The sequence below is a fragment of the Cryptomeria japonica genome, chromosome 9 (assembly GCF_030272615.1).
Source record: "Cryptomeria japonica chromosome 9, Sugi_1.0, whole genome shotgun sequence".
NCBI classification, from domain to species: Eukaryota; Viridiplantae; Streptophyta; class Pinopsida; order Cupressales; family Cupressaceae; genus Cryptomeria; species Cryptomeria japonica.
In genome coordinates, this window is record NC_081413.1 from 258991015 (window position 1) to 259063103 (window position 72089).

At 34.3% G+C, this 72089-nt stretch overlaps 1 protein-coding gene across 1 annotated transcript; it reads right to left on the bottom strand.

The window, feature by feature from the left end:
• Positions 1-27927: 27927 nt before the first annotated feature.
• LOC131034469 (pollen-specific leucine-rich repeat extensin-like protein 2) lies at positions 27928-31778 on the bottom strand. The gene is made up of 2 exons (XM_057965975.1): positions 31177-31778; positions 27928-31010 (listed from the first exon to the last, which is right to left on the bottom strand). The coding sequence occupies exon 2, from the start codon at positions 30988-30990 to the stop codon at positions 28675-28677; it is 2316 nt and encodes a 771-aa protein (XP_057821958.1). The 5' UTR covers positions 30991-31010; positions 31177-31778; the 3' UTR covers positions 27928-28674.
• Between the last annotated feature and the right edge of the window lie 40311 nt (positions 31779-72089).

A 72089-nucleotide genomic window follows, 5' to 3' on the forward strand; every position in this document is an offset into this window, starting at 1 on the left:
AAATTCATGCCTCTCTCACCTATCAACATATTCCCAAAGTTAGTCGACATGGGGAAAAATTCAAAGAATGGGGTTGTTCTAGCTTTACAAATGATTGGTGAAAGGGCCTTTTTATCATGTTTGAGAAAAAAAAAAAAAAAAAGGGACGAGTTTGGCAGAAGCAATTGGGTGTGTTATTTATACAATTAGGGATGCTAGGAAAAGTGGTTGATAGAATTGATACATGATGGGAAGTGTTGTGGAATTTTGACATGTTAAGATTTGAATAATATTGTAACTGTTTTTCTGTAATCATCTCCTTTGTAGTACAAATATAAAACAAGGTATTTGTATGTTTGTTTGTCTGGTTTAAATGATGGACTTCCTACCTCCCACAAACGTACTATTTTTTGCCCTGTTCTTGAATTTTTGAGTTCCTGTTGCCCTTGGAGAAGGGGCAATTTGCATTTGTTGTTGTTGAATTAGGCTCTCATCATCTTTGGACAAGATGTGGTGGAGAAAAGAGATTTTTACCATCAAACAACTTTAGTTTATAGATTTTCTAGTCCATGGCCTTCTCTTCTAGATGTTCACCATTGGGTTGTGGGTTCTTAGCAGCCTCTTGAGATTGCTTAGCAGGATCAACAAGATGTGTAGAAACTATTTCTTCTTGTTTATCTTTCAAATGGGAGGAGATTCACTTTGAGAAGGTTCACATGAGAGATCTATTGGAGGAATAAATGGGCAAGTGATACCAATTCATGTAATCAAATTTTGTTCAACCTTAATGGACATAATAATAAACTAGAAGAGAAGCATGGATGCCAACAAGCATTTTCTCTTGAATAGAAGGTAAGGGGTAGTGTAAAAATATTTGTTTGAGCATAAAGTTGGAAGGATGAAATATCATGTGAACAATCAAAAACAAGAAACCATAAGTGTATTATATATTACTTTTTGTTAGATCATACTATTTATTAGGGACCATACTTTTGAATGAACCTAAATAAACAATTGAAAGATTTAACATAAGATATCAATCTTATACTATACATATGTTGTAAGCCTATTTTTATATAAAATATTATATAAATTAATTAATAAATTAATTAATATTTACTAAAGATTTGTCTCATATGTATTAATTAAATAGATAACATCAATTTTTCTATGTAAATATGTAACTTTCCAAATGAGAATTGCTTAGGTCTCCTTTTTGAAATATGAAATGTAGAAATTTAAGAGATTTAGTAGATAAATGTGATTCATGAAGGACCACACCCTTTATACTTATCAGAATAGATTTATAACTAACACTTGCACTAAAAGGAAGTGGAATGGTTAGTCAATAGTCAAATATACTTTGAATAATACATTTCAAGGTACAAAAACAAAGTGTAACAATTGCATTTATTAGTGATAATCATTTGTAATGTAAATACAAATGAATGCAAATTAATTAGAAACTATGGAATCCATTTTGAAACTCTTGCAATACATTACACACAAAAACATTAAATTCACAACAAAGCTGCAAAGTGAGTTATTTTTCTACTTGTTTTTATTTATTTAACCCTCAATTTTTTACTTGATTGGCCCACTTGTCTAAATGACATACTTTATTTTCTCGCTTAGTTTTAGAGCACTCGTTCATTGCAACTTGATCAAGTTGAGTTAGAAATAGCATTATGGTTAGGGTTAAGATTAGAATTCACTTAAGATTAAAATTAAATTACTATACAATTATTAGTGTTATGTTTAGAGTTATAATAATAATATAGCATTAATATAGTTCTAATATTAATATTCTAATATAATTTTAAGTTAAAAATATTATTTTCAATACTTCGGACATTAATTCTAATCCTAAAATATGGAAACCCAAATTATTCATAAATTTCAATATAAACCCTACCCTTTGTATTAAAATATTAAAAAAATCAAAATAGCATAGTATTGTAGTAAATATATTATTTATATTATGTTTATACTATATTAATTTTTTATATTTTTTACATTATTATTATATCATACTATTTTATTAATATTAATGTATTATATTGATATTATTGTATTATATTATTACATTTCAATTATTATATCACTACTATATTATTATCATCAATGTATTTTAAATATTATCATCAAAATAAAATTTATGCAGTACATAGTAATACTTTTTTATCAGTGTCGTCGGTTACTTTGTCTGTTGTTGTGAATGTTTTTACAGGACTGTACACTTTCTTCTTGAGTCTATGGTTGCAGTTATGTCCCTCCCAAGCATGGTGGTTCCTTTGCAGGTGATTTCTCCGGATGGTCATGGTGCAAATGGTTCATCTAATAATGTAGACTCCTCTCCTCCAGATGAGGGACCTAGCGACTGGTTTCTTCATCCTTGAAGGTTTTTCTTGCTCGGTTATTTTGATACTACTTGCAAAGGCCTGTTGTACTTGGCCTCGAATCATTTTTGTATGGGTTGGTTTTTGTATTTTGTATCTAGGCTTGGGATTGGGCAATTTTTTGTCTAGTTGGAGGGGTTTGGGGTTGAATCACATACTCTCATTGTATCATCATGCTATTATATGTATGGGTGGGTTTGGATCTCTTCTTCGAATGGGGTTTCTGCATCTACCTACAATGATGCAATTTTGTTTATGGAGACATAATAGTTTATTAGGTTTCTTATGAGCAAGACCATAGTTTTTCTTTGCCTGGTTCTTTCCTATTGGTGCTCTTTGAACCAGGACTGTAAAAAAATTATTATATAATTAATAAAATTTAGTGGTTTTTACCACTTTTATAAAAAAAAAAAAAAAAAACTTTTTGATGTAAATAAAATTTATCTTTGACTTTTAATCATTAAATAAATAATTACATCTAAGATGAAATTGAAGCCCATTCACATGAGGTGAGTTGGTCGACAAAGTGGTGAATAAATGAAACGAAAGTGGCAACAGTGGTAGGGTAGTGGAGCTAAATTGAAATGGTTGTAGTGGAAGCATAGAGCTACCAATCCCAATTTCGTCAAATGTCTCGACCAAATGTTGTACATTTCATCTTCTATAAGCATTTGTAATCTAAACAAGTTAAATTTTGTAATAATTTTAATCCTGAAATTATTAGGTGTTTACGTCTTTTCTTATTGTTATTTACTTCAATGTTTATGAAATAAAGTAGATTTACTCCTTATCCACTAAACTGAATTAATTCAAAGAAAAAAAAATCTTGGTTCTTAAATAGATTTAATTAAAACCTAAAACTTAACCTTTATTCATTTGTTATTAATATTTAACATGTGGTTAATGGTGTTTTTTTAAAGTAATACCTACTTTTCTACATAGTATTCTAAGTCTTAAACTAAAAACTTATCCTAAAAATTAAAAGGATGTACCATGTGAATTATCTACTAGTTTAGACTACTATTCCCACTAAAGACATGACTCGTTAGGTGATTACATCTCTTACACAACATTTATTACATTATTTTTAAGTAATATATTTTAGTAGGTGTGGACACCTATTTCTGTCCACTTAATTAAATGGATTTTATTTTTTTAATTATCATTTATCCAACCATTAATTAAATTAAGATTTTATTAATGTCTCTTTCCTTCTATCCAACTATTAATCAAATTTAATATTTGATTAATTAACCTTTCTTCTATTAATTGAATAAATCCTATTTATCTGATTAAATCCCCTTTCCACATTTAATCGAAATTACATTTAATTAAATTCATCTTCTGATATAAATAAATCGATATTTATTTATAAATTACCCTCCCACTTGTGTTTCCCTACAAATGCAAGTTGCACCCATTAATTGAAATAAATCATTTTGTTTTAATTAAAAATCCTAAATTCTCCCACTTGCATTCTCCTACAAGATCCACTTGCACCCTAATCATTCTTCTAGAACCTCCTAAATCCCACTTAATTAAATCAAATCCTATCCTAAACATTGTCACATTCCTAAGCAAAAACAAGTCACTTCTCAAACCCCCAAAGCCTTCATAAATCATTAAAGGCTTTGTGTCTCCAACAAGTTAACCTCAAAAGTTTTCAATAACCATTAATGGTTAACTCAACCTCAACCTTTGGTTAGAGACTTTCTCTATAACTTGACCATCCTTTAATCCATGGGTCTCTTCAAACATTCATTTCTTTGACCATGGTTATCCCATTAACCCTTGCACAAGAGTTTATCCTTTGGGTAAAAGCATTATCCAATAACTCAACCCTAACCTAACCTCCCAAGGTAACCGTCACGTCTTCTCAAGCATTTAATGCCTCTTACATCTCTTCTCAAACCTCCTCATGGTGACACTTGTCAACATGGGATTGCTTTGAAAATCTCACAAGGATTGAAGATCATTAAATCCTAACCCTTGTTAAGATTACTCAATCTTAACCCTGCAAATTGCCCATTTCTTCTATAAATAGGCTTCATTTCCTTCATTATCATCATCCAAGTCTTCTTGCATCTAAATTATAGTCTCATTTCATCAAGCATTTTGGACTCTCTTTGATAATAGCAATTAGATCATTTAGTAGCATTATAATCTTAGAATAGTTCATGTTTAGCATATCATAGCATATCATGTTAGTAGTATATCATCTTCATGCTAGCTTAAATATCATACTAATCTCATCATCTTGCATCATATCATAGCTAATTTCATATCAATATCATGCTAAGATCTTAGTTGCTTTGCATTTAGATCTTTGATCACATATCCCTCATTCTTTAGGTAGTCATTCTAGAGATCAAGTGCCCATCCAAGATAAGAGCCACCTTGATTTGAAGGATCCTTGGAGATAGAGAACAACGGAACAATCTTAGGAGATGGATGATTAACTTGTTTTGTCATTTAGATCTTTGTTTTGTAATGTTTCATTGGTATACTTGCTTTTCTATGTCCTTGATTAGCTAACCCTCATTTCATGTATACATTTTTGGTACCCGTCGTGGGGCAACCTACTCCTAACAATTTTTTCCGCAGGTTCACGCCAAGAAAGTTTTAGTGCATATAACATTTCTTTTAGATCATGCATACAGTAGGTTTATAATCTAAGCTAAGGTTTTAATATTTTAATGAATTTATTTCTAAAATCATCTATGATCTTCCTACACCATCAATGCAATTTATTTTGTCCTAATATTTTTCATCGCTAATTGTTCTTAATCCTTCTTTTTGTGTAGATGTATGGCATCCAATTGAATGTGGTACATGGAAACACTCAAGAAATAATAATAATCAATTTATTTCATTGATTCCCATAAGTCTCTTTCTATATGTATTGATTTTACATAGGGATTCATTTCAAGTTTATTGTAAATTTTTTGTTTGATCCTTTATTTATTTCTTTTACTGTGTAGGTTGAATGACAACAAAAAGAGAGAGAAATTCCCTATGGTGGTTTCTTTCTAGAAGAATCATAGGATCTATAACATAGAACCTCCTCTCTCTCCTTCATTTTCTTCATTATTGCAGATACATAGAAGTTGAAGGCCGATAATGCCAATGCCTCTTTAGGGTTGAATAATTTATTGTTGGACCTGTCACATATTACTCTGGGATTTCAAAAATATTGGCAAGAAACTACAGTGAAAGTAAGAATTACCATAACAATTTGCGTGGTGTGACCATTTTAAAATAGGCAAACTGCAAAAAAATTCAACCAATGAAAAACTTTGGCATGAGACACTTTCGATGGGGGTTTCCCCACTTAAAAAGCCTATCAACTAATAAATAGAGATTTTCCAAAATATGAATTTCTAATCAAAAGATTAGAAACATTAGCATAAAAAAATTCATCTCTTCCATGCAAACATTAGAAATATTGGAAACATTAGAATAAACAAAACCATACAATTCTAGTTTTTTTTTGCCATCCTTGTTGATGGATGTTGTTCCAAACCTGCCAAGAAAAAATATAATGAAAACTTAAAGATTGATTTTAAAACCACAGTATACAGACCTATCCTATTCTAATGGTTGACAATAAAGTTTGTATTGGTGACAAAATCTCATATACTCTTGAGAATAATGGATTAATCTCAACAAATCATACTATCAATTTATTTACTTAATATTGTTGGTCCTTTTGTGCACGCTAAATCTAGAAAAAAAAGATAGAATGGTTAACCCTATCCTTCAATATTTTTCTTGTGTGAGACTTAAAACCAAGTCTTTTGCATAAAATTCCTAGTTTATAGATGATAATTGTGCAAATTGAATAATCCAATCAAACTCATTGTAATTAGTTCTAGATTCATTTTCAACAATGTTTTTTGAAATAGGATCATTCCAAGTTTTTAGCCCCTAACTCTTCATATGATTAATGTAAAGATTAATGGCTAATTTTACTAGGTCATCTGCCAGTCTATTTACTTTTGTTATATAAATTTATGCTTTAGAATGTAATAACCCACTCTACATAACCCAAGAATTTTTTACTATTTTTTTTTTAAATTTATTTGATTGTGTTTGATTCAATCGCATACTTTGGGCATCTATCCAATTGGATTAGGCATTCATCCATCCAAGATGAGCATCTAACCGTACAGGCTAGGCATCTGTCCATACGGGACAAGAGGTTTCATCTATCCAATACGGATAGGCATCTACCCAAACGGGGTGGGCATCTATCCAACTTGGGATAGGAGGTGCTTTGGCCAGAGACTTAGACTCATCGGGACCATCTGGATCCTGAGTCACCCACTAAGTACTACACTCTTCTAATAGGAGTGCACTGAGGTCATCGTCCTTAGGAGAAAATAAAATAGCATAATGCAAGCTTGAATTCCACCTCGGAATTTGGCCTAAAGCCTCGGGAAGTAAAGCAAATCCATACGAGATTCCTTCCGAGTATGCGTTGAATTACTTTTTCCTTTATTCCCCTTATCCTTCAATTATGAGACTTTGTAATCTATCTACTTGCCTTAACCAAAATCCTAGACCCCATTTCCGAACGCCTGAGTACTAGGGACAACTCCATCCCTAGATTGCCTACATACTCGTTTCGGCACGGGATCAAGGCGTAAAGTATGTAGTTCTATTTTCTAATCTATGGTTTATTGTAAATTGTTTTGGTGGGTACGTAACCCTTTCTAGGGTCAATGTCCCAGACAGTTTCTCTGCGGTTGCTACCCACGATGGTAGCTCTAAGCAAAGGCTCAAGGTGGCCTATTGCTTGTGGCCTAAAACAACTAGATCTTATTTCCTATCATAAGCGTCACCCTTGACCCATTTATCATCTGTTGAAAAATATTAAAATAAATAAAATCTGAATCATATGCAACCAATCCCTAATGGGATTTCCTAAGGTTAAACTAAGCGGATGTAAAATTCATTTAAAAATTATCTTTTTTAGATTATCGATCGAAGGGGAATTACCCACCCCTTGGACTTTAACTTCCATATGACCCTTATTACTCCCCGACCATTTATAGGGACGATGCCACAGACGTCGTTGTTGTAGCTTTCTTAGGCATTAAGTGCAGTAGTTCAATACGACGGCATTACCCATAAGCGTGACCCAGAGGCACCATATATACCGAACGCTACTAAGGTTTTTGTTTCCAACTCCTCTTGCTTAGTTTTCTATCAAGAAATTCAACTGTTATACTCTTGAAAAGATTAAAATAACATTACTCTGATGTAGTTGAAGTCGAGACCATTATTGCAAGAATTAAATAATTAAAAATTAACCCATGAAATTAATTCTATATATCAAGAAAGAGAATCACTTGAAAGTATCAACCTACTACTGCTAAGTGATCAAAGTTCAAAGGAGAGAACTATCATCTAGTTTTTTGACATGCAACATCATTTACGCAACTAGTGAGATAATAAATATGTAAAAGGTGTAACTTGCATGATAATAGTAATGAGTAACTTGCATAATAATAATAAAGTAACTTGCATGGTAATATTAAATATAACTTGCATGAAAAATAAAGAATAGGAAATTAAAGTTCGTTTTCTAAACATGATTACTTGGAAGAGAAAAGTTCCTTGGACAACTTGAACAATGAATTAACATAATTTGTTGATTATATCCATTTAAATTAATAATTGAAATAAAATGAACCAACTAATTAACTAAAGGAAACTATTTAGGTGAGTCTAAACCATGAGTCTATTTGCAAGTCCATTCTACAATTTAAATCCTCTCAATTTGTCTCGGCAAGGTTGCGATATCCTTAGCACAATTAATTATTCCATCTAAAGTTTGCCCCAATCACTTGGCAAAGTAAATTCCCAAGTTTGTTCCCTTTAATTAAAATTTTTAAAATTTAGTTCATAAACTAATCAACTCCATTTGTAAAATAGACTTTAATTATAAACCACCCCATACCAATAAATTGTTTTAAATTAATACAATTCAAAAATTTGATATTAGTATTAAAAAAAGATTCCATCTTAATAAATCTATCATTCCACTAATAAATAAATAAAAAATTTACATTAAAGAATTTTTTCTTTAAGAGAAAAAAAAACAGCAAATAATAAATAAGTAAATAAAAGAAATAAACTAAAACATATTTATTAATTCTTTCTTGATAAGGATTAAGGGAGGTGGGGAGTGGGGTCCCGCGGGCCCCTCCCCACTACCTACATACAAGGAGTTAGACGCCAAAAAAAGATTTATTCCCTTTTTGAATAAAGTTGAATGATATTAATATATTTATTTTTATATGTACATATTCATATATTCACACACACACACAGACATATATAAGTTTTAATAAAACTTCAGAGAGGGGTTTAATAAATCTAAAAAATAATTGTAAATTTTCCAAGAGATAGAATTTTACTAACAGGTGCAATGTAGATGATAAGAGTTAAAAATTTGTTGTAGGTGCATTCATAGAGAAAAAAAAAAAATAGATGAATAGAGAATAACATTTATCACATATGCATACACAGATGAACGGGTTTATGCTCACAGAGAGATATAATATTCAAAGAAATGATAAATAAGTAAAATAAGATTTATACACAGATGAACTAATATATGTTCGAAGAGAGATAAATTTATTCACAGAGAAAAGTAAAAAAGTATAAAAATATTTATACACAGAGGAACAAATTTATGTTCACGGGGAGACAAATTTATTCACAGAGAAATAATAAATAAGTATAAAAGATTCATTTACAGAGAAATAATTAAATTTTATCCACGGGGAAAGTAAAATTTATTTACAGGGAAAGATTTTTTATTTATTTTTTTACACAGATGAACAAATATATGTTTGCAGAGAGATGAATTTATTTCATAGAGAAACAATAAATAAGTATAAAATAAATTATACATAGATGAACAAACATATGTTCACATAGAGAGAGAAATTTATTCACGCAGATATAATAAATAAGTATAAAAGATTCATTTACAGAGAAATAATAAAATTTTATCCACAGGGAAATTAAAATTTATTTGCAGGGAAAGAAACATATATACACAGATGAACAAATATATGTTCATAGTGAGATAAATTTATTCACAGAAAAATAATAAAATGCTCACATAGAGATAAATTTATTCACAGAGGAATAATAAATAAGTATAAAATATTCATTCACAGAGAAATAAGTATAAGAAGAATTAAATTTCTCAGGAGATTATTATAAAAAGTACAAGAGGATTCATTCACAAAGAAATGATAAATAAGCATAAAAGATTTATGCCCAAATAAACATTACAAGCTTTTTGTAGGAGCATCAAAGGGAGAAATTTTATTGGAAAGAAAAGATTTTTATTCACAAATTATTTAAGATTAAAATCCAATAAAGCAAAAAGTAAAAATCAGATTTTCTTTCTTTCCTTCTAAACAGATTTATTAAATAAAAAGGAAATCTGCATATTCAAATTTGAACGAATTATATATATATATTTTATTTTTTTTATTTTAAAAACAATAGAATTTCCTTTGATTAACCTTTCTAAAAAACTAAGATGGTGGTTTCTCAAGCACAGATCTTTTATATGAAATAAAATCTGAGAGAGGCATAAAACTATTTCCTTTTGCGAAATACAAAGTTTTACATATGTAAATAAAAGAATGTGAAGAGAGGAGAACCTGGATTATCGAAGCTTGATGTAGAATCCTCTCCAAATTTTCTAGCTATCCTTGTTAGATCCTTCCTTGCAACTTGGTGAGAATCCTTCAAGGGTAACTTAACAAATCTACAAAATAAATGTGACTACTAGAAAGATCCTATTACTATTAGCAAGAAACTTGAGAAAATTTTCCTCCCATCCAAAAACAATCAACCTCTCCCTTTTCGAAAGCTTGCATACACTATATAGAAAAGAGTCTTCAATTCCACTATCCAGAGAGTTAATTGAAAATAAGATTCTTTTTCCTAAATTATCCTCATGCAAAATTGATTGATCACTTAATGGAGGAGTTACATGCAAGAAAATGGAAATTGAAGATTCCCTCTAGAAGCTTCCAATTTCTCCTACGACATGTGCTCAATTGAATTTGAGTAATTAAATAATTTTCCATTTAAATTATATTTTCAAGTGTGTGTATGTGTGTGCCCACTATTTAATCCTCTTTTTATTATAATAGCTTTTTTCAACCTTATTCAATAAATCATTTCTAACAAAAGCACAAAATGATAATAATAATAATAACAACAATAGTAGTAGCAAGTTTTTATCAAAAATGGAGAAAGAGGGTTATGACATAGAATTTGGAATCAAGATATTGTGCAATTTTTAATTATCAATTTATTTTGAGTGAATAAAATTAATTATCATTATTTATTCTAATTCTATATAAATAACTAAAATTTTAATATCTTTATTTAACATTATGTCCAACACCAAAGTTTGAGCTTCATCTTCATTATTTATTTCATTTTGAAATTTGAGAAATTCAAATAAAACTATTTTCCTCTCCTAATTTCTCAAAATAGGACCTATCTCCAAAGATCTTGGATTTCCTACCTAAAGAACAATGAAAGTAAACTTTAAAAAATTCTTATCTAGAGCATTTCATTTGAGTTCAAGCTCAATAATCTTAAAATTCTCACCCTTGCAACCTGTTGTGGCTTCCACAATTCCACCTCTAAAAATTATGTCCTTTCAATGCATGCTTCCTTCATGATGGGAGATAGCAATTAGGTTGTGGATGCAAGCAAATTATGAAGGCAAAAGTAAGAAAAAAATGTGAGGACATGTTGTCGTTGTGGACATTTGAAGCTATGTGTATATGTTGCTTGAAGTGCCTAGAGGTTGTAAATGGTGTATTTGATTGTTTTGAAGTAATATATTTATTTGGTGTGTTTCGTTCCCTGTTTTAACCTTCAATGTGTATTGAGATGACCTTTAAAAAAATAAAATGTGGCTCTCGAATGCCCAAAACCTCATGTGTATTGCTTGCAAAAACCAAAATTCTAAAGTATCAAAATAAAGGATTTCCCCTAGAGGAGCTAAAACCTTCATATCTTTAAAAGCATATGCAAGGAAATAGCCCAACTTAGGGTTGTTAGACACATTCATCTACCAATGAAACAAGTATAAATGTTCACAACAAAGGGTGTCATGAATGAGAATAATGAAGAAATATAAAAATAACTTGTTCATTCCTTTAATTAGTAAATTAATCACTTGTGTGAATGTCATTTTCCCTACACAAGTCAATAAAAAGAGGGTCAAATGCATCATTTTGGAGCAAAATAAAAACTAAGATAACATGACAACAAGAGAATTCTTGGAAAATGGTAAAATCAATATGAAACAATAAAAGATAATAATCTAGGGGCTAATTTCTTCCATCACTTTGGAATTAGTTAGGAGAAAGAAGGTTTCATCATTTTCATCATATCATGTCATGTAGGGTCATGTGTTGGACTACTAATCATCACCGGTTGTTAAAATGTTGGTCATCTGATGTCGGCGCTTACTGACCCAAAATTATAGTTATTTTTATTGTGTTCTCAAGATCCATCTATCATTTATTCTTTATGTGTGCAATCGTTCCTCGTATGTGCTTGTGAGGCTATATAATTTGAGGGTTATGCAAGGAACTAAGTTTCTTCACATTCACTCTTTTCATGTTGCATCAAATATAGTGCGTACTCTATGATTTACCCTTTTGTTTGGCATTTTTCTCATGTCTCTTCTTTATGTTTTTTTGTCACCATTCCATCTTTATTAAAGCTTTCCTCCTCTAACATTCACACCTCATGTATCATTTATCCCTCATTCACATTTTTCTATGGTAACCTTGATTCCTCTTTATATGGCTACTTATAATGCATAATATTGTGTTCCATGCCCTTCACATCTAGACTCCTGCTTGATATTCCTATCAAACTCTCATGGATTTTATATCATTCTTATGATAAGAACTAATTATCCTTCTTTCCTATTACATCTCTATACTAATTCATATCACCCCACATTTGTTCCCCATTATCTTATTTTTAACTCCAAGCCTATGATGTTACTCATGGTTTCCCTCACTGCTTTGATCACCCTTGCTCTTGCCATGAACACAACATGGTGAGGGAATCATTGGGGACACCATCTCATATTCCCCTTTTCCCTCTTAGTATCCTTTGATTATACACTTGCTCTTTTATTTCCAGAACAAATCTCAAACATCGTTTACATGTTTTTCTTCCTTCTCCTTAAATTGATATCCTATTATATCACATTCAATCAATGTAGAGTTGGCATTATAACCTCATTGTCCTTTAGTGATGGCTTCTTCATATACCTCCATTGATCTTCTTTTATTGTGATGACTCCTTCACATCCTCACATTACAAGTTTTCTTATGATGGATCCTTCACAATCCTATATAAATTTTCTTATGATGACTCCTTTGTGGCCCTATACCACCCTACTTTTTTTATGATGCCCCTTTTGTATTCCTAGCCACTCTTAGTTAAAGTGATTTTATGTGGATCCTACACCACCTAGAACATGGATTGTATCCTTCATAGGAGATACACTAGTTCCAATTCCATGATAGACCATGCTTGGAATATTTGACAAAATTAAAATGAAAAAAAAATAAAAATAGAATGTGTGGAATTTTCTCCTCTAGATATTTTCACAGTGAACAATGTTTTCTCTTTTTCTACCTTTGATCTCTACCTTTTAGTCACCAACAACACAAGTGCAATACACTTCAATCTTCTCAAACATGACTATGTGTGCTCATTTTGCATAAACTTGAACTTATATTTTCCCACCCAATCACATGCCTTTTCACAAAGTGTTAATTTACCTTCAATGGTCAAAGAAAGCTTACTTAAGCAATTCTTCCTACAATATAAAATAGCTAGCACCTCTAACATACACTTATCATTTCAACAACATTCACCTGATATATTATTTCACACCACCTACACCTTGGATCACACACTCCAAAAACCAAGTCAATTACTTTCATTAGATCAAGACTATGGGTCTAACTAAGGCAAGCCCCTTAATGTGCTATAAGTGCCCCTTTCATAACTAATAGATATATTGTAGGCATAGAAAACATCATAAGGTGTAGAGATTTTCATCAATAGATACAAAGGATGTGATCGTGCTAGAATAAGACACAAACATGTTGTATAGGACACCAATGCACAGAACATACTACTAATGGGCTAAAGAACACAAACATACATAACTCAACCTCTAATAAAATTTTGACAAAAAAATGAGCTCAATCTAACAAAAACACTCATATACCACATTCCTCTAACAAATCAAGCAACAACAAAACAATCCAAATATATACTTTTTTTTCTAATTAGACCCTTTCTATAGAGTATCAATCTACCCTCAAACCCCTCGCTTATTCACTTAAAACTAATCAAAACTAACTAAATGAAAGATAAATAATCATATTCTAATCATTAAAAGTTAAACACCATTACTTACCCAATTGTTCCATTATTAGCTACACCAAACAATAGATTGTTTACTTCTCAAAAAAAAAACCAAGAATACACATGATTACAGAAGTTACAGGAGAGAAGCATACCAACAATTTACAAGTGAAATGGATACTCCTTTGTACCTTAGATAAGATTGCAAAAGTTACAGAAGAACCATAACATAACAACTACTTAAAAGTGAAAGTAGAAACTCAGACAAGATTACAACTCTTATCTTTTAAAAGACATGCTGAAACTTTCACAAGTAGATTTGCATCATCCATTTGAAGAAACCAGTGATTTGACAGACTTTCATCATTGGCTGTACCCCACAAAGTAGAACAAGTCTTCCATTATTTTCCTTTTACTGGTAAAATGGGATGTATTTATTCATACACTTTCTGAAAGCTGAACTTCATTAATTGAATAGAGAAGAGAAGAGAGGAGAAGAATTTGCCTTTCTTTTTCAATGGACCCATTCATCCTCATTCCTTATACTCAAATCCAAACACTTTACAAATCAACAAAGGCTAACTTTTAAGACAGAATATGGCGAGCAATCATTTTGATGTGGGTTCAGATCTTTTGCCTAAAGTAGACCAATTTATCAAGTTAAATACTGTTTTTCTAATTATGAAATGATTTTCTGTGGAAGACAACATTTTAAACTCACTTCTGTTTCAGTATTTTAGCAAGTATAAAATAGAAAAAAATGGAGAAAAGTTGTATAACTTTCAAGTTTGTATGCATATACTTTCTTCTGTAGCAAGTTTGTCTTATACAGTAGTTTTAGATTTGTTTTAAATAAAAATAAGTAATTTAAAGTATTGAAGTTACAGAGAATACATCCCAAAGAGATTAGGGATTATAGAGTGAAGTGTATAATATTGAAACTTATTTTTTTTAAGTGCTATTGAATCTAATTTTGGGGTATAGGGTACATTTTAAGAATAATTTTTAAAAATTATAGAAAAAGTAGTCAATTTATTAGAAGGTAGTGTAATGTTTTAGCTGAGAATTTTTCATATTGAAAGTTCAGTTTTAAAGTGAATGATAATATATGTTTTATTTTAACATTTTACGGTTTAATGAATTAATTTTGTTATTAATATGATTCAATATTTGAATTTTCTATCAATATATAACTTTAAAAGAAAGTTATTGAAAAGAAAGTTATTGAAATGGGATAGGTATAGAAAACAAAAAGTAACTCCCAATAAATGGGAGAGATTAGAGCTGAAATTTTTTAATATGATAACATGATACACATGTCTATCTTAAAGAATCAAAATGTATAACTCGATGCAAATTTGTTTTGGGACCAAGGAAAATCTAGCAAACACATGAAAATTAGACACTTCTAAATAGCCTAAAAATAGTCAAGTCTAAAGAAAAGAAATGTCAAAAATAGTCAAATGATGACATAAAGTCATGTGACAAAGGAATCAAGAAATAAAAGTTCGAAATGAATTTCTCACTCGTTGTGTCTGTGACTAAGTGTCGTGTCCCTTTTGTTGCCATTCCTTCTATTGGTGTGTGCAAATTAGGGGACTCTATCATACCCCTAGGTGTTTCTATCGGCCCTCTTGTTGGGATCGCATTGGTTTTTTGTGATGGGACTGCACTCAGGTTGGGGGCTCTCCCTTCTACTATTGATGACTTTTTTTTTCAGTTGCCCCTCCTCTAGTTACAATCTCTGGTGATGTTGTTGGTGCTACGATTGAGGGAGATGTTCCTTTGGCTTATGTCTATGTCCTTCGAATTTTTGCCCATGTTGTTGGGTCTACTACTCGTCCTCCTCCTCAGAGGCATTCTCATCCTCAGTCATGTGCTGAATTCTCTTGTGGTGGTATGTGGTCATGATGTGGTGGAGAATGAAGCCTTCTATCTTCATGGGGCTTTGGTTTGTAGATTCACATGTCTCTATCATTCTCTTACAAATCTCCAAATTTGGGTTGTAGATTCTTGGTAACCTCTCGAGATAGGTAAGAATGAGCTTTGCTCCTATGCTAAAGGTTTCCTCATTGCTTATTTTTCTTCTAAGGAGGATAGGAACTTGATTTTGAGGAGGTTGTGGGCTTGGGGAGCGATTCTTCTTTCCCTTAACCATTGGACTAGAACCCTAAACCCCCTTATTGGAACACTTAACATGTGTTTGGTAAGGGTGAAGCTTCTAAACCTCCCCCTCCAATTTTGGGCAAATACTTGCTATGAAGCTATTAGAAAATCTATTAGCCATTTCTTGAAGGAATCCATCCACTTTCTTCATGGGGCACTCTACCTTTGCATGGTTTTTGGTGGACATTGATCTCTCCTTACCTCATCATGAAGATATGGTTTTGCTGATTGGGGGCAGGCCTTAGACTCGGCCAGTAGATTATGAGGGCATCCCTTTTCTCTGGCATTGTTGTTTCACTACTAGCTATGTTTGGCCTCAGATTGTTGTAAGGGGCATCAAAAGGGCCTTGCTTTTGGTGGTAGGATGCTACTAACGAACATTTGATTGTTGAGGATCTCATCTCACTACACATTGTCTCTTCTTAGGACTCTGATGGGCTTGCTTCTAAGGTGGCTTTGTCCAACCTCATGGACATTCTACAAGTTCCTCCTTTTCAATGCTCTCTTCCTAGTATTTCTCTGTCAATCACTCCAATTTAGTCTTCTTTGGTGGATGTAGGCCATGTGTCTCCTCATCCTCCTATTATCCCCCCTTCATTTAATGATTGTCCTCTTGGGGGGCTTGCCCTATTCCCCTCATGAAGGGATCTTGGATAATAGCATTGTGTGGACTATTGTTCATAGATGTAGGAAAGGTCATGTGTCCTCTTCTCTCCCTCTTTGTCACGTTGTGAAAGAGTAGTTCTTATTTTGGGGTTGGGACCCTTGTTTCTCGTTGGTTCTTAGCTCTAGTCAAAAGATTTATCTATCTGGTTTTTTTTTCTTTTCTCACCCCTCATGAGATTTTCTCTTCTTTCCTTTTAGTGTTTCAGTTGTCTCACGTTTGTGAGATCCTTCTCTTTTGCTTGTTAGGCTTTTATGTAAGGGTTCGAGCCCTATCACGATTTATCTAATGAGGAGATAAAGCCACCAAAAAAATTCTTAGTTTTGGGTCCATTAGTTTTTAAGTAAGTTTCTTGGTTTCTTACATCTCCTTGGCCTATACATGCAAGCATTCTAGTGTCATGTTTTATGTAGATTTATGCACCAAGAATTCCTCTAGATTCAAAGCATAAGCCTCGTTCTAGCACACAAACCTTGATTATATTGTAGCCTTTATTGTTTATTAATGCATTGGGTGTGTTGCTTTAGAGGTAGATTTTTTTTCTTACATCATTTTTTAAGGGTTTTGTCACTTTGTGTTTTGGTTATTCTATTCTCTTCTACTTCTTTTATATTCTCGTTCTTATGCTAACTGTTATTATTATGTCAAAACTTTGCTTAAATTTACATACACATAAAAAACTATGATTCTTCCTTATGGGATTAAGTAGGATTTAATGCATATTTCCTTTTAATGTGTTTAGATTAATATGCATACTAAAGTGAGATAAATGAAGAGATGAAAAGTCCCTATTTACCATTTTTCTCTCTTATTTAGCGCCTACACTTAGCTCCCTTTACTTTAGTAAATATCACAACCTATTTGGCCATTGAATGTGTGAATTACCCCTTTCATCCTATAGCCCAATTCACATTCAACTTTTCAAAAACTAAACAAATTTATTTCATTTTAATTCTTGCTATTTGATCACCTTATACTCCACCACTTCTACAATTGCATCCTTGATGATCATTTTTTTTCTAATTATGGAACTTGTATTTTCATTTTAATTTATATCTTTATGCTTTCCATCTGAAATAGCTATAAGTGATCACATATCTTTTTACTAAAGATAAGGAAAATTGCATAAATAGAGACAACTTACAAACACAACCAACAACATAATAAGAACCATAAGTATAAGAAATGCCTATAACCCCATAACTACACCTCCCTAGCTACACACGTACACTCATAAGATACTACAACTTAATCTCCTCAGAATTTATAAATTTTCTAATGATCCATTTTGGATATCATAAATATTTTACAGGACTTGATTCACTAGCAAGGAAGTCTCTATATTCCCCTTATCTTAAGACAATCGCCCAAAAATGGACATGATGCCATCTTGTCCAAATATCAAAGTTTCATTATAGGTGGCGAGGAGTGCAAATTTGTATAGGACAAAGTCATAACAATATGTATGCTAAGAACTTGATAAACATTGTACAATACACTGTAACATAGTAATCAATAACTTGCTTTTTAATTAATGGAAGCCCTCACGCGCCCCTGCAACGAATCTCCCACAACGGCTCGGTTGAACGATGCTTCTGTTGGTGCAAAGAATGGCGTGTGGAATGCGTCTGTCTCTGCCCACATGCCCTCGTCTGCAGATTCCCCCCCTCCCTAGCATGGGGGTTGCTGGTGAGCTTCCCACGCCCTCCTGCTCTGTGTCGATTCTCCCTGGCGTGACTGTGGACGATGGCTCTGCTGGCGTAGCTTTGGCTGGCTCGGACCTTCCCCCTTCTCCCATGGGTTCTGAGGTGGGGGGTCTTCCCTTTACTAAGGGAACTGTTGCTTCTTCGGCTGGTGCTTTGGCTGGCAAGGGTATGGATGCTCCCAAACCTCCTCCTCTTTCTGGTGGAAGAAGTTATGCTTATGCGGTTAGGGCTTTTACTATGAAGGGGGTCTGTCCCCTTCCTTGTGTCAAATCTCCTCCATTGGTGGTTTGTGGTCAGGATGTTGTGGACAATATTGACTTCTATCAGACCAATGCTTTGGTGTGCAGATTTTTCAGGCTCTGGTCCTCTTTTCTAGACCTTCATCATTGGGTGAGTAACTCTTGGAAACCCCTGATTGCCCACAATATTGAGCTCTTCCCTTGCGGGAAGGGTTTTTTTATTGCATCCTTTATTTCCACCTTGGATAGAAACTTGGTTTTGGACAAAGTGTGGCCTTGGGGAGATCACTCTCTTTCTGTCAAGTGTTGGACAACCTCTTTTAATCCCCTTACCGAATCATTGGTTGTGCATCCAATATGGGTCCACCTCCATAATCTCCCTCTCCATTTTTGGGAACTCTCCTGCTACGAGGCCATTGGCAGCTCCATTGGTCGTTTCTTTAAGGTGGATGAGGTCGCGTCTTCTATTGGGGCACTCTACCATTGCTCGCTTGTTAGTCGACATCGACATCTCCTTGCCTCTCCCCAAGGATGTTGTTCTTATGGTTGGGGATAGGCCTTGGTCTCAGTCGTTGGATTATGAGGGCCTGCCCTTCCATTGTCAAAAATGCTTCTCAATGGGGCATCTTGCTTCAGACTGTTCTCTTCCTCGCCACAAGGGTGCTGCTACTTGGTGGAAAGATGCCACTATTGAACATTTGATTGACAATGCGTTGGATTATACTTGCTCCTCTTATGAGGATGATGTTTCCTTTTGTGATGAAGAGCCTCTCACTGTTGCTGAACCTTCTATTGATCCTCTCACTGTTGTTCAGCAGTCTTGTTCTACTACTATTGAGCCTACTTCTAGTGTTGTTCTGCTTCAACAGCCTATTTCTGCTCCCCTGCAGCAATTTGTCGTTGTTTATCGGCTTCTTGTTACGGTTCTACAGCAACACTCTGCGGCTACTTCTGATCATCTCTCTCTTGGTCCTAATGATTGTATCGTTTGGACTTTGGTTCATCGTAGGCGGAAGGGGAGGTCCCCCCCGCCCCCCCCGCTTGTCCTAACCTCTCCCTCTCAAGGCTTGGGTGTCTCTTCCCCTCCTTAAGTTGGGCCTTGTTTTGTTTTATCTTCTTGATAGTCTCTGACTATGTTAAGGGTCGGCGCCCTACTTAACGCTGCTTTTTTTAATCAAAAACAATATGTATGCTAATTCAACTAAATGGAACCACCACAACCATACATACATAACACCAAAAGGAGAAAATGGTGTGAAATTACATCTATTATTTTGATCATAACTTAGAATCATAACTTCTTATACACATTGGAAGTAGAGCAATAAAATCTACGCTAGGTTTCTCTCATAATGATTAAGTCAATCTAATCATAACTTCTTATACACATTGGAAGTAGAGCAATAAAATCTATGCTAGGTTTCTCTCATAATGATTAAGTCAATCTCAAGAATTGTGGGGCTCAATCCTTAAGTGCCAAAAAAAATAGCCTTACATTGCAAATTTTACCTATGATATGTAGATTTGAACTAATATAATGTGGATATGTGAAATTTGCATCACTTCAATATTTGCCATCTAAAAATTTACAAGGATAAGTGGTATTTAAAATTGATTAGTAAAATTTTCTAAACTACAAGGTCCAATTTCTCAATTAGCCCCTTGTTAAACTGGCTTTACAACCTTAGGTAAATGTTCATAGATAGCATTCTCAAGCATGCAAGTGATCTACATTCAACTTTCCATTCGATGGATTCATTTAAGAGCTATAACTTGGACTTTTGTAGAATGGTTCTCCTTAATAATCAATGTGAATTAATATCAAATTGAGCTCCATAAAGTACAAAGGCCAAAGAATTACTTAATGGCTATATGTTTCCATTTGACTATTTTTGGCATTTATACCCCTCAATTTTGACTATTTTTAAGCTCTTTAAAAGCATCGAATTTGCCCATCTTTGATAAAAATTTGTAATCCGAAAATAAGATCATCTTGAGTTAGAATTATATTTCTTTAAGATATACACATGTTGGTGCATTATTTTACTTTTGTATTAGTTTATTTACTTTATTTCATTATATGCACTTAGGATAGGATAAGGTTTCTTAGGTAGGTATCCACATGGAAAAATTGTACTTACATCATTTGACTTGTACTTTCCTTGTTTAGTGAAAATGTTGTACACGCACATAGTTCTACATCTTTATCTCACATTAGTTGTATATTCACTTATTTTGTGGTGTATCCTATATATACCCACCTATAGATCTCATTTGAGAAATCATGAATCCTATACATCATTTACAATTTTTTAATAGCATAGAATTATTTTATCATATTAGTCTTCTTTGTGCTTTCCCTTATCCCTTCTTGATCTTGAGTGGCTATCGCCATAGCCAAATTATGTAAATCAAGTGAGAGCATTTGGTTAATAAATTTTTAAAGATCTAAGATTGAAGATCCTTTTCTTTTTAATGCTTACTATTCTCTTGCATTGAATGATGGTTTGTAGAATCATAAAATTATGATAGAAAGACCAAATTTCATGGGTTTCCTCTTTGGGATTTATATTGTTAGTGGAATTTGGAGATAGGGGGAGTTAATTTGAACTCACATTAAGTTTGAAGCATCCAAAATAGTAGATTTTTCCTTTTTGTGTCCTAATTAGACATTGCAACCTAGATTTGTGAGGGTTTTCATTTTGGAGGTTCTTTCCAAATTCAATAAGTAACCTATATTTTGGAATAATTTTTTTATCAAATCTAGCCCTTCCATTATGACTAGAAAGCCCAAAAAACCCATAGATTTATTATTTAATAGTCAAAATTAGAGCACTTCACCTTGAACCCTCAAAAGAAATCCCCTCTTAGGCTAACTAAATAGTCCAAATTGGTCATAAAATGAATAAACATAGTATAGTTGTCAAATTATATTCCTTGTATGCACATGTGGGCATATGAGAGACATAAAAATTTAATCTATTTTTAAAAATATTCGTATATTTATTATAATAAAATTATAGGTGGTCCATCATGCAATCCAACGACTACCATACCTACATGTGAAAGTGATAGGCCTCTCAATTTTGATAAACCTCATACCAATAGTATTATTATTTGGATTAGTAGGTTAAATCCCTAATCAACTATTTTTTCAATGGGTTCAAACTCTTAGCTGATGTTATTGGCAAAGTAATGATATACAAACTCATCAAGTGGTGCTCCACTTACATAATCCCTATGGCCCCCTCCCCTAAACCACTAGTGGTGAGACCCAAAACCACCCTCTATACCTATTAAACGACATTCACTAGTATATAGAAGTTTGTGTCAATAAAATAATGATTTCAACATCCTTATAATGGTTTTCAAAAAAGTAATGATTGTATTACAATATTCCCTATATTTTGAGTATATTCTAGTGACTAAGGAATATTCATGTGGTGACACTAGAAAACTTCTTTCCCAACCAACCCCCTCTCCATTTGTATTTGAATTTTGATACCTGAACTTCAAATCCTTCATTCTCAATCATTTTGGCTCTATTTTTTTTTACCATTTTTTCGTTTAAGGTGATTTTCAAGAGTTTTATAGTGATGTAGAAAGTTCTTAATTTTTTGTTTGAATTTGCTAAAAACTATAGATTATCATGTATGATATTCATCCATTTTTGTTTTGATAACTTTGAAGGCTTCATTTAGGCTCATATGGGCTTCTTTTGAGACATATTTTTGAAAGTGTGTGATTTATTTTGTATTTTTTAGTAGTATAATTTGACAATTCACATTTTGTCTCTATTTTTATATCAGTATAGCTTGATTTGACTATTGTAATATACTAAGATCAAGACAACTTAATTGGTTTGACAAGTGAAAACTATAATTGTACTAAGTGTCATACCCTTACACTTTGATTTCAACAAATTAGATCATGACATCAACTTTCCTAAAAGTCAACCAGTTATCCCTTTAAATCAAACAAGCTACAAATCCTAACTAACTAATTACAAATCCAAAAAGAATTAAAATCATGTAAACCCTAAAGTATTTATGAAAAACATAAATACAAGTTGGGCCCTACCAAGAAAAAACCTAATAGGACTCATCTTTGGAGGCAAAGTTAATAGAGCATAGGTTATAGAAATCTTATCTCTTTTGATAGGGGTTGACTATTAGTGTGGTGTAATATATCCAATATCTCACGTCTATATACTATTTTTTTATTGAAAACTCCATATTTGAGATGTCTCTTTCAAAACTTATGTCATTAAGATCTATGAGATATTTGGACAAAATCACTACACAATCATGACCTTTGGTCATCTATATTGCTTTTTCTACACATTTTTTATCTATTCATCCATTTTTTTAAAAAAATACTTTAAAATTCTACATATATTGAAAAAAATGATTATTTTTCTCAAAATCAAAAGGAAGCATACCCATTTTTTATTTGTTAGGATGTAACCACTTTGAAAATTAGTTAAAAAATTATTCATCAAAAAATTAGAAAAAAAATCATACTAATACATGACCTTAACTAACTTTCTACGAAATAAAATTGCAAAATAATTACAAAAAATCAAAAATTAGGGGGAAGTACAAACAACACCATGTTATACTTTTGGGTAAAAAATAAGACCACTTTATGTGCTCCCAAAATTTGACCTTCTTAATCTTGGCTATTTGTTAAAAAATCATAATTTAGAAATCAAATTTGAGATCTAATATTCTTCTTCTTGTCACATCATCAAATTTTAAGCATCATTATGTCAAATTACTTGTTGAAGTTCAAGTTTTACTAATTTAAAGAAATGATCACATTTGGCTCCCTTATGGCCCTCCATTTTTTAGTAGAATTACTCATATGTTTGAATCATGTGAAGATGGGATGTAGTATAAGCTACTCTACAAGTATGGAAAGATATGTCATGTGAGAGTATAAGTGAATCCAAAGGAAGATTACCATCAAACTATTGTATATCATCATGGTGCTTAGAGAAATTCATGGGGTCCACTAAAGAAGTGCTAATAAAAGGGAAAGAATGGGAGAAATTATATACATATAATAATCATGGCATGAATCAAATTGTTATTTAGCACTATAAGTAGACTATCATTAAATGTGTGTAGTATTAAAGAATGTATCACATATACAAACATAAAATAGAGATATAAATGATCTAACATGTAAATTTGCATTTCCATTATCATTAAATGATTGTCATAAATGTGTTAAAAGAATGTGCATCATAGAGAAAATCATCATAAACAGGAGTAACTAACCACATCAAAAGAAGAAAGAATTATCACTAAATATATCATCAATAAACCATGACCCACAAGATATAGAAAAAGGAATAACAAACTCATATGAAGGTAGGACATGTGGATCAACATTACTAGGAATCTTAAGGCAAAATGAAGCAAGAGAGACACAAGTAAGGAAACCCATAGGTGAAGGAGGAAATATATGATGAGATGCAAAAGGGATGGGCTCACTATGTATATCATCATCATGTGAAGAAAGACCCCTAAATGCATCATGAAAAGTTTTTGGCAAAAGTCTCAAGCATAGGAAGAAGAGATGTTAAAATGTACTATGACATCATGTTCATGTACATCTACAAACTAGCCATAGGAAAAATATAATCAGCATGAAGCTCATGGACGAGTGAAGTAAGTGTGTTTAAAATGAAATAATAAGCAATGGCAAGCACTATGAAACAGGAAAGATCACAAGCATGGTAAAAATAACACATCCATAGAGCAAACACCTCACTACATGGAAAACAAAGGCATAGGAGTATTAAGGATAGAAGAATCATAAGTAATAAAGCATGAGGACATTTATAATATAAATATGGATACACACTAAGGACAATGGACTATGAGAATCCATGATAAAAGATGAGTCAATGAAGCACAAACAATGGTGAGTTGTTAGATAAAATATCTAACAACATGAATTCAAACTTTAATCAAAATAAATTAATAGCAAGCACATAAGAATGGATCCAAACCTTAATTAGATATGAAATGAAATATAATTATTAGAAATTTTAGATATGAAAATGGAAACCTAGAGGCAAATTCAAAGGTGGATGAATAGGAAGAGAAAATGTGAGAGCTCTACGAATAAGGCACAAACCCTAATAAAAATATAGCTATGAAGTATAAATGTGAAAGATAAATCAAACTATAATCAAATAACTCTAAAAAGAAAGTGGGTCATAGAAAAGTGAATGAATTCACTAAAAAAATATAAAAAAATGTTCAATTATATATAAAAATTATGTAAAATAAAATGTCTCAAAATTTATAAAAGAATTAAAAGTTTCACTATTACAGTTCTATTTATTTGCATTAACATTATTAACATGTGGAAACTTCACATCACCTAACCTTCAAAATTATTTTAATCAAAAGACTTAAATCAGCCTTTTGTTTGCATTAACATTATCAAACATGCCAAAATCACAAATTACCTAAAGTACAATATTATTTTAATCAAAATAGACTCAGTCAGCTTGGAGGCGGAGATAGCGATGGCGCCTATAACTTTTAATTGATGCCCATCTCCCTATTTATTCTTATTCTTATTCGCTTTAATCATTAAGAAATTTGTTGATGCCAAAATATCCGGAGTGCCATGCTCGCTAATGATTTCATTGCTCTTAAAAAGAATAAACTTTGGAAATAGTCAAACATTTTCAAAAGAAGAAACGATGATCCATATACAAATTTCCGGCCCAAACAATAAATTTCTTCTAATGGGAATGATTTCATTGATTATACAAGTAAAAATTTCATTTCTAATTAGACAGACAGTTGTTATACGGTGTACCTTCGCCCTCTGTACGAATCCTCACTGTCGCCTGTGGAACCCACAGAGAACGTCATCCCTGTGCTCAGTTATCACCTGATTCAGCTCCAATAAATTATATATACACATACTTTTGCCCTTAAGATATATACATATGTATATATACCTTCTCCTGTCTTTTTCTGTACTGGGTGGAAGGATATCTTTGACAGAGCATACGAGGAGCACCTCGGTGGGATTTCATTCATTGCATTCATTGCCCTCATATTCATTCTTCTTTGTTTACTTATCAGGCATTTTTTTTACTGAAACTGATATAAATGTCCATGGGCCAGAATGTCTTCTAATGTTAATAAGATATTAGAAATTGTCAAGTTGCATATCTCTAATGAAATGAAATTCCTAGGTAGACAAGGTGGCACCAAGTCATTACTTGTTAAATAGGAAAAACCATCTAAAACACAGCTAGCAAATTCAGTGGGTGCAGAAAACTATCTAGAACACAGCTAGCAAATTCAATGGGTGCAAGTCAAGGAATTATGGAAAAAACGTGTGAAACGCAAACATATTACAAATGATTGGATGAAGGTCAATGATTAAACAATTGTCACCTGGAGCCAGTCAAAGCCTGCGTCTATGACAGGAGGGAACCAGTCAAAACAGTAAATTGCTATATACTTTCCCACGTCTAGCCCAGTTTCAGTTTTGAAGGTAGCTTATGCGGTGGGAAACCTCATAATGACGACAATCTAAAGGTTCGGCCCTCCCAAGCCAAGAAGAAAAGTTCATCTGATTGAAAGAGGGGGAAATTTCCTTGCTGTCAACTATGAAGTTTTAGTGGACAGAGAAAAAACATCTCTGGATGAACCACAGATGGGCCCCTCAAAAAAGTGTGTACCTTGCTTTATATGGTTAAGCAGACAGAGAACCCTTTCTTGAGATTAGGTGAACCTGGCCCTCTGTAAGCAGGCATACAACAGGTTGGCTATTACAGGTGGTACCCGTCCAAATATTTATGCTGGGCCTATAACTTGGTCTCAATATCACTTCAAGTTAAGTAGGCCCCTTTGTAGGATTCTATAATCATAAACCCACTAGAAAAAGAATAGTAGATTCTTGGAAGGGAATTTTAGGTCATATGGAACATTGAATTTTCTTTAAACCATATGCCCATGATCTCAAATTCTATTTTCTCCCCGAGAAAATGGAGGGAGTGTGATCAAAACATAATAGGAGTGTGATCTTTATATCAGGAAACAAATTGTGGTCATTCTGTGAAAGAAGTACCAAAGCTCAAACAGCACCATATGTTAATGTCGAGGGAAACTAATAAACTAACCACCCCTTGTGCTAGTGCTCACATAGAACAGAGAAAACAATAATTCAGAATCAGCCACAACCATATACACAAATTGTTATGGACAAGTAAAAGAGGGTGTCATTCTGACTTAAATTGTGTTATTTGGTATGTGTTTTTAGAAAAGGAAAGCATGAATTCAATCAGGGGAACAAGATAATTTAAGCAATTCTTTAATGACCTACATAACATGCTTGAATGGTACATTCCAAGAGTCCATCCTTTTGCCGATAATCTAACTGAATTTATTCCCCTATCAAACTTCTCCAGACAAAAACTGATGAATAACATTTCAGATTAAAAACTGGAAGCTCTTCTGTTTTGCAGATCTCACAATCACAAGCCCATTAAAGAATCCCTGCTATGTAAACTGGGAAGCAATCACATGCCCATCAAAGAATCACTATCTACGAAGCAATCACATCTCCAAAGCTTATGGCTCTAGATTTGACAGTCATAAGTCAAAAACCATTGTTTGGATCCAGTCCTCTCTGTAATAGCAGAGATTTGTGAGATGTGGGCCTTGCCAAGCTTTAACAAGTTAGTTGATACAGCAACCTTTCTGAATGTACTCACAACAGATATAATCAGGAGTAGAAAAAAATATAGAGATACTTTCTTCAATGAGAGAGAATGTATTAAGATTACATAAAAAAACAGAAACAAAATTATCATATGCCAACTTCAAAACTCATTTATTCAATTATACAAAGTTGATTGAAATTTGGAATGTGTATCTTTACTGCATAAAACAAAAAATGACCGGGATTCACAGTTAGACTTGTTCCTCAATAAGAAGGATTTCCTCCATACAGAGATTATCAAACCATTATAAAAATGTGGCCTTCATATTTTACCATAACTTCCGAGTACATGTCAACAGACACAGTGGCTGGCAAATAAACTTGCCTTCCAGGCTTCCAAGTAAGATAATCAAATTCACTTGTCATAATTTGAAGACAGATTCCTCTTCAATGAGATAAGGAATCCCCCAAAGCACTTATTACAGGATCAAGCACCATCTTGCCAATTGCATAGTATTATAACCGAAATAGACAATTGAATATTTGAGCATTAAAGTGAAAATATTGGCCTTTTGACATCTTTGCAATTTGTATACTTCAGTTTCCTTCAATAAGACAAGAACAATCACAGGTGAATTTTTATTATGTCTAGATTACCAAGTGCAAATATCACTTCTAAAGTGACAATCTGAAATACAAAAAATGTCAGATTATTTCCTCCACAATCTGAGGTATTGCGCCCATAAAATTGAGGTACAAAGAACTTTTTATCAAACAGGAAAAAATAGTCCTGAAAATTGTTTTGAATGCATATGATCATTCCGTTTAGGCATCGTTTGAGCCCTTTGATGCAGCTGAATGTTGTTAGATCTTTCTTCTAAGGCACAAGATAATACTGCTCTCAATAATCTTGGGGCAAACATGAGAAGCATATGTTGTATAAAACAAAAAGATTCAGATATTGCTCACACCAAAAGATATTTTATAAATGGCTCCTAAACAGTAATTTTTGGTTAAGGTATGGACACAATTCCCAGTCTCTCCAATTTCAAATCAAATTTACACTCAATACCAATAAATCTGTCAAATATTCAACAACTCTTGTACACATCTTTATTGGACCAACCTGAACCCCCACCTAAGACATTTGAATTGCTCCTTTTTCCACACAGATATGCCGCTTTGTTTGGGGATTGCAATGTAAACTATCATTGCATTGTTGGATTTCCGCCATAAAAAACATTTGCGGTAGAACATTGTACTGTGAGACCGATGAACTCAAGACAAAAAGGAAAGTAATCATAGTGATGCAACTGCTGCCAATTCAGCAACCATACATATCCCCAGCATTCGTGGACTCAATGAAGCCTTTCTTGAACAGAGTTGGACTTCTGGAGCCTCAACTGTTGGTGCATTCTAGCAATAAATGCATCTGCTTTCCTGTTCACCTCATCAGGGCTGGGACTGGGACAGAACGGTGAATCAGGATTATCTAGAGAAAATTGCCTTCTAAAAACAAATGCCCAGCCGCTTTCAGGCTCAGGTTCTGGCTCTGGCACTGGTTCAGCCGATTCTGCAGGAGAAGGGATTTTCCTCTTCTGAAGTTTTAGGTCATCATAAAAAGACCAGTGGTGTTCAACCATAGGGAATGGTGGTGGTGGGGGAGGAGGAAGAGGAATTGATGATGATTTCCTCTCTGCCAACTTTTCTGTTGCTTTAGCATCTCCATTCACATTTTCTTTCCAGTATTCCGATGAGTTTGTCCTTCCAGAGGCTTTTTTGGCTACAGCAATTTCCTCAAAGCCCTCATCTTTCTGGTAACGTGTATCAGGGGCATAAACTGGGGTTTTTTCCTTGAAGCCTTCATCTTTTTGGTACCGTGGATCAGGGGCATAAACTGGGGTTTTTTCCTTGAAGCCTTCATCTTTTTGGTACCGTGGATCAGGGGCATAAACTGGGGGTTTTGGTAGCTCAATTTTTTCAGAGGCTTCAACATTCTTTGGGTAATTTGAATCAGTGGAATAGATAGGGACTTTTGGCTTTCCACTTTTTTCAGAAGCTCTCTTCTTGGTGTGCATTGGATCAGTGGTATAGATGTAGGCAGGGAGTGGTGGAGGAGGAGGAGGAGAAGAGGAAGAATGCACCTTCCTTCTTGATTTATCAGAGCGATGCCGAGGTGAAGGCTCTGAATCCTTGCTCTTATTCTTGAAATCCCTCTTGTAAGATAAAAACCATTGCTGGAGCGTTGAAGGCGGTGGCGGAGGGACTGGTGGGGTTGGTATTGGGTTTTTCTTGTTCCTTCTCTCGGACTGTGGAAGTAGACCAAATGCATTGACAATTGTACTTCTGTTGTGCTTGTGTTCACTATTTTTGTGTTTGGAATCATCCTTGCTTCTGCTACTTCGGTGCCTAGATTCATGCTTCGGGATTTCAGTAGGAAGAGGAGGAGGAATGGGGGGATTAGGAATAGGATTGACTGGAAACTTTTTATCTGATTTTATCTTTTCTGATTTTTTTGGTTTTTCTGGTTTTTCTAATTTTTCATCGCTGTGGTGGGGATTGGAGTCAGGGGCAGCCGTGATCGTCTGTTTGGGCAAATGGGGTTCCAATGCAGGAGGGGGGCAGGGCGGTGGGGGAGGAGGGCGGGGTGGTGGCGGTGGCGGAGTAGGAGGCGAGGGGGGTTTTCTCCTCCGTTTCTCAGATTGAGAAGGTATAGGGTTCATGTCCTTCGGAGGCGAGAGAGGTTTCGGGTTCGAATCTCTTTGGGGTGATGCAATTCGGGGAGGAGATGACGGCGGAGGTGGATGTTTACATTGTTCTTCTGTAACTACATTGTTTTTAACTTGAGCTGAAAAATCAAAATCTCGGGGCTTTACCTCTGCTTCCTTAGGGTACTGGATGTCTTCAGACTGCGGAATGGCTCCACGCCCGCTTGATTTTTCCTCTGAATCTTCAGACCTAACAGCAGAATCTTCACACCCATTTGATGCTTTGACAGAATCTCCAGCCCCACTTGATTTTGGAACAGAATTGCCGAAAGCACTAGCTTTGGAATCTTCCGGTGCGTGGCGGTTTCTCCGAACCCAATCGGTGTCATCCATCGCCCGGGGCGGATTCGAATCATCCCAAGCGCGGCTAGCCTCTCTCAAATCATAATACGAAACACTGCTCCTCATCCTCCGCAGCGGAGGCGCTGCCACAGCTACAGGATGCTCATATGCATACTCATGCTCATACAGGCTCGAACTCTCAACCACCCTGCTCTCAGAACTCACCACATTGTGGTCCAGAAGCCCCCTCCGTCTGTTGACAGAATCATAATCGAAGATTCTTCCCTCATACTCCTCCCTGCTTCCATTCCCATCGATCTGTCCCTCATTTTCTTGACGGCCGCCTTGCCCCAGGACTCCATATGAAATAGCAAGCAACACCAGAAGCACATTGACAACATCCCAAGCTCTGGCGAAGACGACGCGGCGGATATGTCCGACAAATGACGGCAACTGGGGGGGCAACAGCGACAACAAGCCCAAAACAAGGCCGACGGCCAGCGCCTTGTACAGCATTGATGTCAATCTATTGACGAACTTTTGACTGTCCTTGAGCTGCTGCAGATGACGGAGGCTCAGGGCATTCATTTCTTCTTGGGCTCTGCGGTGATCATCTTCATCCATTTTCGGTCCTCCACAAAAATCTTCAAAAACATAAAAAGAGCAGTTTTAGCTGAATTCAATCTCATACATTACATTCACTGAGCAGGCAATGGCAATGGCAAAGGCAAATGGGTATCCAATCAAATGAAATAATATGATATATACATGAGCTTATTCAACATTAAATGTCAAAAAGCCAGACCAGACCAGAGCAAGTGTGAAAGCAGCAAACCGAACGAAAAACAGCGTCTTCCGACAGCAGATTGATTTAGATCTCACGTGTTTGTCGTGCCGTCAGTTCATCAATCACTGTTAAACCATTTTTAACCCCATCTGCAGATCATAATGCACTTCACCAGAAAATGTCTTTTTACACTAAGTATGGTGGAAACGGAACGACATTCATCACAGAATATTCTATCTATAATCGACACTCTGCACTCTGTAAGTACGTTCATACGCAGAAAAAGTGTTAAAAAGGGCCAGAAACTTCAAAGCGAAGTAAAAAAATTCAAACAGGGACTGAAAAAATCTGTTTTTAATTCTGTTTTGATCCACAACTTGTGATTGGCAGCGTGTAAGTTCTGAAAATCTCTGTCCTGACAGAAAATTTTACTCCAAATTCGAATTTTATAACCTTTGGGCCGGGCCGGGCAGGGCAGCCGCAATTTCCTCCCGTAAAGAAATGTTTTTTTGCCTCCATTTTAGTTTTCCCGGGTGCATTTTTTTCTCTCTTTCTCGTTTTGATTGCGTGTGATGTAATGATGGAGTGGCGCGTGCAGGTGGACAAGCTCATCTAACAAGTCTTGTTCAACTAGGAATTCATGATGCAAAATATTCTTATTAAATATTTTCATGGCTCCACATGGGACACTAGCCCTATTTTTTTGGCTGTGATGTCCTAGGGAAGATTAACAATTTGGTGGCCCATAACAACTTTCTCACAAGTAAATCTCCTTTTCCATATGTCATATATACCTACACATGATTTCTCACTCTACTTCAGTCTAGTGAAATGGGCAAAATGGGCAAAATGGGCAAAATATAGGTCTCATGCAGTGCACTCTTTTACATATTTTTGGTGTTTTTGGATTATTATTGCTTGGAGTAGTAGAAGAGGGTTTTAACTCTAAATGAAATGTTTGTATATTGTCACAAGGTTGTAGTTTAATTGGTTAAGTATAAATGGTGAGGATGATGTATTTGATAAAAATGTCATTTATCAAGGTTGAAACTCTTGAAGACTTGTTTGGGCCAAGTTTTGACATCTAAACAATTTTTAGAACCGGGATTCCCTTACATGTGCTTTCTTAGTCGAAGGCAGCTTGTGATTTAGATGTGTGGCTGAGTACAATTGGTGAGAATGATGTATGTGATAAAAATGTCATTTATCAAGATTGAAACTCTTGAAGACTTATTCGAATCAAGCTTTGACATCTGGGCAATTTTTATATATGGCATGTCTTTATATGTGCTTGCTTAGTTGAAAGTGGTTTATGATTTAGATGTATGCTTACTCATCTTGTTATAATCCACCAATATAAAGATAAAGATGTCGAATGTGGTGTACTAGGTAGTGTTTGGTTAAAAAAAATGTCAATATTAGAAATATATAAAGAAAGAGAGGCAATAGATTTGATTATTATCATTGATGTGTGTGTGTGTGTGTGTGTATACATCTATACATGTATGTATCTATACATACATACATATATACATACATATGTACATATATATGTATATATGTATAGATGCATACATATGAACATATATATGTATATATGTATAGATGCATACATACATACATATGAACATATATATGTATATATGTATAGATGCATACATATATACAGATATATATGCCGAATGTGTGTGTGTGTGTGTGTGTGCTTACTCATCTTGTTATAATCCACCAATATAAAGATAAAGATGTCGAATGTGGTGTACTAGGTAGTGTTTGGTTTAAAAAAATGTCAATATTAGAAATATATAAAGAAAGAGAGGCAATAGATTTGATTATTATCATTGATGTGTGTGTGTGTGTGTGTGTGTACATCTATACATATATACATATATATATGTACATATGTATGTATGTATACATATATACATATATATGTACATATGTATGTATATATATATGTATGTATGCATATATACATATATATACATACATACATATATATATATACATATATATGTACATATGTATGTATGTATGCATCTATACATATATACATATATATGTACATATGTATGTATATATATATATATGTATGTATGTATATATATGTATGTATATGTATGTATGTACATATGTATACACACACACATATATATATACACATATATATGTATATACATGATGTGTGTGTATATATATATACATATATATATATATATATATATATATACATATACATATATATACATATACACACACACACACACACATGTGTACATATACATATAAACAAATTTGAATTGTTTTGTCAATCAAATATGTTTATAAATATGTATAAAAATGTATTTAAATTTAAATTTAATAATGTCGGATATGTTGTAGTAGGTGGTGTTTGGTAAAAGAATTATGTCAATGTTTGGAATATATAGAACAAGAGATGCATTACATCTTTTTATTATTGTTGATTAGTTTGTGTATTTAGTGTAGATAAAGATTGTGAAATATAAATTGTTTTTGTTAGGTGGGATAATAGAGTTGTTAGAATGTGTTTAGTTATGAACTTAAATAGCTCCATATCAAAGTCATGGCAACTTTTTTTTATTTATCAACAATGTGCTTGACCATATTGTATTTGTTTCATATCGGGGATTTGATAGTTGAAATTATAGTTGGAGTGAAGGTCAACTGGTTATTAGATTAAATAAATAGTGAACGATTATAGAAATTATGAGCCATTAATAATAGATTACTTGAATTCTTACTAGTCAATTATTTCATCAAGGCAATAAAATGGTATTTAGATAATAACACACTATTTCAATAAGTGAATAATTTTTTTGCATGCATATAATTAAAGTATATTTAGTTTAAATTATTGCCTTCTCAAAAATCAATAATTTAAAATTTAATAATACAATTTTATAGATAATAATTTCATTGAAGGTATAATTAATTTATTGTGTAGCCTCGCAATATAGGAGGACTTTTATTATTCTTATCGGTGGTCAATGTCATTCAAATAAAATAAAAACATTAATAGAATTGATATTTAAGCCTAGAATTAATGTTTGAATAAGACTTACATTATTGACATAGTTCAAATTTTATCACAATAATTTAAAGCATAAAATGTAATAAAATTTAAATAATAATTATTTTATACACTAATTGTTTCCAACGTGAGCCAATAGGAAAATAGATAGATGACATTTTCAAAAATATAAAATAAGTAACTTAATTATTGACTATAGGATTGCTGCTCAATTTTTTAAATTTTGTGTGACGATTAGCTAAATAAATAAAATAAACTGCATACAATGGATGCATTAGTATTATTGCCTTTGCTAGGAACTAATTATTATTTTTGGACTATCATATTCATAGTTTATTATTCTAGGTCATTTTCATAAAAATGTTATAGCAATATTTTTTGTGGTTGTGAATCCAATCATGTTTTGTAAAATCAACTTGGTTGTCTCTAGACTTCACATTTATTTTTAACTTTGTAGTGAGGCATATGTCTATAAATTGGTGGTGTTGAATGATTTTAGGATCTTGTTATGTAAATATCTTTTCCTTAGTCAAACCCCTAGATCAAATACAATAATTCTAGAGAATAATGATTAAAGATACTTCAACAATCATGTAATATACCTAACCGGTTTTAATGCTGATGACACAATGATATAATGATATTGTGTATAACAGAACTCTTGTATGACCTTCCTAGATTCTTGTTTGATAATTTCACATGATTAAAATGTATTAGACTTTTTTCCTTTTATGTAACATTATAGTGTATAGTGTAGACACTGAAAAATGACTTTTTCATCATGTACAAATATTTTGTCCTAATTAATTAAGTAATTCTTTAATTATTTAATTAAGCTAATTATTCTTCTAAACTGACTCAATCATCATTCTTCATCTTATTAATTATTCAATTTCTATTCTTTGATTAATTAATCAATTAACCCCTTTCTCAAATATTAATTATTTAATTAGGGAAATCCTTAATTAAATAATCTTTGTTATTTAATTAATCCTATTTCTAATGTTTAAATAATTTTATTTAAATTAATTCATTCATTCCTCCAAATCCCCAAATTCGAATTTCAAATAATTTCATTTCTCTCAAATTCACAATTCCCCAAATGTGGATTTCAAATAATTCCATCTAATTTCCTTTCTCTCAAATTCACATTTCACCAAATCTAAATTTCAGTTAATTTCATGTGCATTTCAGCATTCAAAAGTTCAAATTCAAATCCAAATTGAAAATGAAAATCAAATTCAACTTCAAAATCCTACAGCGCATGTTGAAATCATAACTGATTGATCAAATCAGTTGACTAATTAGTTAACTTAGTTAACTCTTCAATCACCCCTTTTCACTCCAAATCAACTTTTCTGACTAGTCAATCAATTCAGTCAACTAACCAGTCAATTTAGTCTATTGGTTAATCAATTGAGTTCACTCTCCAATCAACCCTCTTAACAGACCAATCTATTGAGTTAGCAAATCAATCAAGATGAGTTCACTAATCAATCTAAATCAGTTGACTATCAATCAGGACTTGAGTTCAAAATCCATCCCCATCTATGTTGAAAATCTATATAAACAACATCAATTTCTCAATTCAAGCTAGAATCACAGTCTTCAAAACAATTGTCTACTTTATGTAGGAAATCCCAATGCAATACCGGAGAGCCACCTTCATACACAATTCGGAGAAGAGCAATGGAAGCCTTGCTACATCAATTGAGGGAGTTTAATTTAGAATTCATTATTTATTTCAATTGATTTTGCATTATTCCATTGTCATTTAGGAGTAATGGTAATTAGGTTTAGAGTTGTGATTCGCTCTTTGATATCTGATTATGTTATTTATGCCTAATTTACCCTTGAAGACATTTGGTGAACCTGACGTGAACCTATAGTGACCAATCTATCTTTTCTAGTTTTGTAATTTGCAAGAAGGTCGTACAGAACAGAAAAAATAAATGGAATGCGCAATTGCTTACGCAAAAATTCACAATTGCACATATTAATGCGCAATTGATGTTATTTTGATTCACATTTGATGTTATTCTAATTCACAATTGATTTAAGTAGTTCGCAATTGCAGGCTTAACCCACAATTTTATTTTTTAATGTCGTTTTGGATTTAAATCCATTTGCGAGATTAACCTGTTAAAATCTCTCAATTCTGGAAAAGTTCATTTTTAGATATAAAATGTTTCTAACTCCATGGCAGACAAGGTAACTTTCAAAATTTCAGGTGCAAGGAGGAGGAAACAACACAACACACAGCTAAAAGCCTATCAAAGGCTTATCAAAGTAGAAAGACAATTTCAAAAATTTGAAGAGGGAGAGGCCATGGCTTCGTACCGTCAAACCATAAACAAAATCCTAGACAAATTTGACATTTATGATGATATTGAAGTAATGGGGAACCTCATCTGGAACGACTTCACTGAAATTGAAAACTTCTCTCTTCTGTCTTTTTCTGTTGTTTAGAAATTTTTCAAAGTTGCAGGTTTTAACTAATGCACAATTGACTTGACAATAATTCATATTTTCTTATATAGAAATTTGCAATTGCTATTATGTCAATTCGCATTTGATTAGATAGTAGTTCATAATTGCATAGAGGTTAATTCACAATTGCTAGGATGGGTTAGAAAGATTCTGTTTTGATTCTTTTGTCATTTTCTGTCAGATTTCTTTCTATTTCTGCTAACAAAAAAGTTGTAACCGAGAAGAAATTTAGGCTGGAAAGCCCACCATGAAACAACTAACCTTTTGTGGTTTCCTTGCAAGGTTAGCTTAGAAAATATTTCATTTTGATGCAGTTAAAATAAACCAGAAACAATCTGTCTTTTTCCTTCACAATTTCTATGAAGGATAAAATGAATATTATGCTTTCATGGAGCAACATCCCCACTTAGACTACAAAAAATTTCAACTGAGGTTAAAAAGAACATTGTTTTGCATGTTTGTGAGATGATAGGTATTCGCTCTCCCCTTCAATGGGTGATAAAAAAGCCAGAACTATCTCTTTTATGCTTTCTGTCAATTATGCATTAGGATAACACCTTTAGCAGGCTTGCCCTCCCGAGAAGCCCATAAGGTCAGTGAGAGGGGAACGACCTAAGTTGCAACATGTAGTGTCATAAAATTGTGACCCTTGCAATTTTTGACTACATGAGGACTCGAGACTTGCTAATCCCTAAAAACTGTACCTTTTTCTGCCCTCCGCATTGCCTGAACCTGCTTCATGTCCTGAGTTAAGGGCAGGACAAGGGCATGGCACCCCTATCCTTGCCCTATCTTGGGGCCCCTTCATTCAAACTGTGCATTGAACTTTGCAATTTCCAGTGGGAAAACTTTCTCTGTGTCAGACTATGACGAAAATCAATCCAATAACCCTAATTGACAAATATATATGTCGCATTTGCCCTCCCATTTGCATAGATTGGATAGGGTGAAAATTGGCATAAGTTCGAATACAAGAGATCGCACATTCGAGCATTCAAGAGCATTCCTTTCGAGCATTGAGCATTCTCAAGTCTCCCTTCAAGGCTAGGTGTATATGGTGAAAATGGATAACAATCAATGATGAAAGACTAAATGAATTCAACCACAAAACCCTAGCCTAACAACAACAAAGATCCACCATAACATATGAAGATTACCTAAGACAATGCAAATCAAACGAAATCACAAAGATTATACCATCACATGTCCAATAGGGTTTGGATCTCCATTCTTCCTATCTCCATTGATCTTGCTTGATATATTTGCTCTCAGATTTTATATGTGCACAAGAGCTCAACAAAGAACGGAAATGTGGTTGCAAGTAGGCTTGATTGCATATGCAAGTTCAAAAGCGTAGTCGGGGTTGAATGCATAGTCAATTAGCATAGATTGATTAGTTAGGGTTGATAATGAAGGAAGCATCTCCTTATATAGAAGACACTATAAGAAATGGAGGGATAAGATTGAGAGGTGTAAAAGATAAATGGTCGGCTATGATTATAGGGTAGGTAAAAGAAATAATAAAATAATGAGAGTGTAGGTAGTGTATGAATTAAGAGATGAATGACATGTGTCATGGGTAGAAAAGGCTAATGAATTAATTAAATAAATAAAGATTCATTTAATTAATAGAGGAAGTGGGATCAATTAAATAAATAAGATATTTATTTAATTTAGGAAAATGATAATTTAAATAAATAAATGTATTTATTTAAATGAGAAATAAGGGTAGAAGAGGATAAATGAATTAATTGAATAAATAAAGATTTATTCAATTAATAGAAGAGTTAGGCTAAAATAATTAAATAAATAAAAATATTTATTTAATTAGACATGACAATTTTAGGTGTCTACACTAGGTGTTGCATCCAAGTCAAGGATTCAACCATTGAAGAGGAGATCTCTTTCATCATTCAATTTCACACAAGCAATTCTATCTGCATTACTATTGCATCCTCCCTTGAGGTGTATTACATTTCAATCTTTCATTTACATTTACTTGCAAGTACTTTCTTTCATCATTTAGTTAATTCCAAAACTGGGGTTTGACCTGAAGGCAAACCCCCGATCCCAACCCCTTTTCCTCTCTTTTATGTGTGTAGGTTGCAGGTGCATAGCTGTATTTGCAGTTTTGGACTCCATTTATAGAGGCGGAAAAACCCTTTCATTTCGTGGATTTTTCGGAGGACCATGTGCACTTTCAACACGGTCCCAACAACCTTTCCTCAAATTTGCAGGGAAACTTCATCTCGACATATTATAACCAGATCCAGGTGCACAACTTCATCCCATGCTTCTATCTCAAGTTATAATCAGTTCTTTGTTACTTTTACACTTGGTCTCAAAACAAATATTTCAACCATTGCTCAATCTAAAATAGGGGTTAACTTGTCATTTCACATCATTATCAATTCATTTAGCAGTCAATCTCTCTCCTCAAAGATTGGATCTAGTGAATTATCCCCCCTCTTTTAAATGTAATGTGCATGAGGTGATTGAAGGGAAATCCGCAATGAAACTTTCATCTCTCCTTGGAGGGAAGAAAAGTTTTCCTCTTGATCTCTCCATCATTCACTTTTCACCCCATTACACAACTGCTAAAGCCAAGTAATCCAAGCCACTATAACTAAATGCGTATGTGATGAAAATCATATACGACGAGTGTTACATGTCATAATGGCATTATGCCTCCCTTAGTGCCTATATGGTACGTTAAAATTTGTAGAGTGTAACCTCTACAAACTGGGAGACCTCCCTCAATGGAGTGTAAAACGCTATTGATTGTGACCACTCAAACAGAACCCTTTCTAAACACCTTAGAAATTAGAAGCCCAACTGCTCATCAATAACCAAACACTTTTATTATCACAGTGCAAGGGTGGGAAAGAATCTGCCCCCAAGACACTCACCATATATCTCTCAGGATAATGAACCAATTGAGGAGCGGTCCCCTTTAGTTTAATTTCTGAACAAAGGCAAAAAATGGGTGCACCTTAGGGTGTGATAGGGCTATTTGAGCTGACAGAGTATCAAGATGTGGGTTGTGGTAATATTTGTGACCTTTTGACCTTAAGAGAGTCTTCTTTTTATGCAATCGATTGACCAATTACAATGAAAACAAAATGGGGTTTTGAAAAAGACTCCAAAATTCATGGGAATTTGAAAAAGCTCCTTAAACAAGTATTCTTTCTATGTTATTATTATTTTTTGATGTGTCAGTTGTGTCTTTGCTACATAATCAAACATATCAAAGCGGAACATCAACCAGGTTTTTCATATCAACATCAACCAAAAGTTTCTCAACTCAACACTCAAGAGCCAAAAATCAAGAGAAAAACCAAGTGTTTACATCCAACAAGCTCAACAAATTTTGCCAACATTCAAGAATATGGAAGAAAATGGTGCTTCATGTGATCATAGGTCCTCACACATACAAGGAATGCATAGTTTAAGTTTTTCATCCACATCTTGCATAAATCTTCACAATTAGGAGAGTAAAAGTCCATCATTCACACTCCTCTTAGGATAGAGTCCTTGCATTACACATCTTAGTACCCAAATAAGTTTGCATAGTCTTCATTAAACATTTGTCATAGTCATTTTCATCATAGAAGTCTTAAGAAAATATCCTTTGCATGGGTCTAAAAGGAGATGGTGATTTTCCATTCGAACAACCCAATCTTGGACTAGACAATGATCAATTAGAGATAATTGATGGTTTGGACAACTTTGCTTGGGAAGTAAGAATTGATCTTCCAAAATATGAAGAAGTAGAAGTTGTCATAGATAACGAAATCTAGAAATTTGTCCGCCTTTATAAAAAGTTAGCAAAATAAATCAAGGAACAAAGAGAACAAGAAGAATTTCGACAATTTGTCGAAAAACTTATGGCAAATATTCCTCACTAGTAATATTAGAAGGGTGCCTTCATTCATAGATTGCATACATAGTTAAGTCATAAGTCTTGCGTCCATATCAATCTACCATTTGCATTTAGAAGATCATAGTGAATCAGAGTGTCAAGATCATGTGACTGTAACAATATCAAAAAAGGCAAAAAATTAAATGGATCCAAACAATGACCCATACTATAACCCAACTTGGAACATGAATGCACCTGGAAGCTCAAGCTCTCAATCAAGAAATAGGGCTTTGATACCCAAAGATCCTAATAGATTACCAACAATAGAAGAGATGCAAATAGGGTTAACACAAGAGGAAATAGAGGCAGCGCAACAAGACCCTCAAGTCTTAATGATAATCAACGCTCTTATCAACAACAATAGAGAAAGTATATATCTATCTTGATTCAAAATGGAGCAAAGTTGCCTCCTAATTTCAAAATCTCCACAATAACACCACCAGGAGCAACAATGAATCTAAATGCGACATAGATGTCTAATACATCTACAACAATAACTCCTACACAAAGTGTTGCTCCAATAACACAAATGGCTCCAACTCAAGCAACTATAAATTCTACACCAATGCTAGGGGTTACTTCAACAAGGTTCCAATCAATGCCTATGTTCAACTCACAAGCCAGTGGTACTCCACAAGTAACTACATCAATATCAGCTGGATTGCAACTAGTAGCCAAGGGATACAACATGGACATACCAATCCCTTTGGGTCTACTCAGGCTAGCACAATGCCTCGATTTACCTATTTCACAACACCTAGTAGTGGTTTTCATACAGTGTAAAGTCAAGCATCTTCAACAATGCCAATATACACCACCACTCCACCATATGCATAAGGCATGTCCTTGACACAAACATAAGTTTTGACTTAGCAAGTCCAAAACTTACAAAAGCAAATGGCGAGCATGCAAGAAAGCGAGGACAAGAAAAGATACACATTGGAAGATCTCGGGCCTTATCCCTATGATAGATCTCTATATATGCCACCCTTTCCTCCGCACTTAGAGACACCTAAGTTTGATAAATACAAAGGAAAGGGTGATCCAAGGGATCATATAAGAGAATTTTTCACATCTTGCATAGAAGTGGCACATGAAGACACTTATCTACTAAGACTATTTCCCTAAAGTCTTGGAGGGTCTGCATTAGAATGGTTCTCGCATCTACCTCCTAGAATTACTTCATGGGGAGAGTTAGTAGAGTTGTTTATCTCAAACTTCTCTCATAATATAGACAATCCAGTGAGCCTGATAGATTTGTGCACCACGAAGCAGAAAGAAACAGAGACCTTTGCTACGTTCTTGCAAAGATGGAGTTCACTGTATAGAAGGTATCCAAGCAATATACCAGAGGCAAAACAAGTGGACATATTCAGTGAGAATCTCCTTCCACCAGTCAAATATCCTTTGCAATCGCAATGTTTTGATAAATTCAAGGATATCATTGAAAAAGGTCTCAAATGTGAGAAGGCATTGTTGGAGCAAGGTATCATCAAAAATGGTAAAAAATCAGGAGCACCCAACAATGCAAGTGCGGATAAACTCAAATTTTGGTCAAGGAACAAGAACATTACAAATGATGTTGTGGTTGATGCAAGAGTGGTCAATAGAGCTCAACCCACACTATTACAAGGACCAAACCAAAATGTGAATAATTCACAAGCAAATAATGCAACTACAGACACTACCAATGCAATCCAATCCAATGTAGTTAGACCTCCAAGAAATATGGCACCAAAAAGAAATTTCACACCTTTGGGGGAGCCTATTGATGTTGCTTCAAAGAAGCTGATACAAACAAACATGATCACCTTGCCAGAAGCAAGACCATATGAACTAGGCCATTCAAACCAACCTGGTGGAATGACAATGATTTGTATGATTATCATCGTTCCAAAGGACATAAAACATGTAGTTGTTACAAGCTCAAGAATCTCATCCAGGACTTGATAGATCAAGGTGATGTAATAGTAGATACAAATAAAGGACCATCAAACCAGGCACATATCATATACACAGATCCTTTTGTGAAGCATAATCAAGGACAAATACCTACATCAAAAGGAGAATCATCTACGTCAAAAGGACAGGACAATACAACCAACTACACCAAGGTTGCATACGATTATACAGTCAATGCAATTAGTGAAGGGGAGGCAATGGTTGCAACCATCTCCATTAACTTTAAAAACATAGATGTTCATATAACTAGATTTACATAGTGTCAATCACTTCTCTAGCAAACAAAAGCAAAGATTTACCCCTTGTACATTCCCCTCTAATTGATTGGGTGCAAGAGGAGTTACCAAATTTGGACTGGTTCGAGAATGACGAAGCTATTGCAGAATTCCTTGGTGTTAGAGAAGGGTTTCCCTATGGGGATCATAAGGCGGGATTTGCAATAGACTTGGACAAAACAACATACTTTGGCAAGGCTAGGTCATCCTCAAATCTAGATGAATCAGAGGAGACATAAACAATGACTAGAGGAATTGGATGATCTTCTCATTGATAGAGAACAATCAGCACTCCTTATGGAAGAAACGGAAGAAGTCAACATTGGAGATTCAGAAAATATAAAAAAGAGATTCATCTAGCAAAATCTATAAACCCTATGGAGAAATAAAAATTTATCAGTTTCTTCAAGCAAAGACCCATCAACTTTGTATGGTCTTATGCAGATAAGGTAGGATTTGACCCCAAGTTGGTACTGCATCACTTACCTCTCTTACCAGGAGTAAAGCCATACAAGCAAAAATTGAGAAAAATGCATCCTCATATAGCCTTACTAGTCAAGATCGAATTGCAAAAACTATTAGATGTGGGCTTCATCAAACCTATCGATTATGAAGAGTGGATTTCCAATTTAGTCCCAGTGACTAAACATTCTAGGGGAATCCGGAACTATACAAATTTCAGAGATCTTAACAAGGCTTGTCCTAAAGATGATTTCCGCTCCCAAACATTGACATGATTGTAGATCTTACATCGGGGAATGAAATGCTATCACTTATGGACGGTTTTTCTGGTTATAATCAAATCAGAATAGCACCAGAGGACCAAGCTAAAACAACATGCACTTGTCCTTGGGGTACCTACTGCTGGAATGTAATGCCCGTTGGTCTCAAAAATGCAGGAGCAACATATCAAAGAGCTATGACCACATTGTTTCATGATATGATACATGATTTCATGGAAGACTATGTCGATGATATCCTAGAAAAATTACAAACCAGAGCAAATAATTTAGAGGTCTTGGCAAAAATATTCAACAATTTGGAACAATACAAGGTAAGATTCAATCCAAAGAAGTGTGTGTTTCATGTAACAACTAGAAAGTCATTAGGGTTCATAGTATCAAATAGAGGAATAGAGGTAGATCCTGCAAAGGTGAAAGCCATCTTAGAAATGCCAACACCAACAACACTTAAACAACTCAGAAGTCTACAAGGTCGGATTCAATCCATTCGGCACTTCATACACAGTTGGCAAATAAGTGCCACCCATTTCAACATCTTTTAAAGAAAGGTGTTACATTCAAATGGTCAGAACAATGCCAAGAGGAATTTCAATCTTTGAAAGACTATCTATTGACAACACTAGTTTTGATACCACCTATCCATGGAAGACCATTGCTCTTGTATATATCAGCCACCAACTCAGCTTTGGGTGCTCGTTTAGTACAACGCGATGATCAAGGGAAAGAATGAGCAGTCTACTACATTAGTGGGCTATCCCACATTAATGGTTCCCACTTTTGCAAACGAAAAAAATTGGCGGAGGTGGGGAAATTTTTGGGGAGGGGGTTCGAACGAACTAGGGATGTTCGAGCGAACCCCCCCCTCAGGGTTCGATCAAACCCCCATTCAATCGAACCACTTTTTAAATTGTTTTTTAACTTCTATAAAAATCGAAAATGACAGTTAAACTGTCATTTTCAAATTGTATTTTTGTGTCCAGAGGGGGTTAGAGAAAACCCGACATCAGCACCATGTCACCGTGCTCTGTCTAGAGCAACCAACACGTCTCACCTTTCAACTTTTGACCTACATTATTTCAGGTGCACAAAATAACCTTTTTTGTTTAATAATGTCTTTTTTTATTAAATTTATTTAAAAAATAATAAATAATGTGTTTGTTAATTTATATTTTTAATTAAATAATTGTATATTTATTGTTTTTCAGCATTTTAGAAAAACGTTTGAAAATTTAATGTTTTGATTTAATGTTGTAGCGTCCTAAAATTGCGACACTTGCAATTTCGACTGCATTTCAGTCTTCACGATGGCGACGCAACACGCAACCTGAATGGAGACCCCAAAACTCGCTCACGACACTGAAAACTGCATTTTTCAAGCACCCTGGCCTGAACCTCCTTGCACCCTGATGTCCCGGGAGGTGGGACAAGAGCGCCCAGCGCCCTGGTCCCTGGGTCCTATTTTGGGCCCGGTTTCCTAAGTGATATCGGGTCTTTTCGTTTGCAATTTGGAAATATACTTCCCTGGTCGGCCTAAGGTCGGGAAAATCAGTCTATCAGCCCTAAATGACAAGTATATAAACTCCATTTTCCTCTTTTATTCGATATGATGGAAAAAGCGTGGAAATTATACTCAAGCATTCAAGCATTCAAGCATTCAAGCCATTGATCATTCCAAGTCTCCATTCAAGGCTAAGTGTTGCATTCAAGACAAGGATTCAACCATTGAAGAGGAGATCACATACTTCATGCTACAACATACTACAACATACAACATCTAAACCTTCGCACATAAGGATACAAACATCCTTAGAACAAGGTATTAGTACTTGTTTTACAGTCATTTACATTTACAGCTCTTGCTCATTTCTTGGTTAATTCCAAAACCGGGGTTTGACCTAAAGGCAAACCCCTAATCCCTAACCCCCCAATCGTCTTCGCTTTTCTGTGTGTAGGTTGCAGGTACGCGACTGAAATTGAAGATCTGGAATCCTTGTGCCGAGACGAACAGATCCCCCTTCGTTTCGCGGATTTTTCGGAGGACCGTGGCGCCGGGCGCCATCGTCCCGACAACTTTTTCTCAAATTTGCAGGACAGCGCCGTATCGACATTTTACTGCTAATTCCAGGTCTGCAGCTTCATCCTATAACCCGAACTCAGTTTATAAGCGAATCTTTATGACTTTCTATGCATCCTTAGCTTAATTTCCTTAATCAACATTCTTTACAAAAGAGGGTAGCCTTGCTTTCCTAACCCTTGAAATTCATTTAGCATCCAACCTTACATTGTGTGGGATTGGATCTTATGAGTTTCAACCCCTCTTTTGAATGTAAAGTCTTCCCCCTAAGTGAAAACCCATCGAATCCTAGCGAACCTCCCTTCTCTCTCCTCGGAGTTAGAAGAGGGGAGACCGACTAGGGTTCGACCGCGATTTTCCGCTTTACATTTTGGTGAACCCGACGTGAACATCCTTTCTGATTTTTCATGCTTAGATCTGAAAAAATTGATTACATTTCCATGTTTGATCTTTTGCAAAGTTTTAGAGGTGATTGCATTAAAACCCTAAAATTTCTTTTTAGTAATTAAACTTGCGAAATGTCTAAATGTTAATGCTTGTTTCAGATCTGTCCTTCTATTACAAATTATCAATTCATATTTGTGCTTTAATTCTGAAAATTAAGTGGTTAAAAGTCAAAACCCTAATTTTTGAAACCCTCTTGATTCAACCTTTGTCCGACAATTTGACCGATCAAAACATCTCCAAATCAGCTGTAACTTTGGATTCCGCAATAAAATCACAATATCTTTCATCCCTGAAAATTTGGAAAAAAGTTGCGAGGACCGTGTTGCACTCCGAGCGCCATCGTCCCCGACATTTTTTCCAAAATTTCGGGAGCGAGATCTTGCTGTATTTTCCTGCTAAAATCCAGAATTTTGGCTGATTTTGTCAATTATAACACTTTCAAAATTACAGTCAAAGTTGGTCTTGTGATTGCGTGGTCTAAGGCTCCTAATCATTCAAAAATTATCGAAACTGAAATTTTGTGTCAAAATTGTGTTCTTACTGTCTTAGATCTGAAAATTGTATTTGCATTCATTCGAAATTTCGGTGCTTTATTCAAATTCTTGCATTTTGTGACTTTTGAAATTAAGTGTTTAATTACAACAACTTCGATTTCCGCTTTCAAAATTGAATTTTGCGTGAAATTGAGTCAATTTTCAAATTTCAAAATTTGCATTGCTCTTGACATTCCCTCTAAAATCATAAAATTCAAAATTTCAGTTTCCCTCTCTTTTTCAAAATTCAAAATTTTGCATTTTTCGACAATCTTGATAGGGTTCAATTTTGAATTTGCAACTTTAATTTGGCCTATCTACAGATCGTAAAATTCCTCAATTTTTTCAGATTAGCTCTAAAATCATCATACCTTTCATCCCTGCAAATTTCGAAAAAAGTTGCAAGGACCGTGTTGCACTCCGAGCGCCACGGTCCCGAACATTTTTTCCGAAATTTCGGGAGACTGTTGTGATTGCATTTAACAGCTTAAATCTGGAAGATTGGCTGTTTTTACTGAAAATTGCTACCTCTAAATTCAAAATCTTCTCTCTCTCTCTAGTGCATGAGTTTTACAACAAAAAGCCCTACTTACACTATTCCCGTTAGACGAAGCCGTAGAATTAAGTCTTTCCGAGGTTTAACTACTGAGGAGATGGAACCTAATTTGAGTAGTCTTTTTAACGAGGACATGGGAAATTCCTCTAATCCTCCTAATGATGAAGAAGCTCCCCATGAAGTTTCTGTTGAACAACTTTCCAAATTGGATAACCAATTTGACGATTTTCACCAATGGATGTCTCATGAGTATCCCGATAGTCAAGCTCTTCCTTTAATTGAGGGTCTAAAACGTATGCTTCAAAGTGATAAGAATGGAATTGATGTTTTGCGTGGTATTTCACACATTGTGAATTCGAATGTGATGCCTATGAAGAGTTGTGCTGAATCTTTAGGTTATACACAACCTCCTACACAAGTCAATCATTCTATTCCTTTGACCACTTCTATTGCTAGTTTACCTACCTTTACATCAAACATCATGGCTACCTCTATACAAGACATTCCTCCTGTGATTACCAGTCATGGGGGCAATCCTCCTTCTTCAATTAACCCTATTCCTTCATTCAATCCGACTTCTTCATTCATTCCTTCAATAAGTGTTCCTATTACATCTTCACAAATGAACATGACACAAGGGGGCAATTCATTTAACCATTCCATTCCTCCTTGTAGTGTTCCTCCTATCCAATCATCCCCTATGGTTGACTATCATAGGGTCCCACCACCTTACTCTTTACCATCTTTCAATAACATCACACCTCCATCTCAATCTAACACACCTAATATGAACTCTTCGACTGAAGCTACCATTAATAATCTTGCACAAACTGTCTCTTCTTTACAGCAACAAATTGCCTCTATGAATCAATCTAAGTTTAGTGTGCCCACATTTGATGTTGCGAGCCCACTTTCTCTTGACATTGTTCGAGCTATTCCTCCTAAGCATGTTGAAATCCCGCATTTGGAACTTTATAATGGTAAAGGAGATCCTCTAACACATGTTAAGACTTTTCAAACAATATGTACTGATTTTGCTTATGACCAAAGGTTGCTTGCAAAACTGTTCACTAGAACATTAAGAGACAAAGCCCTACAATGGTATTGCTCGTTGCCTTCTTATTCTATTACTTCTTTCGAACAACTTGCAAATGCTTTCATTCAACAATTTCAAAACAATATAAGTCCTAAAGTTACTTTGATTGATTTAATGCATTGTAAACAAGGTGTTAAAGAAAAAGTGACTGATTTCATTGGTAGATATAAGCATTTGTATGCTCAAATTTCTTTTCCAGTGCCTGATAATGATATTCAAAGAATCTTTATTTCTAATTTACAAAAAGATATTCGAGACAAACTTCTGTTTTCTGAGTTTACTTCTTTCCAACAGTTGTGCGCCACTCTTCACAATTATCAACTGACTGTGAGTCAAATGGAACAATCACATCCTATGGCTCCGAGTGATAAGGGTGATAGCAGTCAACAACCATTTGGGAAGTTTAAACCGAACAGAGATTCCATCAAATTCAATGAAAACATCATCAACAACAATGTGAATGCAGCATCAGGTGTGCCTCCTATTTCTAAATTTTTCAAGAAAGAAAGAAAGTATACTCCTTTGAATGAATCATTGCATGGTATTATGAATAAGTTATTGGGACAAAATGTGCTTACCCTTCCTCCTATAAGACAAATTGATCCTGCAAAGATTACTTCACCTTATTTTGATCACAAAGCTTTTTGTCACTTTCATCGTCAGCCTGGGCATGATACTGAAAAATGTTTTTCTCTAAAGGGTAAAATTCAAGATTTGATTGATAATAATACTATTTCTGTTTCTGGAGTGAATGATAAAGGCAACACATCTGTAGCTCCTCCTAACCAAAATCTTCAGATTTTTACTAATCCATTACCTTCTCATACTTCTCATACCTCTAATGTGATTGAGGCTAATGATTCCTCTCTCTCATCTGCTGGTCTTGTGTCTATGGCTCCGAATGTGATTAACTTTGTAGAGCAGCAAGAAATCCCTAAAGAATCTTCCATCACATTTGATTCCAGTGAAACCATTAGGGCACCTGATGGTCCTTTATACATAGTTGCAAAAGTTAAGAATACACCTTGCCGTGGAGTGCTTATTGATCCTTCGTGCATGGTTAATGTTATTACTGAAGAATTTCTTTTTACTTTGCAATTGAATCAAGTGATCTATGACAAAACAGATGTGATTGTGAAATTATTTGATGCATTTTCTTCTCCTGCAATTGGTTCTATTACATTGCCCATTGAGGTCCATAATAAATCTCTTGATGTGAACTTTGCTATTATTCCATCTTCCGAACAATTTCGTGTGAAGCTTGGCTATCCTTGGCTATCTTCCATGAAAGCTATTGCTTCTCCTATTCATAAGTGTTTGAAATTTCCCCATAATGGTGAAGTTGTTACTGTCAATCATAGTCTCTTTAAACCAGCTGAAAGAACTTCTAGTGTTCCTATAGATTACTTTTGGCCTAAACAATTCCAATCTCTTCCTCCGCGAAGTGATCATCTTTTTAAATCTTATCAAAAGTGGAAAACAGATATGATCCTATCTCTAAGTGAACCTAGAACACCTAAACTTGACATTCCTATCATTCTTGAGAAGGAAATTCTTCCTTTGAAAGACAAAACTAATGTCTTTCCCCAAGAAGATTCCCAACCCGTCCCTATGGATGCGACTATGTCTATGCCTAATAAATCTTCTAAAAATAGACCTATACCTCCTCGTCATGATGGACTTGGTCTTCTTCCTACACCAAAAACTCCTCCTTTATATGGAGCAGTTCCTCCTCCTGCCTTTTATAGAGAGAAGAGACCTTCTTCTTCTCCTATTATCCAGCCTAAGAGACCACAACCTAAACACCCAAGTGATAGGGATGAGAACATTCCTCCTCCTCTATCTTCTACACTTCCTACTAAGACTAGACGTAATCGTTCTGCACGGGAACGTCGACGAAAGCGTCGTCTTAGGGCTCAAGCAGCTGCTTCTCAAACTTTGCAATCTCCACAAACACCTTCAACAAGCATTATTCCCCTCAGCCGGATATTGAGCCTAAATCTCCTAAACATAAGATGCATGATGGTCTTGATCCTGTGCGAGTTAAAGATCCTATTTTTATAAATCTTGATGATGATATAGATGAAAATATTACTCCTCTTGCTTCTGATAGTGAATATGAACTTGTTGATGTCGATAACCATTTATCTAATGAATTTTCTAAAGCACTTATCCTAGCTCCTAGACAAGAACAATGTGGCTTGGAACATGAACATAGCCCTTGTTTGGATCTTGTGATAGCTCCATCTGCTGTGTTGGATGTTCCTCCTCTAGCGTGTTCCCTGCCTTCCCGAAACATTGATCAGCAAGATCGGGGGGTAGATGACATGCTAGACTAGTTACATTAGCATGGCAGATTCTCTCCCCCTCTCTTTTGTTACTTCTTCTATATGTTATTCTCATTCTTCTATTTGTCGTCCTTAGTGTTGTCTACTTGAGGACAATGCAAAGCATTGAGATCTCTTTGGTCTCTCTCATGTTGACTCAAAAGACACATGTGTTCCCTTCTTCTAGGTGACCTTTCTTGATTGGGGAATGAAGAACAATTATGCATACATACATATGATATATATACATGACTTATCATACAGCATACTGACCCCAAGGAAAGCAAAGTCACCTCGTGCTTTGTGTTTTGTGTCTATTATCCTTGGGCTTATCTCACACTTGGGGGCTAAATCCTTGCGATAACGTGCTCCTTTTTCCTTTCTCATTTCTTATGTGTATCACTACGTTAAAACAATCACCCCCGTTGAGGCGTGTGCGATCGCTTTAACGTAGGGGGGCATACACCCTGTCTATCCTTTCAAAGATACTTGAAAATTTCTTGGCAAACTTAGCTTTGTCTTGAAGATTTTTGGTATTTCTTTTGCATGACTCATAGTGAGGGAACCTTACTACTGACAGTCATGGTTCTCCCTCGTGATCTTCCCTTTTACTTTGTCAATCGAAGTTGTAAGATCCTTAGTCCACTGGGGGCTTGGTGTATCTTGCCTCCTTGACGTGGTGAAAGTCTTTCAACGTTGTTTCCTTGTACTTTACCGGAAGTATGAGCATACATACTCCCGCTAAAGTGGGGGCTAAATGTAGCGTCCTAAAATTGCGACACTTGCAATTTCGACTGCATTTCGGTCTTCACGATGGCGACGCAACACGCAACCTGAATGGAGACCCCAAAACTCGCTCACGACACTGAAAACTGCATTTTTCAAGCACCCTGGCCTGAACCTCCTTGCACCCTGATGTCCCGGGAGGTGGGACCAGAGCGCCCAGCGCCCTGGTCCCTGGGTCCTATTTTGGGCCCGGTTTCCTAAGTGATATCGGGTCTTTTCGTTTGCAATTTGGAAATATACTTCCCTGGTCGGCCTAAGGTCGGGAAAATCAGTCTATCAGCCCTAAATGACAAGTATATAAACTACATTTTCCTCTTTTATTCGATATGATGGAAAAAGCGTGGAAATTATACTCAAGCATTCAAGCATTCAAGCATTCAAGCCATTGATCATTCCAAGTCTCCATTCAAGGCTAAGTGTTGCATTCAAGACAAGGATTCAACCATTGAAGAGGAGATCACATACTTCATGCTACAACATACTACAACATACAACATCTAAACCTTCGCACATAAGGATACAAACATCCTTAGAACAAGGTATTAGTACTTGTTTTACAGTCATTTACATTTACAGCTCTTGCTCATTTCTTGGTTAATTCCAAAACCGGGGTTTGACCTAAAGGCAAACCCCTAATCCCTAACCCCCCAATCGTCTTCGCTTTTCTGTGTGTAGGTTGCAGGTACGCGGCTGAAATTGAAGATCTGGAATCCTTGTGCTGAGACGAACAGATCCCCCTTCGTTTCGCGGATTTTTCGGAGGACCGTGGCGCTGGGCGCCATCGTCCCGACAACTTTTTCTCAAATTTGCAGGACAGCGCTGTATCGACATTTTACTGCTAATTCCAGGTCCGCAGCTTCATCCTATAACCCGAACTCAGTTTATAAGCGAATCTTTATGACTTTCTATGCATCCTTAGCTTAATTTCCTTAATCAACATTCTTTACAAAAGAGGGTAGCCTTGCTTTCCTAACCCTTGAAATTCATTTAGCATCCAACCTTACATTGTGTGGGATTGGATCTTATGAGTTTCAACCCCTCTTTTGAATGTAAAGTCTTCCCCCTAAGTGAAAACCCATCGAATCCTAGCGAACCTCCCTTCTCTCTCCTCGGAGTTAGAAGAGGGGAGACCAACTAGGGTTCGACCGCGATTTTCCGCTTTACAAATGTCAATTTTTTAAAAAATTTAAATAAATGTATATGTATTTTTTTTCAACTTTTAAAAAAAATGTTATGAAAAACTTAGAAAACTAAGGTAGTAAATTAGAACTTAGAAAAACATTAGCAAAAAACAAAAATTAGAAAAATGTTACAAATCTAAATATAATAAATTAAAACGTTAGAAAAATTAATAAATTTAAATTTTAAAAAATATTATAAAACCTAGATAACAAGTTTAAACAAATTAGACAAAATAAATCCTCTACAATGTGACCCCTTTTCACATCCTACTACACACACAACATGACCCCTTAGGACCCCTTAAGACCACATATGCCCCTGATGACACTATACGTCCCCTTAGGACCATAGAGGATCACATAGTGGACCCTAAGGGGTCATATGTGGTCCTAAGGGGTCACACATGTGTTCTAACACATGTGTGACCCCTTAGGACTGCATGTCACCCCTTATAAAATCCTAGTGTGTACGACATACCCCTTAGTCCATTACATAGTGTCCTAAGGGGTCATATGTGGTCCTAAGGGGTCATGCATGTGTTAACAAATGTGTGACCTCTTAGGACCACATATGACCCTTTATAACATCATAGTGTGTACGACATACCCCTTAGGATCACATAGTGTCCTAAGGGGTCATATTTGGTCCTAAGGGGTCACACATGTGTGGTCCTAAGGGGTCATACATGTGTTCTAACACGTGCGTGACCCCTTGGGACCACATATGACCCCTTATAAATTCCTAGTGTGAACGACATACCCCTTAGTCCATCACATAGTGTCCTAAGGGGTCATATGTGCTCCTAAGGGGTCACACATGTGTTCTAACACATGCGTGACCCCTTAGGACCACATATGACCCCTTATAAAATCCTAGTGTGAACGACATACCCCTTAGTCCATCACATAGTGTCCTAAGGGGTCATATGTGCTCCTAAGGGGTCACACATGTGTGACCTGTTAGGACCACATATGACCCCTTATAACATCCTATTGTATACAACATGTACCCCTTAGGATCACATAGTGTCCTAGAAGGGGTCATATGTGTTCATAAGGGGTCATGCATGTGTGTTCTAACAATGTACATGTGTGACCCCTTAGGACCACATATGACCCCTTATAACATCCTAGTGTCTACGACATACGATCCCTTAAGATCACATGTACAGTGTCCTAAGGGGATGAATATGTGGTCCTAAGGGGTCACACATGTGTTCTAACATATGTGTGACCCCTTAGGACCACATATGACCCCTTATAACATCCTAGTGTACATGCGACATTCCCCTTAGGATCACATAGTGTCCTAAGGGGTCATATGTTGTCCTAAGAGGTCACTCGTGTGTTCTAACACACGCATAACCCCTTAGGACCACATATGACCCCTTATAACATCCTAGTGTACATACGACATTCCCCTTACAATCACATAGTGTCCTAAGGGGTCATATGTGGTCTTAAGAGGTCACGCTTGTGTTCTAACACACATGTGTGACCTTTTAGAACCACATATGACCCCTTATTAAATCCTAGTGTGTACGACATATCGGTCCCTTAAGATCACCTACATTAGTGTCCTAAGGGGTCAAGAATATGTGCTCCTAAGGGGTCATGCATGTGTTCTAACACATGTGTGACCCCTTAGAACTGCATATGACCCCTTATAAAATCCTAGTGTGAACGACATACCCCTTAGTCCATCACATAGTGTCCTAGAAGGGGTCATATATGGTCATAAGGGGTCATGCATGTATCTATCTTATTAAAACTACTAAGATGTGTCTATGCAAGCTGAGTGATAATGATGATTAATGCTATATATGATATCTATCTATATTATACAAGGAGTTAGTCGTAATTGCCAAATAAAAACCTTGATTGTGATGATTGATGTTTTGTGGGGATTGGTAGGTGCAAGCTTGAGTCATGATAATTGATATATAGTTTAAAGTGCACAATAGTTTGTCTCAGTAGGGAGTCATCCCTATTTTTTTATGATTGGAAAAAATAGGGGAGGTTCAATCTAAGTTGGAAGACTTTAATATATGCCTAAAATCCCCAGAGCTTGAACCACCCTCTATGGAGCCTCTTACATAATCTTATTTTCTCATCTCTAGATATTGATAATAAATGTTAGTTTGCTTCGTGTGTTCAAGGGTCAAATCAATCGCCTAATTTTACAAGAATGTAGCATTCAATGTCATCTTTTTCAAAAGTGTCCACGATGATCAATGTTATATTATTAATCTAATATGCAATAAGTTATACTCAAATACCAAATGTAAACTTTAATTATGATGGTTAATGTCATGTTGGGAAGTTTATAGTATCATTGTGTGCAAGCTTGAGTCATGACATATGATATTATATTTGAATTGAAGCATAATAGTGTGTCCTACTAGTGGTCCAACATTTATTTTATTTTATTTTTAAATCTTCACATGATTAAAAAGTGTATGATGTTGTATCAAAGTGTAAAGATGTCAATCTAGGATCTAACCCTAAATTACTCTTTATTCATAAATAAACTTAAATTTCAATCTCTAAGCATATTTTATACAAAATATAAGCAAACATCGAAAATGGATATAAATTACATTCATAGATATATCATAATAATGCACATGAATAATACAATATCCAATACTAAGAAGTTCTTATTTCCTACTTAGGCTTCCAAATTGCCTTAAGAATATACAAGAAGATGCATCCGTCGATCTTTAGTCTGAGTCACTTCCTTCAGTCTTTTGAACGTAGACAAGAACAAGAATCAGGCGCTTTTTCCGCCCAACCTTGAAGCTTATGCTTCCCCAGAATTCTTGGTCAATCAAGAATACCCGACCCTGCACGAATTGGTTTAACCAAAGAATTCGAAAGCAAGAGGGAATCTGGTGCATGCCTAGATAATATATGCATTTTCATTTTTCCTACTTCATTCTAAGAAACAAGCATTCGCTATCATACTAGGATGTGGTAGAGAGCATAAATAAGGAATTTCCATCATTTTCTACGGATAATTCAAACAATAACTCGACCGAGTATATGCCATGCACAACAAAATAATAGTTGGAAAAAGCAACTATTCTCCCTAAAACATCCACATTCGGCACCCGTCCCGAAAGGTAAATTTTCTAACTCAAGCTTAACCCTAGCTTGATTCCCTCAAACACAAATTTCATTGAGAATACAATCTTTCTTTTAAAACAAAAATAGAGATATCATTTTTCCTTACTAATCATTACTTGTCTAATATATATCTATCGAAGACAATCTTTCATATTTTGGAAAATGATAAACTTTTATAAGCAATAATCTTAAAATCAATATTTCGACTAAATAAAGTACATACAAAAGAAAGTGTTATACATGTATGAAATTAATCTCATATATAACCAAAAGTACGCAAACGCATTCTTAAAATAGAAATAGAACTAATTTTTTTTGTGCAAAATACGATATTAACAACATCTTTTCTCTAAATTCTTTTCTTCTATTCCACAATGGTTTACAAAGCATTTCAAATAAAATAATAAAAATTGCTACCCATTTGGACGTACATATCTATTATCTAAACTTCCATTTCTACACATTTTATACCAAATTTAACAAATAAAATAAAACATAAACAAAGGATTCTAACCTCTTGGAAACATAGAGTGGATTGTAAGATTTTGACCTTGTCGTTCTTCGTCAAATGATTCCATGCCTTGATCGCAAGTCTCTCTCTCTCTCCAACTATTCTTATCTCTACATCAACTATCTCTCTATCCAACTATTCTTATCTCTACATCAACTATCTCTCTATCCAACTATTCTTACCTCTATATCCAACTATCTCTCTATCCAACTATTCTTACCTCTATATCCAACTATCTCTCTATCCAACTATTCTTCTCCTCTATATCCAACTTATTCTTCTCCCCTCTCCCTATGAGAAAAGACTGAAAAAATGTGTGTGTTTATACATCTATTTATTCTAATCTTCAGCTACGTTTGCTGCTATCCTTTGGGCCTTATTTACTATTACCATTATTTCTATTGTCATGTTTATTGGTTGGTTATAACTGAAATCTCCACGCATGTCTTTAAATTAAATACGACCCTCGTTTTGTGGCAAGCTCGAGTCTTTTTTATTGTTTAAACTTGCAACCGTTTCAGTTGGAGCTTTGATTGCTGCTTGAGTCGAACATGGATCATGGAGGCGTTTACACTAACTGCCGACTTCTCAGCTTATACACCGAAGAGTCACGTTGCATGCCAAGTCACCCACCAAGGGTCGTGGGAGTGTTAAGTCTCCCATCGTGCCTTGGCGTGCGTAAATGTTTTGACCACGGCTACCGTGGGTGGAGGGATTCAACTAACAAACCGACCAAAGCGGCTCTTCCTTTGGCTTCAAACAGTCGTTTACCCTTAACCCGCCACCTTTTACTATTAACATGTTTAATAAAACAATAATATATTTGTAATATGGTTTTTTTTTTTATAATTTATTTATATTTTATATATATATTTAATGACTTTTTATTAATATTAAACATTAAACTTTGTTTAATAAATTCTTTGATAAACCCTTTCTTTGATTAAATATATATATCGGATTTTCATTACATAATTTAATTTCATAAATACATATACAATAATTACATACATATTTACAAGTACATGATCAAATTATTATTAGAATTCATACACACACAGATATATATATTGCGTATATATTTTTAATCTCAAATGATTACGTATATGTATAAACAAAATTCTTGACGAAGTCAAATTTCACGATAATTGGATATTGATGTATGTAAATGATTGAATAAATTTCTCATATATATATATATATATATATATATATATATATATATATATATATATATATATATTATACTATTATTCAATTTTCAAAAGTAAACTCATAAGTACAATTTTCATACATTTATACATATCTAAAAAGAACATTAAACCTAGGGTCAATATTCATTTTTGAATCGTTTATACATTCTATCTCTTTTAACAATAAAGCATAATATTTCACAATCACTCACACAACTTAGATTTAATTCAAACACTACTCACATCATGCAATTAATGCACATGTATAAACATTTAAATCATTCTACTTCTCATTCCAAATTCATCATTTCAATTTGAACAAACACTCAAATAAGGTCATTTAAATCATCCATATTTTCAAGATGCAAATTATAAATCCTAATGTGGTGTGTGAGAGATTCCCTTTTCCATCGAAGTCGTTTAGTTAAAAGCAATTCTACCTGATTCGTGTTCTCGCCTTCGACCTCCTTCACCTCATCCTGCATTACTTGCACTCAAAAGTTTATCAGTATTGACAAACCCAAAAGAATATTTAAATGTCGAATTTCATATCAATTGCAGGAGTAAAAAGCATACTATATTTCCTCATACTAGATTATGAATGATCTAATCTATTTTAAATTTCAAAATCACATTACATCTTTAAATTGCACATTATTAAATAAAACGATTCGTGACACAAAGAAGGAGAAGTTTGATCTAAGCCTTGGGGGTTATATATAACCACCCTTTGTGGAGCCCTCAACATAGTCATCTATGCTTTCATCCACATGCTAATAAAATATGTTAGTTTGCTTCATATTTTTAAGGGCCAAACAAAATCATCTAATCTTACAAGTATGCAATCAGGTTAGTGTTAGCTTTCTAAAAAGTATAATTTACATCTAGTATGTTTTTTAATATATTACAGATTTAATAATTTTATAATCATATGCCCATTACAAAATTACAACGACCTCTACTTTTTTGAGATATGGAGTTCAATAACAAACAATGTCAAAAAAATTAGAGAAGTTACATTCCATTTTGTATCAGTGCCCATGTTTTAGTGAACAAAAAATTAATTTTGATATATACAAAAATATTTATACGTTACAATAAAATATAGGTCTAATTTTTTTTGTTATTGACTTATAAAAATTATATATCATGTTCTTGAATTTTTTATGTATTTGATTTAAATGATAAATTTATATATATAGTAAAGTTGTATGTATATATCTTTAATGATCTCTCTCTCTCTCTCAAATTAATGTTTTAATAATTTAAAATGTATGTATGCGATCTATATAGATAAATTTATATATATATTAATTTAGTACATGATGTATATATATCTTGAATGATCTCTCTCTCTTTGAAATTAATGTTATCTCTCTCTCTCTAAAATTAATGCTATCTCTCTCTCTCTCTCTCTCTCTCTCTCTCTCTCTCTCTCTCTCTCTCTCTCTTTGTCATGAAAATGCTCTCCTTCTCTCTCTCTCTCTAGAATTTAACTAATTTTAATTTTTAATGTTTTAAATTGAATGCACTTCATGTGTGTGTGCTTACGTATTTATTTTAACTTTATGACTGACCTAGATAGATGGAATCCTAGGATCCACCTACATAGGCTCCTGATCAGGATCCACCTGCACATGCTCCTGATCAAGAGCCACACATTGATGATGTAGATCCTCCACACCAGGATCCCCTGTTGCCCGATATTGCTACCATTTTCTAGTACATTGATCATGAGCTACATAGGTTCAGGGTCATATTAGATGACCCCCGTATTGATGGTGTGTACAAGAGTACATGCAAGTCCATTTTTGATAGTTTGCAGACATTGAGGGACCACTTAGTTTCTCACACCTAATTCTCACCTGAGGTTATAGATGATATTTATAGGTAGTTGAGGAGTGAGGTGAGGGGTCCTAATTCTTTTGCTGATGTGATGAGGGTGGTCTCGGAGGAGACCATCAAGGAGAGATATTTTCCACAGTATCAGGAGAAGAGTAAGGTGAGAAGATATCAGGTCATGATATGTATCGATCCACAGGTTGCATCGTTGATTTACCCATGCTTCTTAGCTGCCCATGGTTATTATCCAGATACCGTTATACTTTGTACAATAGGTATTTGTTGACGTTCATTATCAAATGAAACCAAACTACCTTGATATTCCATCATCTTATGGACAAGGGATGGGCAGGATTGCTGATAGAGATGCATATTGTAGGCGTGATAGAGATCTGCCTAGACACAGGGACCTTGTTGGCAAGATATTTCTAGCAGTAGTCCCAGCCCTCGCCCCCATACTGGATCACGTTGTGATTACTTCTTAGAGAGAAGCAATTGATAGGATTGGACATATTGCATCAACAATGGCCACCATATCATCTGACAGGTTGGGTAGAATGAGCCAACCACGTTCGCGATCATCCACAGATCATGCATCTTCTAGTCACAGGGTGGCTTCAGATTCAGATGATCAGTATATTACTACTGGCATCCCCTCCCCAGATGAGGTATCGGCTATAGTAGGAGGTGGTAGACAAGTACATATGTCACAACATTTAGGTGAGGACCTGCTACATTCTTACTGTTTTATTTTATCTCGACTTGGGATACCATTGGTTGTTGTTAGAGAGGAGATTCTCAAAGACGAGTAGGCTACCGCTACATCGACGCATACCCTGAGGTAGTTACAACTTTCTCATCACTCTACACATGCTCTGGGCACTGACCCATCTACAGATCACTTTGTTGCTACAGAGGAGGAGATACGAGCTGATCAAGTTCATATCACAGATGAGGGCTTGGATTCATTTGAGGAGCAACTGCAAGGTTTGAGCCATACTGGGTTTATGGATATGCTACCATAGTCAGACACTTCATCCATGATGCCTAGTCATCTAGTTAGCCCCTTGCACTCCTCAGTCATACATACAGCCAGAGAGAGATATGCACGCACAAGTGATGTGGTTGATATGATCACAGGACATGATCAGACTATACAGCCTACTCCTGATACACAGGTATGTGCATGTGCATTTTAATTTACACAAGATGCATATGTTGTAATGTATGATAAATCTATATATAGATCATTTAATAAATAATAGAAGTTAATTTGTATTATTTAAATTGATATTGGATTAATCCTTAAATACATACATACATATATATATATATATATATATATATATATATATATATATATATGTATATGTATATGTATATGTATATGTATATGTATATGTATATGTATATGTATAACAGTTAGCTCATGTCACTCTTAGCTTGAGCTCTGAGCGTGTGTGTAGGAAAGATTCTTTCAATGCTACACAAGTTGTTAGTGGATATATTAGTTATGGTTTTTTGTATATATGTACATGTATGTACGTGCGTTACATTTATATTTTAATTTTAATTTAACTAGTCGGATTTGATTATTTTTAAAAATATGCACATATGTGTGTGTGTGTGTGTGTGTGTGTGTGTGTGTGTGTCTAGAGATCTATATTTAATATTTAAATAAATTCTACTTTTGCAAGGGTCTATTGGACATCCAAACTCTCACCAAGACTCTCCCTCTGATGGTCGCTCTGTTTGTAGCCGACATGATGCATGTTGATTAGCTGGACTTTATAGCTCATTTGTTTATCTTTTTATATACATGTACATTTTAGACTTTCATATATATTCATGCATGTATGAAGTCTAGACTAGATTATACTTTATATAGTTTGTGTTTGATCAAATTATATATTTCATGCATGTATGTTAGATTATGTATTTTATACAATTTGTATTTGATCCTGGATTATATATATCATGTACATGTATGGTTAGATTATACTTTATATATGTATAGTTTGTACATTTGATCCTGGATTATATATCACATCATTTGTATTCGGATTATATACATGATCATGCACACATGTTAGATTACTTACACACTTTATATATATGATCATGCACATGTTCTCTAAAACTTTCAAGTTTATATATATTTGTGATTGAATTTGTGTACATGTAGATAGATTAAAAAAAGATTGATATGTTTATAATTAAGATTTTAAATTTTAAATTTTACTACATGTAACATGTATATGTAGATATGCATTAATTTAAAAGAATTTGTGAACAATATATCCACTTCACTATGCAAGCCATGAACATTATAAAAATCACACTTGTTCATATCAAATAAACAAACTCAAGTTAATGAACATATTCAATAATTTAAATTCTAGGTGTACTAAATTGTTCACACCATGTACTTCTAGGTACATGCTAAATAGTTCACAACACATCAAGTGGTTCAGAATGCTCTTCAATTATTACACACATGTCCTAATTTAATATCAAATTTACACATAAATTCTAATTTAATATGCATTTTTAATTAAATTTACACATGTACATTTTTAATTAAATAAATACATGTCCTAATTTAATTTACATACATGCTAAATTATTTTATCAACTTACAAATTACATATGCATACATGCATTTAGAATTAGATAGACTATACATCCTAATCAAGTGCATACATTAGGCCTTAACATATTTTCAACTCATCCACATGTCCCAATTTACTTTACATACGTGCACGCAAGTATTATTTAACATACATACATTAACTTCATACATCCTAATTTAATATAATTAAAAAAATTATATTTAACTAAACACTATATGGTTCACACAAGCCATATATATATAATATTAAATTCAAACACTTTAATATACATAAATAATAATTTATCCAAGTTTCAAAACAAGTTAAGTTCTAATTTATCAAGTACTAATTCAATTCATGGGTTGAACCACATGTACTTTGGTTTACTAAATAGTTCATACCACATCAAGTGGTTCAGACCGCTCTTCAATAACACTTAATATTTTGTCATGATCTTCACTATCTAGTCTCCACTTTTGAGACCGCCCGCGATGTGGAACTGAAAGAAGAATTAGGCCAACAACAATGACCAAGTGGCTATACTGATATACCTTGTTGTCAATTTGGTATTCAGTGAAATGAATCCCATGTTAAACAATTTTAACTTGTTTGAAATATGTCCCTTGCACTGTAACTGAGTCTGCATGTACATGTATATAAGAAACAAGAAATTAAAAAATTGCACGTAAGTGAGCTGTGTACATATAAAAATGAAAACATGTGCAGATGTGTGCATGTTTAAAATAAATTTATTTAAATAATTTAAACGTTCTTGAATCAGTTCAAACCTGTGGGAAAGGACATTCCATCGCTCATTTCAAATTTGTTAACTTCTTTCTCTCTTCTGTGCAACACAATAAATAATAACTAACACCTTCTATATTTCCATCTTCTGCTATGACTACAAAAATATCTCCTGCGATTTGAAACAAGTTAAATAAATTTAAAACATCATGTACTCGATTTAAAACTTATATATAATTTATTTACATGTACGCAATATTTTTTAAGGAAATATATATATATATATATATATATATATATATATATATATATATATATATATATATATATATAATTTAAATATACATGTACGTCATATACCTTTTTTAACTAATCCTGAAATATGATCATAATCACCAGAAATCAAAGGAATGTCTTCAAAGATTTCGTCCTCATTTGAATCCTCGTATGTGTCAAAAACATCTAGTGGTACCAATTTCCATTCACTAACATTTCCAAGCTCTTAGTTCTTGCAATCAACATAGTTTTCCAAAATGCAATTAGAACAAAAACATGAGTAATCCCTAGTGTACAATGTCCATGGGCGATTATATTTACTCATGACACAATGCAAAGATCTTGTCCTCTCCACGCTCTTGCATCCATGCATTGATCTTCTATCCACATCTGCAGAATGTACATGTGTACACGAACATACATGTAGATCAAGTTGTTAACTTAAAACATTTGAACTAGGAACACTTTTAAAAATTAAAAAAACATTTAAATAAAACACTAAAAGAGAACACATACCGGTTATCTCCCAAAACACTCTATATGGAATGGGTTTGTATGTTCTCGATGATGATTCACCAAGATAATTAGGTTGCTCAAAGTGTTTCTTACACCATTCAACAACATCATGTGCATCGTTTATACGATCTCCTATATAATTCATTTGATGCTTTCTTAGAGCACGTTTGATACAAGCTCTTGCACCATCATGTTCACCCTTTCCATGACCACTCTCAAAAAAACTCCAAACATGTGGTATTTTGTCATTTCGATGATATCTACATAGTGCATAAAACGGCCTCGAAGATTTGAATTGTGCCACACATCCATCAGACCAAACAAAATGTTTAACTATTGTTATGCCTCTCTCTTTCAATATTCAAAAAACTTCTTAAAGAAATGTTGTACAAAAAGTGTGTCATGCTCCTTATCATCACTGATATAGAAGTGGTACTCTTTCTTAATGACACGATTTTCAAATGTTCTATCAACACCATCTAAATCCATCTGTGCATGTCGATAACACACATGCACCATAATAGTGATTTGCTTTGAAAAGTAATACTCTGATTGAATCTCTTTTTGATGTGCAAAAGAGTAATTTTATGTGAAGTCCACTACAGATAAAATAGTTTCAAGTGGGAAAGTGTCTCTTAATCTTTTAAATTGTTCTGCTTGCCACTTGGCAAAAAAACCATGGCATATGTATGGTTTTATCAACTTGCGGAAATTTTCCATAAATGTTCCAATAGGTATTTCCTCTTCTACGTAATCTAACCTTGTAGATTCCTTTCCATTTGTTTCAATTTTTTTGTACTTGTAACTCTTGTAATTTACTATCTTCCTCATGTCATATCTTCATCTCTTAAAGGCAATTTAGCCAACTCCCCGCATGTTCCACAAATTCCTTTTATGCAATTTATTTGATCGGTTGCATTATCATCTGATTTATCACATAAGATGGATGCTATGAATTGACTTGTTTGATTAGGAGGAGCTTTTTCGAAACACCTGATAGTACAGATCAAATATGATGTGATAATGACAACAACAAGTTTTGAAGACTTTGTTTACCTTTGCATAATATGGCCTTAACCGTTCAAACATGGTTTGTCCAATCTTTATATGAGGGTTTGTTTTAGTAAACAACACATACAATTCATGTTTTGTTGTCTCTGGGCCAATCCTTTGCTTGATAACATCTCTACTGTTTGATGAAGGATGAGTATTATCATTCCAAAAACTTGTCACGAAGTTCTTAACAACATCTTCAATTCTATCAGAACGAGGAGCTCTATGCATAATTCCCCAATTCCCTTCTAAGGTAGTATCATCCAAACTCTTTCTCCTTTTAACATATTTTGATATTGTCCTTCTACTAAAACCAAACTCAGATGACAATGAAGAGATTTGTCTTTTTTGAGGCAATCTTTCATTTACTAAAGATGTCAACTTCACTCTTCTTGAAATGGTCTTATCCACTGTTCGAGATTTTTTACCAATGTTCACCAAATGTTTCTTAACATTATCAACAATAGATTTTTGTAGCTGAAAAGTTTTCCTCTTTTGAATTGTTGTATCTATACCCAACAATTTCAGTGGATCTATTAAGTCTTTACGAGTAAGTACAATTGATAACAATTGAGCTTTCTCTAGTGTAGTATCAAGATTGTAGAAATGAGACATTATTTCTTTTGCACTTTTATTCATTGACCTCCTTTTAGTATGTCTAGGTTCTTCACTTAGACGTTTCAACTCATCCACATCCATTTCAATTAAATGATCTAAATTTTTATAAGAAATATTTCTCTTCACCTGTTTAGCTAGATCCACAATATGTTCATCCATACCAGTGGTAGGAGGTAAGGAGCCTGACCCCTCTCCTTCAACCTCCATTGGTTCAACTTGGGCAAGCTCCTCCCTATGTTCATCAACTATATTGTGTTCTTCAACAAGTTCATTTGCCTCAACTCTCACTTCAGAACTCCCTTCTTCTCGAGCCTGTTCTCCACATAATTTAAGATGACAGAAAATATTTTTAATGCAATGAATTTCCAAGTTTAATTTGAAACCAAATTTTCAAGACATTTAGTAAGACCTAAAAATTATGTCATAACATGTGGACTATTATGTCATATTTAAGACCTATTATTGCATAATAGACCTCCTAATATCACATGTAATAGGTCCTAATATGATCTGCATAATATAGGTCTTAAGGGGACTCTTGAGTATAATGTGAAATGTTTTTGCATACGTCAAGTCATATAAATAGAACCTATTATGACATAATAGGTTCTAAATTTATGTCACATTTAAGACCTATAATCACATAATAAGTCCTAATATCACATAATAGGCCTTATTATTACTTAATATGACCACATATGCAAAAACATTTCACATTAATATACTTGACTCCCCTTAAGACAGATATATTATGTGATATTAAAGGACCTATCACATGAAATTAAGTAGGTCTTAAATATGATATAAGTTAGAACCTAAATTATGACATAATAGGTCTTATTAATTTTATGACTTAATACATGACCACATATGCAAAAACATTTCACATTATACTTGACTCCCTTAAGACCTATATTATGCAAATATTAGGACCTATTATGTATGTGATATTAGGACCTAAATTATGCGATAATAGGTCATTAATTTATCACATGTACATAATAGGCCCTAATATATCATAAATATAGGTCTTAAGGCCTGAACTCAAGTATATAATGTGAAATGTTTTTGCATACGTGACCATGCTATTAAGTCACAATAAGACCTATTATGTCATAATAGGATCTATTATGTCATATTTAAGATAGGTATTATCGCAGATAATAGGTCTTAATATCACATAATAGGTCCTAGTATCACATAATATAGGTTTTAAGGGGACTCAAGTATAATATGAAATATTTTTTCATACACTTGAAAACAAAGAAGACACAATGTTTGTTTGTTTGAAAGTGTTTGATTGTTTTGATCATGCAAGCACAAATCCTAGGGCTGGGTGAGACAGTAGTTGTTGAATCTCACTTGGGGGGTTACCCTGAGCTACGCAATTCATAGTAGATACTTAGGTGCTTGACCCCACTAGATCTCCTCCATGACACTCACTTCTCCATGGCAGCCAAGCACCAGTCCCCATGAAAACTCCCCGTGGTGAACTTTTTATCTCTACTAAGAATCGTAAGAATGTGAGCTGCTTCAGAGGTCCGACCTCATGTGCCAACAACTAGAAGGTTTTTGGCTTCTAACACAAAAGGTGTCTAGTAAGGGCATCCATTATGGTGGCTATAATCAGCAGTGTGTTATGGTCCATTAAATGGAAGGCCTCCCAGCCTATAGAGGTCGCGCTCTATAGGGTTTATGGGGAGTCATAACATTGTTATAGCAGCATGTAACACCCATTGCTTGCAACTTTCATCACAAACACATTTATTTATAGTGTCTTGGAAGAGATTGGCTTTATCTTGTTACCACTTTGGGTCATTCCCTCTCACCGAGCCTTATGGGATATTCGGGAGGCAGACCCCTTTCTAAGGATAAAACAAAAAGAGCCTATTGTTGAAGACACAAAAGACAAGTTTGTTAATTTTAGAGCACCAATTGAAGTGTTTGCTAAACTATAAAGACACATGGTTTCAAAATCTAAATTAAATTATATATTTATGGACTATCTAAATTAAATTATAAATTATAAATAATAAATGGGAAAGAGAGGGGTCCTAAAGATCTAAATTTTAAATTAAAACCATGATCTATTATAAATGTATTTAAGGGTGGGGAGAAAATGTCAATTACACAACAAGCAAGTTAATGGAATTTGAAATTTGCAAATACACATATTATTTCAAATTAAAGCATAATTAATTTTAATTAAAACAAGATTATTTTTTATCCTACTATTTCCAATTAATTTAATAAAAATAACATCATTTAGAATTAATTAAGATAGAATTATAGTTAGGATTCCCAAAGATACTGAGAGGGGGGGGGTGGTTGAATCAGTAACTAACCGGTATATAGATTTTTTGTCCTTATTAAATAAATTGCATTCCAAATCAGTGTATCAGTAAGCAAGAATTAATGCAGTAAATATGAACAATAAACACAACATAGAAAGCACACCATAACACAAGATTTTTGGCGAGGAAACCCAGTGTGGGAAAAACCTTTGTGGGATTTGTGACCCACAATATTCACTCACTGGCCAATGAATGGATATTACTTACAATAGGGGCCTGAACATGCAGGAAGGCCAACTACCTAAAGCTCACAACTTAATTACAAAAGGAAGTCTCACTAACTTACAAAATGGATTATGCAAATCCAATATAATGTACTACTTCAGTTCAACATATGCTATGCCAGATTCAGTACCGGTTTAAGCTCATACAACAACCATAAACCTTACTCCAAAATCTGCCTTAATATTTGCACATTACTTCTGCAATAATCTTCCCATGTCCGCATCTGAAATGATCTACAAGACCTCATACTTATATACGAGTCTTATTACAATACGCCTTATCGTCTTACAAAAAGATATTACAAATAAATACAAAGTACAATAATCAAAATCCTGTCGGCTGGGGTGCCGGTAATCATCTTTGTCACTGCAGGTGAACTATCTGCCGGTGTAGAGTCTATTGGTGTCGATGCCTGCCGGTGCCATAGGATTGCAAGGTTGCCATCAATGACAATACCTTCAATCATCTACAATTATCATTGGAGTGTGCAATGCCAACAATCTCCCCCTTTGGCATTGATGGCAACACCCATGAAAAAAAATCAAAATTGTATCCAAAAATTAAAGTCCAAAAATCTTACCAAAACTGTGTGCTCCCCCTGAGCAGATGATCTCTAAGTCATTGGATTTTTCTCTTCTCTACTACTCCCCCTTTGACAAAGGGGGAGATTGTTGGCATTGCACACTCCAATGAGAATTGTAGATGATTGAAGGTATTGTCATTGATGGCAACCTTGCAATCCTATGGCACCGGCAGGCACCGGCACTGACAGACTCTACACCGGCAGATAGTTGACCGGCAGTGACAAAGATGATTACCGACACCCCAGCCGATAGGATTTTGTCGCTGTTGGTGAACTATCTGCCGGTGTAGAGTCTGTCAGTGTCAGTGCCTGCCGATGCCATAGGATTGCAAGGTTGCCATCAATGACAATACCTTCAATCATCTACAATTCTCATTGGAATGTGCAATGCCAACAATCTCCCCCTTTGTCATTGATGTCAAAGGGGGAGTAGTAGAGAAGAGAAAAATCCAATGACTTAGAGATCATCTACTCAGGGGGAGCACACAGTTAATGTCATCAATTATTATATAAATTAAATTAATTTAATTAATTTAATTTAATTAATATTATTTAAAATGATTTTCATTAAAAATATTAGATAAAAATAATTTAACTAATACTAACAAATAAACATAATTTTTGGTACGCAATACATATAAAATTAAATAGAAATAAAAATAAAAAATACATACTTGCATCATGATATCTTTGCCTTCTTTATTCTTGATATCTTTGTTCCATTTCAGGAGAATAATTCTTTGAAGTCTTATTTTGCCTTCTCTTCTTGTTCCCCATGCTTTTAAAATAACCTTCAAATATCTTCAAATTATTGCCCTCAAAATAATTTTCAAATGTCTTCTTTCATCCAAAAATGTGAATTGTTTTAATCATTTGTGTGTAAAAAAATGAAAAAAATTATGTATATCTATATGACTCTACTAAAATGTAAAAAAAATAAAAATTGGGTCGGTCAGGGTTCGAACGAATGTCGACAATTACAAAAGGTCGGGTTCATTCGAACCCGGTCGTTACATGAAAGTACACATCATAATTTTGCCTAGGGGGGTCCGATCGAACCCCCCTTCGCTCGAACCAGTGTTCGTTCGAACCCGCTTGTTAGAGGTCTCTCCCCAAATTTTTCAAAGTTTTGAGAAATTTTTGCCTTCGGACCTCTAGTTCAAGGCACAAGTGAAATAATCTTGGTATTGCTCAGAGCAAGCTTTCCAACAAGTATAATTTTATTACATTGCGAATTTATTATGTTCTTGTTTTTTTAATTTTATGGAATATTGGTTTTTCACTGAACATGAACTTCTCTATTCAACGCATTGGGAAAAATAGGAAACTAATTCAAAAAAATCTGAAAAATATCTGTGCCCCAGGTATTGATGTTTTCTTTCTAACAAAAAAAATAAAATTGAATTTCGATATATATAGAACAAGTTATGTGTTCAAACTTAAACCTATGTCTGAATTATGACTAGTCGAACTTCAAAACTTAATAAAATGAAAAATATTCAACATATCACTATCAAACCAACTACAAGTCCTGGACATTGATGTTACAAACCAAAATTCGAAATAGTTGAGTTTTTATCATTAATAGAAAAAAAGTTATGCGTTTCGGGAGGCACATCACTCTTTAAAAATGTAGTTTGTTGTAAAAAACTATTTTTCGAGGGAGATGGAAAAATTATAAAAAAAAATCCTGAAAAAAAATTTGAAAAAAAATATATAGAATCTACAGAAAAATGGTACAAATCACTAATTTACATCATCTTCAAATTCTTAATAGTATAAAAGTTATAGTTCTCGGAAGTTGAAGATTATTTTAAAAATGTCCATCTCAGTGTCAAAAGTGGCAAAAAGGTGAGAACCTTTACTATGAATTCACCCATAATAGATTTCATCTGAGTCCCCTACTTAGTCCCTCAATGGTAATGGAACAATTTGTTCCATATCCATATATTATCTAGCCTGTCCACCCCTAATATTCTCATTCTGAATATAGGACATAAATGCCATAAGATGAATATCTCCAATATAAAGGAGTGGATTCCACTGAGGAGTGTATGGAATAGCATAATTGTGAAGATAGAATTCACAAAGTAAGTTCTTTTGCTCAGGAGGAGAGGTATTATAGACATTGACAAACTCATCGAGAGTCATTAATGATGAATTCAGTCCACACAACTCCCTACCTATCTTGTAAGAAAGATGTAATTCCTTCAAATAGAGAGAATATACTCTTGGAGAAGGCCTATATTCTATTACCCGAGGTAACAGAGTAGCTAATTTATCTATCTTATCCTCCAGCTTGTTTATTTCTACATCTTTCTCCTGCAGTTTTCTTTCTAAGACCTCTTTTTCTCTTTTCTATTGTTCCTCCTTATTTTCTAATAATTGCAATAATTCAAGAGCAATTGATCCCCAAGAAAAACAAGGTGGAACATGCACACTTACCATAACCTTTGTTTATTGTTCTTCTTGATCCACTTTCTCAATAGCCTCGGCTAGATTTGCTAACCCAGATGCAATAGTTTTTTCATTATCAAGCTTGTCTTGATTGGCTTGCTAAGGTCTAGAAGTATCATCGTCAATGTTTAGATTGATTTCTCCAAAATGTACTAACACTTCCTCTTCTTCTAGTTTGGTTTCTTTTTCTTTTTCTTCTTCTTCTATTTCTTTTTTTTCTTCCTTTGTATTAGTCTGAACCATGTTTTGAATTACATGCTCTATTTCATTCAATGTTTCTCCTCCCAATTCTTCACCTTCTATTGTATCCTTATTCACCTTTTCTTCTGAGAACTCTTCTAAATGAGACATTTCATATTCCTTCTCTTGTTCTTCACTAGAAGAAGATGATTGAGGCAGTTCCTTAGGAGAGTATTTTTGAGGAGGTTCTTCCTCATCAGAATCTGAGCTCAAAATTTCAATTCTTTCCCCTGCAGTTGTTTTTCCTTTAAATTTCTTTTTCATTTCTTGTAGGCTTCTCTCCTATAGAAGGTCTCTCCATTTCTTTCCTTTTCCAGCTAGATGAACCATCGTTTTCTATAGGGTCTTCCATTTTCTAAGTTTTTGTAGAGGTTTTAGGTTCCTTTCCTTTCTGCTTTTTAGGAGATTTTCCCTTTTTCTTCTTTTGAATCCTATTTCCCTAAATTGATTTTTTGTTCTTCTTACTATTGGATGAGGGTTTATGCTCTTTAGGAATTTTCTGAGTATTCTCGCCTATCATGCGGGTGACCCTAAATCGATCCCCATCAACAACGCCAAAAATGTGGATGCAAAACAATGGTTATCACACACAACTAGGTTCTCAAGCTAGATACCCAAGTTTCCATTGAGTAGCTATCTGAATTCCATTCTTCTGACTCATTTATCTATCAATTTGAGGACATGTAACTTGAAATGGGATTACAAAGTATATGCCCTAAGAATATCCAAGAACAAGTCTATCCCACTTTTAAGCAATTGAAAGTCACTAAACAACCATTTACAGAAAAGGAAATTGCTTGGAATCACAACTTTAAAGATAGTATTAATTTTTGCTAACAAAATACCAATTCTTCAACTTGTGCATAAATAACTATTCTGCCTCACCATGTCTACATGAACAGTCACAGAGTTACACACTGTGGTTGGAGGAACAAACAACGAGCAAGCGAATGAAACAGAATTAAGTAACTTGAAGAATAAAGTGCATAAAAGACAACCATATCGAATCCTCACCAAGTGGGCCCCCTTGGATGAGTCTCCTGAGATGAGAACTACAATAGAAATTAACTGATTAAGCCAACAACCATATCAGAACACTATATTGACTTAGAAAATAGATACTTTTGTTAGACATTTCA

Bases quoted from the DNA above. Each gene is read 5' to 3' on its own strand.
- LOC131034469 (XM_057965975.1), bottom strand. From the start codon at position 30,990: ATGGATGAAGATGATCACCGCAGAGCCCAAGAAGAAATGAATGCCCTG.